The 69,432-nt window shown below is 59.4% G+C and overlaps 1 protein-coding gene across 12 annotated transcripts; it reads right to left on the reverse strand.

The window, feature by feature from the left end:
* Positions 1 to 1,825: 1,825 nt before the first annotated feature.
* TLE3 (TLE family member 3, transcriptional corepressor) lies at positions 1,826 to 31,408 on the reverse strand. Of its 12 annotated transcripts, none has more exons than XM_069026348.1 (21): positions 30,537 to 30,782; positions 29,971 to 30,113; positions 29,724 to 29,824; positions 29,570 to 29,633; positions 28,618 to 28,662; positions 20,055 to 20,117; positions 19,593 to 19,667; positions 14,213 to 14,414; positions 12,795 to 12,811; positions 10,214 to 10,333; positions 9,744 to 9,794; positions 9,450 to 9,605; positions 9,227 to 9,359; positions 8,256 to 8,437; positions 7,659 to 7,735; positions 7,250 to 7,499; positions 6,487 to 6,734; positions 5,751 to 5,898; positions 4,994 to 5,144; positions 4,270 to 4,346; positions 1,826 to 4,069 (listed from the first exon to the last, which is right to left on the reverse strand). In XM_069026348.1, exons 2-21 carry the CDS (start codon positions 29,992 to 29,994, stop codon positions 3,962 to 3,964), a joined length of 2,292 nt encoding a protein of 763 aa, XP_068882449.1. In that variant the 5' UTR covers positions 29,995 to 30,113; positions 30,537 to 30,782; the 3' UTR covers positions 1,826 to 3,961. The 12 variants fall into 12 exon arrangements, with proteins under 12 accessions (XP_068882449.1, XP_068882447.1, XP_068882448.1 ...); XM_069026346.1 differs by having other exon boundaries at positions 8,241 to 8,437; XM_069026347.1 differs by having other exon boundaries at positions 14,213 to 14,417.
* Between the last annotated feature and the right edge of the window lie 38,024 nt (positions 31,409 to 69,432).

Raw genomic sequence — 69,432 nt, forward strand, 5'->3', positions numbered from 1 at the left:
CCCCGAGAGCCGCCGCCATCTGTTCCCAGCCCGGGGTGGCACCCTGGCAACCGCACGGCTGCGGTGGGAAGGGCCGGGAAGGGGCTGGGAAGGGCTGGGATAGGGCCGGGAAGGGGCTGGGAAGGACTTCGATGGGGCTGGGAAGGGCTGGGAACGCCCCGCGGTGGGTGGGTGCTGCTCCGTGAGCCCCGAAGGGTGAAGTCCTCCACGGGATAAGAGAGCCCGGGATAACCGGGGGAAGGGGGATCCCGTTATCCCGGAATCCATGGTGGGCAGGGATATCCCGTTATCCCGGATTCCGTGGTGGGCAGACGCCGTGGGCGTGCCTAGGGCACAGCTGGATGGGCTCTGCTTTGTTCCTGGGGTGGGCACAGCTCAGCCTGGCACAGGACGCACAGCAGAGAACGGGACACGCAGCAGGGTATGGGATGGGATGGCATGGGACACACAGCAGGGCATGGGACACACAGCACGGCATGGGGCACACAGCAGGACATGGGATGGCATGGGACACACAGCAGGGCATGGGACACACAGCAGGACATGGGATGGGATGGCATGGGACACACAGCAGGGCATGGGACACACATCAGGACATGGCCCAGCACGGTTCTGCCCCCCCTGCCCCTTTCCCAGTGCCCCCTTCAGGGACAGAGACCCAGCATGGGAAAAGCGGTTTTGATGCTCCAGGATCAAATCCCTGCCTGCTCCGTGGGAGCCCTTCCGTGCAGGAATTCCACGCTCACGGGAGGAAATCACAGACAAAAAGTGGGCAATGCCACAGAAGGTGCCACCTTCACATCCTCGGGCTCTTGGGGGAATCAGTTCCCGCTCGGTTTTCCATCCGTTTCCAGCTCTGCCTTCCCGGCCTGGCAGCGTGGGCCAAGCCTGACCTGACAGCACCTTTAAAAAGCCCTCATGAATTTATCATTTGAAAATCCAGCGTGGGGGCTGGGAATGACTGAATGACAAAATCTGGGAGCTGGCTGACACAAATGGGAATGGGAGAGCCCAACACCCCTCCCCAGCACTTGGAAAAGCTGGAGTCCAACCCCATGGACTGCCAAGGGCAGCAGTTTCCTGGGAAGGGTTGGAAGCGTGGCTGGAGCCGCTCAGGTGCCGAAGGGGTGGCACGGGGGGTCCTGGGGGTCCCTTCCCCTTCCCTTCGCTCTCCCAATCTTCCAACAAAGGATTCCTTGCAATTCCCATCTTTTAATGGTCCCCTGCGTCAGCCCCTGGCGGCGTGCAGCCTCCAGCCCCAGGGGAACGCAACCCGAGCGCTCCCCTGCCCATTACCGGGAAGCCAAGCGGGCAGAGCGCCGCTGCCGCCCTTTATCCCTCCCTGGCAGCAGGTCCTGTCGTGTCCAATCCATCACGGGAGCCCCCGCAGGACCCTACAGCTGTCCTAGCTCACGGCAGGGCTTTGTCTCCAGCGGGGTGCCGGGCCGGCAGCTCGGGAATGCCGGGGCTCGCAGCCCGGGGCTCGGGAGCTGCCTGATCCCGGTCCTGAGGCACCCCGCGGGCAGGGTGCCCCGATCCCAGCCCTTTCCCTGCATCCCCAAATCCTGGCAGGAGCAGAACTAAAGCTGCTGGGTGCTGCCTTAGGGCTGGGAAAGGGAGGGAAGGCGTTTGGGATGAGCCCAGGGCTCGGAACTCCTCCCATCCATCCTGGGCTCCATCCCCGCTCCAGCATCAGCCCCCAGCTCGGGGATCCCTGTCACGGGTGTCCTGTGCCCCCAACCCTCCCCTGCTCCTGCCTTTCCCCCCCACTTCCGTGAAATTCCGTGGATCAGAGGGTTCAGAGACACTTTGCTTGCGGTTGAGCTTCAGTACATTGACTTTTTATTCTTTTTTTTTCGCTTTTTGGCCCTTTTTTACAAAAACCAGTGGTAGTTATTAACAGCTGTACAGATTCTGCTACATACTTTGGTGTGAAGTCGAGAGCCTGGCTCCGGGAGCTCCACCAGCTCCGCAACATGCAATTCCTGCATCTCAGTCCTGCCATTCGGGGAGGAAAACGAGGCAGCCCAGCTGCAGCCCTGGGAGCCTGGGGGACACGAGCTGGGGGTGACCCCAGGGACAGGGCGGAGCCCCCAGCCCTTCCCAACACAGCCCATCCGTGCAGAGCGGGGTGCTCCGAAGGCCACGGAGCCGGGAATGCTGTGCCCAGGGTCAGGGTGCAGAAAGGGGCAGAGCTGCCCCCACAGATCCCAAGACCGACCCCAAAACACCCCTGGGACATCCCTGGACCCCTCCAAGGCTCTGCTGGCCCCAGGGCCAGGGGCAGAGCTGTCAATCTGAGCCAAACCACCCCAAAATGCCTTTCCCTAAAAGCAGCTTTAGAGACCTCGGCTTTTCCTTTCTTGGATCATCAATGCCCCAAACTGATCCATCCTCCCACCGAGCCACGCTGGGCCTGGAACATTCCCTCATTTCAGCTCCGAACCCTCTTGTTTTGACAGGAAAACCAGAAGTTTCCAGGAGATCTCTCCTCCTTCCCAGCCCAGCTCCTCTGCCTGCCCCGGGAGCAGCCGGAGGGATGGGAGGATCCCTGAGGGATGGGATGGAGGCTCCTGGGAGGGCTGCAATTCCAGGTCCCACCTCTCCATCCTCCTCTCCAAACCATTCTCCCCTCAACCCTAAACTTTTTTTTTCTCCTTTTGGACCAGATCCAACTCGCCAAAAATAATCCATAAAAATGCGGTATAAAAATCCTCTGCCGTGTGCTACAACACAGGTGAGCACTGCTGCTACACAAATACTTTTATTTTCCCGTTAGGTCTTCGTGGGTTTTTTGTCTCTTTTTTTTTTTTTTTCTTTTTTTTTTTTTGTCCTTTTCGGAACCCTTTAGTACAAAAGGCCTGTGGGGGGAGGGAGTTGCTCCATAAAACCAGAAGACACAAGACCATAAAGCCCACAAGGACCACAAGCAGCCCCCCCACCACACACAAACCCTACTTGTTAGTAAACTTTTTTGCTTTTAAAAAAAAACTGTATTTTTTTTTTGTCTTTTTTTTTTTTTTCAAGGTTATCAATTCTAATTCTTTACTTTCATTTGAATACAAAACACATAAGTTTGCTATTATCTTTCGTGGCTCCCTGAGCTGAATTTTCTAAGCTTTCTTTGAAATCACTCCTCATTTGCTTCTGTCCGAAGACCAAGAAGGGCTTGCGTGGGCTTCCCCTTTTCTTCAAACATCCAAGCACGGAAAAAAAATAAGGATAAATCCATAAATCCATCTATAAAAAACAAACCCCAAGGTGATTGTGTCGATGTCCCGTCAGTAGCTGAGGATCCGAGCGATTCCCCACCATCACTAACACACAACGCACGACAGGAGGAACAACTTTTCACCAGTGGACATCTCTGCTCAGCCTGGATGGCAAAGTCCCCACGGACACTTCCAGAGGGGGTGGGAAAAGGGGAAAAAAAAAAAAAAAACAACCAAAAAAAAAAACCAAAAACCAAAAACCAACCAAAAAACCCCCAGAATAAAATTGCCACCACCAAAACCATCAGTGGAATACAATTACAGCAGACAAAAATACACAGCTAAGTGTACTGGGAGGGTCCCCCCTTCCCACGCTATTTCCTAGTCCAGTATTTACATTTTTCACAAGTCTTATGCGGGATGCACAAAAAAAAAGTCCCAATAAAAAAGGAGTCCTTGATAGTGCCACCAAAGCCAGACGGAGAGAACCGGAAAACCAAAAAAAAAAAAAAAAAAACCAAAAAAAAATCCAAAGAAACCCCAAAACCCTAAAACTAAATAAAAATCCGTTTAGGGCTTCCATGTGTGCCAGAGTTGCAGATCTCCAAATAAATCCAAGTGTGGCGGATGCCGGGCGGGGCGATGCCGGGCGGAGCTGGGCCGGGCCCGGGGCCTCCCCTCGGCATTCCCAGAGCATTCCCGAGCGCTGCCGGGGCCGGGAGCTGCCGGCCCGTCCGGAAATCCCAGGCTCAGTAGATGACCTCGTAGACTGTGGCCTTCTTGTCCCCAGAGCCCGTGACGATGTACTTGTCATCCGCGGAGATGTCACAGCTCAGCACGGACGAGGATTCCTTGGACTGGGAAAAGCAGGAGGGGGAAAAATCCATCAGGCTGGGTTTCCAGGATCTCCCAGCAGCATCCACGCTGGGGGGCATCACCACATCCCGCACCCTGATACCAACCCGGCCATCCCAGAGCATCTCCCCTCTCTCCAGGATAACGCGGAATGGGAATGTGGGAGAAGCCCCCATCCCGCGCCCTTCCCAAGGTCTCCTACCTGGAAGATGCTCGCTCCGTAGGGCGTCCTCCAGGCGTTGAGCAGGTTGTCCTTCCCCGTGCTCACAAACCACTTCCCTGCGCCGGGAAATCGGGATCAGCAGCTGAACGCTGCCGGTGCCACCTCCCCGCCCCACAGATCCCAGGGCTGACCTTTCCCTGTCCCACAGGCTGCTTAGCCTCAGGGATTTGGGAGACATGGGAAAACCTGGAGGTTCCCTGGGGAGTCCCGCCCAGCCCTGCTCTGCTGGGACGATCCAGGTGCTGCTTCCCACCTCCAGCAGTGCCCCGGGGCTGTCTGCAGCACAGCCGGGATGGGTTTATGGGGATAAACCCCAAGTGCAGCATCCATGGGCTGGATCCTGCTGGAATTATCCATGCTCAGCCCCCACGACTGCATTGAGCACTGTCCCTTCCTGCAGTCCCATCCCTGTTTCCCATCCCTGGAAGTGTCCAAGGCCAGGCTGGACAGGGCTTGGAGCAACCTGGGATAGTGGGAGCTGTCCCAAGGGGGTGGAATGGGATGAGCTTTAAGGTTCCTTGCAACCCCAAATATTCCATGATTCCACGATCCCCATCCATGAGCGGGGGATCCTGGGGGGGGTCTATTGGGAGCTGTCCCAAGGGGGTGGAATGGGATGAGCTTTGAGGTCTCTCCCAGCCCAAACCATTCCATGATTCCATGATCCCCATCCGTGCCGGAGCTCCGGGTGGGAGCTGCTTACCGCAGTAGGCGAATTTGAGGGAGAGGACGCAGCTCTCGTGCAGGTGCAGCTGGTACTTGTCGGGCTTGGTGTGGTGCAGCACCTCCACGTTGCTGCTCTCCATGCCCACCGCCAGCCACTCACCCGTCGGGCAGTATCCCAGGGAAAAGATCTGCAGCGGGAAGCGGGATACAGGGACATCATCAGCGGGAATTCACCGCCCGCTCTGCCCACAGCACCCCGCGGAAGGTTGGGATGAGAGGTCCTCAAGGTGCCTCCCAACCCAACCGTTCTGGGATCCAGCCATTGCTGGCCAGGCCCAGATGGATGGAGCAGGCTGGGAGAGGCACATCCATGGGTTTGGATGGCTCCATCCCCATGGATATTGCTGCCCTTGCCAAACGGACATTAAGTCCCAGCTCAGCCCCTCCGGATCAGGGAGGCCCTGCTGAAGGAGGCAGGATCCTGATCCCTGCTCCCATCTCACCCTCAGGGCACCCTGAGAACCCTGTCACATCCACAGGCATCCCACGGGAAGAGCTGCTTCCCTAACAGCAGCCTAATCCTGCAGGAGCTGGAACAAGATCCAGGGAGCCCCACAGTTCCAGCAGTCCCGGGTCACACCGAAACCGGCGGGAACAGCCACACTCGGAGATCACAGAGCCCTTTTCCCCACAGGAAAAGCCCCTTCCCACAGTGGGCACGAGCCAGCAGCCGAGCGGGACTCCCTGTTTTCCATGGGGATAAATCCTGTGCCAGCCCGTTCCTGGGGCGGTACCTGGGAGGTGAAGTCGTGCTGCTGCAGCTGCCGCCCTTCCCGCAGGTCCCAGGAACGCACCGTGTTGTCCAGGCCCCCCGTCCACAACTTGGTACCATCGTGGGAGATGTCTATGCAGCTGGCCCCATCCGTGTGGCCTTGGAATTGCCTTGGGAACAGAAAAAATGATGGAATTCTGCAAGGGGAGTGGCTAGGAAAAGCATGGAGTTGGGTTCAAGGTGCTCAGACTACGTTTAGGTGGCTCATCCACACCAAAGATTCCTGGAAATCCATCCAGGAGCATCCTGTGCTGAGGAGCACCAGCCTGGCCAAGGGTTGGGCTGGTTTAGAGATGAGCACCAGGAGATGGTGCAGCATCACCAGAGGGAGTTCCTGGCACCAGCCCAGAGGAACTGTGGCTGCCCCATCCCTGAAATGTTCAAGGCTGGGTTGGATGGGGCTTGCAGCCACTGGGGAGAGTGGAAGGTGTCCCTGCCCAAGGAAAAGAGGAAAGGGACGTCGATGGGGGAAAGAGGAAAGAGAGGGAAATGGGGTGGGGAAAGAGGAAAAGGGACATCAACAGAGGAAGAGGAAAAGGGACCATGATGGGGGAAAGAGGAAAAGAGACACTGACAAAAGGAAGAGGAAAAGGGATGTGACAGGGTAAAAATGACCTTTAAGGCCCTTCCCACCGCAGCCCACGATCCCCAAGGTCCTCACACCCAACCCCCCAGCAGGACGCCGGCTGGGGGCTCACCTGACGAGGGTCTGGTTGTGCAGGTCCCACACGGCGATGTTGCCGTCGCTGCAGCACGAGAAGCACACCTTGGCGTCGGGGCTGATGGCCAGCGCGTAGCACGCGGGCGCCGACGACGTCAGCTCGGCCTTGATGCGCGGCGTGGGCGACGCCAGGTCCCAGATGGTCAAAGTGCTGGCCTCGCCCCCCACGATCAGCGTGCGGCCGTCCGGCAGCAGCTTGCAGGAGCGGATGTAGTTATCCCTGTTCTGGGGACGGAAGGGATGGTGAGGGGCCGCGGGGGACGGGAGGGAGGAGTTGAGGAGCGGGGAGATGGTGGTGGATGGGGAAGAGGGTAGAGGGAAGGGGTGTTAAAGGGGGAGAGGAGAAGGGATGTTGAGAGGGAAGAGGAAAGGGAGCGCATAGGGGGAAGAGAAAAAGAGGGCAACAGGGTGGGGAAAGAGAAAAAGGGATGTTGACAGAGGGAAGAGGGACATTTAAGGGGGAAAAAGGTGGATAATGGGAAGAGGAAACAGGGAAGAGGAAAAAGACAATAATGGAGGACAAAGAGTTGGTAATGGGGAAGAGAGATAGGATGTTAAGGGGGGAAGAGGAAAGGGAGGGCAATGGGGGAAAGAGGAAACATAAATGGCGACGTGGGGAAGAGACGTTGATGTTAATGGGGAGAAGGTGATTAATGCCATTAGAAGTGGGTGGAGGAGGGGACACAGCACTGGGGACAGCAGCAGCCGCACCCCAGCTCCGGCCACAGCCAGCCCCTCACCAGGCAGTCCAGCTGGGAGATGGGGCTCTTGCTGCCGGGCTGGCTGATGTCCCAGATCTTGACGCAGCCCTTGCCGCCGGTGTAGACGTGGCGGGTGGGGTTGCTGATGGTGACGGCGCACACCACCTCGCCGTGGCTCAGCGTGTTGATCTGCCGCGCGTGCCGCGGGATGCCGGGCCCCGCCAGCGCGTCGTGGGGAAACGGCACCGGCTGCATCTGCCCGTCCGCGCTCACGTGGAACGAGTAGGCCCTACCAGGGTGGGAAAGGGCTCATCTCCAGGGACAGAGCTCGTGGGGACAGCCCGCTGTCACATCGTGTCCCCAGCACCAGCCCTGGGTGAAGCCCTCCCTCGTCTCCCTCCCGGCCACTCATCCCCTCCAATCCCACAGAAATCCAAGCGGGGCTTACGGTTTCCCTCCGGGGATGGACGCCAGGCTGGAGGGTAGGCCCGGGGCTCGCATGGCGGGGTGTGGGTCAAACCCGACCTGCCAAGAGATGCATGGACACGGGTGAGGCCAGACTGGGGCTGGGAACAGCACACAGCTTCCCATTCATGACCCCCTGGGGACTTGGGGACACTTTTCCCTTGCTGCTCAAAGCCAATCGGTATTTTCCCCTGGCAGGAAGGGGAAACAGCCAAAGGTCTTGGGTCTGCAGGAACCAGGCTGGACATGCTCCCTCTCCCCATGTTATTCCCAAGCCCCCAGGGATGGGATCAGCCACGTTGGGCGCAGCACCAACGGCAGCGCTTGTTTTGCCTTAAAACAGGAGTTTAGTGAGAGGAATGGGAAGGGGGCTGAGGAATGGGAAGGAGAAACCCCAGTCCAATGGCACATCCATGTCATCCCTGAGGAAGCATCTCCACTCCCCCCCTTCAATGGTGGCCATTTCAAACTACAGCTGGCTTTGAGAAGGAGCCTCAACCTCCCAGCCCCCCAGAGCCCCCCAAGCCCTCCCCCCAGCGAGAAAGGAGCTAAAAGTGCTACGTACAGCTCCAAAGCTCACCATTGGTGACCGGCCGTAGGCGGCGGCGGCGGCGGCGGCCGCGCTCATCTGCGGGGGGAGGTTGTGCAGCCCCGCGTAGGCGCCGGGGCTCGTCAGGGACCCGTTCATCTCGTGGTGCCCCATCATGGCAAAGGGCGCCGCGTAGGAGCCCGCGATGGAGATGGGCGTCCGCAGGGCCGAGGCTGCGGAGAGACGGACACGGTCAGGGCATGGAGCATGGGCAGGGCCGGGACACGGGCAGGGCACAGAGCGGGACATGGGCAGGGCACAGAGCATGGGCAGGGAGCGGGACATGGGCAGGGCACAGAGCATGGGCAGGGAGCGGGACATGGGCAGGGCACAGAGAATGGGCAGGGAGCGGGAGCATGGGCAGGGCTGGGACACAGGCAGGGCACACAGCATGGGCAGGGCCAGGACACGGGCAGGGCTGGGACACGGGCAGGGCTGGGACACGGGCAGGGCACACAGCATGGGCAGGGCCAGGACACGGGCAGGGCCAGGACACGGGCAGGGCCAGGACACGGGCAGGGCACACAGCATGGGCAGAGAGCAGGACACGGGCAGGGAGCAGGACACAAGCAGGGAGCAGGACACGGGCAGGGAACGGACACAGAAACACCCCACACCACAGGAGTCCAATCCCTGACCCAACACCACCTTGTCCCCAGCCCAGAGCACTGAGTGCCACATCCAGGCCTTCCCTGGGCACCTCCAGAGATGGCCTGGGCAGCCCCTCCCAAGGCCTGAACACCCCTTCCATGAACAAATTCCTACTGATGTCCAAGCTGGACTTCCTCTGGCCCAGCTTGCGTCCCTTCATCCCAGCCCCGCTTGCCCTGTGACTGGACCTCCCTCCTCATGCCATCACCTGGATTAGGTCCCCAGAAACCTGATCCCCCCTCTCCATCCCACTGACAGGGACGAGCTGAAGCTGGGGACAGTGGTGACACCGCGGTGACACTGGTACCCACCCAGGGGATCCATGCCGCTGGGTTTGCCGGGCATGGGCCGCAGCCCCGGGGTGCTGCTGGTGCCCGGGGTGGGAGCGTCGTTCCTGGGTGTCGGAGTGTTGGACTTGAGGCCAGGCGTGGAGGATTTGTCGTTCTGGGGAGAGAAGGGATGGAAAATATGGGATGAGCTCAAACTGCCAGGATCCAGAGTCCCTGCCCCGGTGACCCCGCAGAAGGGACATACGTGGCCCAGGTCCTTGGTCTTGGAGGAGGGAGTGCTGCTGGAGGAGGCCACCGAGGCCGGGCTGTTGGGAGCATCCCCCTTCTTCAGCCCGCGGGCTTTGTCCAGGCCGTTCTCCGGGGGGGAATGGGCCGGGCTCACCCGGGGGGTGGCGGGGTCCTGTGGGATGGGAAAAGCATTGGAACTCCCACAGTGGGAAGGGCTCCCTCCAGCTCCTCCTTCAGGCTGGTGTTGGGAAGCCCCTAAGGAATCGCTTCCCACATCCCAAACCCACACCGTGAGCCACCCAGGGCTCACCTCATTGGAGACATCGACCACCAGGTCATCGCTCTTGTCACCATCGCTGTCCTGGAACAGAAAATGTGTCACACCCCGCAGAGAGCTCCAAAAACTGGGGGGAGATCCGCCCCCCGAGGAGCCAAACCACCCCAAGAGCAGCCTAAGGACACTCAGGCTGGAGATCAGGGACAATTTCTTCATGGAAAAAGTGGTCAGGCATTGGAAGGGGCTGCCCAGGGCAGGGATGGAGTCAGTCAGGGGAACGGACGCGGCATTTGGGGACATGGATTATGGTGGCCTTGGCGGTACTGGGGGATGGCTGGATTCCATGGTCTCAAAGAGCTTTTCTAGCCTGAATGATTCCATAGTTTCTATGCCCCAGCTCACCCACACCACGTCTGGAAAATATCACCCACATCCTGCTTTCTCCCCCCACATCCTGCCCCAAGGTGTCCCCGTGGCCACCGCAGGCCATCCCTGTCACTCACATATCGGCTCATGCTGTCCTTCTCCTCCGCTTTCCGCTTCTTGGAGTCAATGCTGTAATCTGTGGAGCTCCGGTGCTTCTCGCTGGCCCGCAGGCTCTCCGAGGGGGACACGGAATTATTCTGTGGAGATGGGAAAAGCTTTGAAGGGGGAACAGAAGGAAACAGGACTCCATGAGCAGCAGGTCCCAAGGGGACACACACAGGCAGCTGTGTCCCCGCAGTGGGATGAGACCCCGCAGTTCCTGCCATGCCACAGGATCCAGGGGACAGGATCCAACACCAGCCTCGCTGAGGGCCCTGGGAATGCTGTGAGGATGCCCAGGGACACGTGACCCCCCTTTGCTGCAACAGCAGGAAAATGCAGGAGGGGGTTGTTGTTTATAAAAACATGGGAAAACCCCCAGTGCTGGGAACAGTAGAGCCCAGCGCCTGTGGCACAGCTTTGCTAGGGGGAATTCTGTCCTTGCTTCAAGCAGCGAAGCCCAAGACATGCTGACATTCCCAGGAAAGCTCCAGAGCCCAGGAGTCTTTCCTCTGGCAGAGCTGGGAGGCCGCATCAAGGAGGAGCAAAGGAACGGCTGCATCCCGGCCCTGGAGCCAAAGGACATCCACAAAATGTCCCGGAAAACCCACGTGACCAGGAATGGCAGAGTCTGTGCCTGTGGCACAGGGGGAATTCTGCCCTTGCTTCAAGCAGCAAAGCCCAGGAGATGCCGGCATTCCCAGGAAATGCTGGAAGCAAACATGGCAGCACAATGAGGAGGATGCCTGGTCCCAGTTCTGCATTGCCCGCAGCACGGCCCTGATCCCGCATCCCCCTCAGCACAGCCCCGATCCCACATCGCCCTCAGCACGGCCCCGATCCCGCATCGCCCTCAGCACGGCCCCGATCCCGCATCGCCCTCAGCACGGCCCCGATCCCGCATCGCCCTCAGCACGGCCCCGATCCCGCATCGCCCTCAGCACAGCCCCGATCCCGCATCGCCCTCAGCACGGCCCCGATCCCACATCGCCCTCAGCACAAGGCTGATCCCACAGCCCCCTCACCATGGCCCCAGTCCCGCATCACTGATCCCGCATCGCCCTCAGCATGGCCCCGATCCCGCATCGCCCTCAGCACGGCCCCAATCCCGCATCGCTGATCCCGCATCGCCCTCAGTAAGGCCCAGTCCTGCACCCCCCTCAGCACAGCCCCTTCCCTCCCCTCAGCCCCTGGGAGCAGCAGCAGGAGCACTCCCCGCTCCCGAGCCTGCCAGCCCCGCTAAGCAGCGCCGTTGCTGAGCTGCGCCCGCCTTTCTTCCCTGGCTGAAAGGGAGAACCAAAGCAGTTCATGTTTCTGCTCGGTCCCCACTAAGCAGCTTTGGATAACACGGAGCTCTTTCTTCCCAGGCAGTCATGCTGAAAACCCTCGCAGCTCCCAGAGAATCATGTCAGGCATTTAGAGGCATCGATCCATTCAGCCCCGCTCCTGGCCCGCTGCCAAGGAACTAAATATTTTTTATTGCACAGGCAAAGGCTGGGGAAAATATGAATGACTAACGCTGATTATCGCACACATTAAACCTCCACGGGGAATACCCCGGCTCACAGTTTATGGATTGGGAAGCTGCCCGGCTCCGACGGCCCCCTGCCCGCCGGAGGAGCGGGTTAATGATGCCCAATTCCCCTCTGCCTCCCCCCTCGCAGAGCACTTCCCTTCCCCGCTCTCCAAAGGGCCGTTTGTGGGCTCGGGGCTGGCAGGAAATCGCTGCAGAGCCGCAGCTCAGCCGGGCTTTGTCCTGGCAGCTTTTCACACGGAATGCTGGGCTTGGGAAAGACCTCCGGGATCACCGAGTGCGACCTGGGAGCCAGCCCCACCTTGTCACCAGCGCAGAGCACTGAGGGACACATCCAGGCCTTCCTTGGACACCTCCACTGCCTCCCTGGGCTGCCCCTTCCGACGTTTAACAGCCCTTTCCACAGAGAAATCCCTTCCACATCCCATTTTCCCTGTACACCGGGGTGGGAGGTTCTGGCTCAGCCCCATTCCATCAGCAGGGCAGCCCCCACCTGGCTCCTGCCACCCCCAATATCCCCTCCATCCCCACTCCCAGGGAATCCATCACCCAGGGGCAGCTTCCGGAGTGTCGGAGCCCTCCAAAACCCAGGGATTTCCCTGGTTAGGAACTGCTTGAGCTTCCAAGTCCTGCTTAACATGGAGTAATAACCAAACCCATCCCAGATGAGATGACCCCAGATAATGGGAGAGTGATCAGGAATAAACCAGCTTCCCTGCCCACCCAAGGATTCCGGGTCTGACCGCGCTCATTCAGTCAAAATGACGGAATTTCCCAAGGCTCTGCCACCAACACAGGGATTGAAATCAAATTTCCAAACCACCACAGAGAAGGTGACTCCACTCATCCCAGCACAGCTCTTCCAGGCAGGATGAGGAATTGTATTGCCTGGTTTATTATTCAGTAAGGCCTGTGCCAAAGGCAGCCCTGGAGCTCCCAGCCACCAGGTGGGTTTTTCAAGGATAAATAAAACTCAGCCACGCAGCCACCAGAAAGTGGGAGCAAAAGGAAGGAATGGGACTTACTGCACTTGAGTCTCGCTCTTCAGGAGATGCCGGGGCAGAGGGGAGGGGACAGCCGAAAAAAAGAGACAGGAAAATAAAGCAAGTTAGGGTAAGCCTTAAATCAGAAAAATAAACCCAGAACCTCCTCATGCTCTTAACTCAAACCCCTTAAACTCAAGCCCTGTCTGGCTTTAAAATCTCCCTCCATCCATCTCTCCCATCCAGTTCCTGCCCCTTCCTTCCTGTCCATGTGAGTTATCCAGCCAAACATTTTCCAGCTGGAAATGCCCTGAATCCAAAGGGAATGGCAGCAGCCTCAGGTGCCTGTTCCTGAAGCCACTCACCAGTCCTGGGTGCACAGCTCCACATCCAAGGTGTGGCTCAGCCGTTAATTTGTCCCCAAACAGCCCTATCTTCCCTGGAATCTCTGGCCATCTGAATCCATGCAGGAAAAGGAATGGAACTGGGTAACTCCTACCAATAGTTTTGTCTCACTGCTTTTTTTTTCCCCACCCCAAATCCCCCAGCAGAGCCCAACAGCTTGGAGAGGCTCTGGGAACCTGCCCTGCCAATGGGAATGCGGAGGGGAAATATCCCAAACCCTCTTGTGCTGGTGGACAGGGGGATCTGCCAGGACAATGCTGAACACTGCTGGCTTGCACCTGCAATCACAGATCCTTTGGTCTTCTGAAAAATGGTTGGATCCCTAATAATGGGAAAAACCACCCATTTCCTGGTGCCCAGAACTGGATCCCTGAGCACGGAAGACTCTGATGGTGATGGCAAGGAGGAGGATGAAGGCTGCTTTCCCATTAAGGCACAGCTGAACAAGGGCCCAGGAACTGCAGCCAGGCTCCACCAAAGGCTGAGCATCATTCAGGGAATTCTGCATCCCTAGAAGTGCAATCCCATGGTCTGAATGCAGCTGACCCGAGGGATAGGGTGGTGGGAAATGAGCCATGACTGTACCAGGACATTCCCCCAACATCAGAGGGACCTGGAGCTGCTGGAGCAATTCCAGAGGAGGCCCTGGAGCTGCTCCAAGGGCTGGAACCCCTCTGGAGCCAGGTTGGGAGAGCTGGGAATGTTCACCTGGAGAAGGGAGAGCTCAGAGCCCCTTCCAGGGCCTAAAGGGGCTCCGGGAGAGCTGGAGAGGGACTGGGCACAAGGGATGGAGGGACAGGACACAGGGAATGGCTTCCAGTGCCAGAGGGCAGGGATGGATGGGATGCTGGGAAGGAATTGTTCCCTGTGAGGGTGTGAGGCCCTGGCACAGGGTGCCCAGAGCAGCTGTGGCTGCCCCTGGATCCCTGGAAGTGCCCAAGGCCAGCCTGGAGCACCCTGGGACAGCAGAAGGTGTCCCTGCCCTGGATAACGTTTCTCTCCCTTCCACCCGAACCCCAGGACTGTGCAGTTCCAGCAGCAGCGGCCCCTCTCACCTCTGTGGTCCAGGTCATGGTGGTTCTTCTCGTCCTTGACTGCCAGGTGGGCCTGGCTGCCCAGGGCACCGAGCGCCAGCAGCCCCGAGCTGGTGCCGGTGACGGGCGGGATTCCGGGCGGCTGGAGCCCTGAGGGATGCGGCGGCAGCTGGACCGGGGGCCCGTGGGCGGCGTGGGAGAGGTGCTGGGCCTGGAGCTGCTGCTGCTGCAATGAAAGCACCAGTGAGCTGGGGAGGGGGCGCGGGAACGGGGATCGGGGGCGGCGCCGGGAAGGGACATTCCCGGGTGATGCTCCCGGGAGCGGCCCCGCTGGATGCCTGCAAGGAGAAGCCCCATTAGCAGCAGGACAGAGGTGTCCAGGGACAATCCCCAGGACACAGCACGCATGGCACACCTCCTGGGATAACCCTGCGTTCCCGGAACACTCATCCCTGTGGACATGGTTAGTTTGGCTTTTCCAGCAGTAAAAGGAAAGAAAACCATCCAGGAATCCCACCCAGGAAGCAAAGAGACTCTGTGGCTGCAGGGCAGCTGCTAAACCAGTCAGGGAGAGAAAATTCCAGCACTCAAGAGCCTCCCAGACAGCTCAGGACAGGGAAGTTCTGCTCATTTGCTCAGGAGCAGCTTCATGGGGAGAAGGAAATTCCACACAACGTCCTGGTCCCATCCCAGGATCCTTCTGCTCCCAACCCCTTCCGACATCACTGGGCATGGATAAATCCTGCAGGATCCTCCACTCCCACCATGGGGCTGGACATAACCCCCCATATTCCCTGGAGCTGCAGCCCAGCTGGGATTGCAGAAAGCCCCCCAGCTGCTCCCAGGGCTTTTTTGGGAGTGAATCCCAGCCCTCCCAGCACTCATCCAGCTATGGAGATTCACTGCCTGCTCCAGTTCAGCCGGAAGAAGCTGAACTGCAGCGCTGGGGAGAGGAAGGGAAAACCGGACACATTCCCTAGTTCAAACACAACCTTGGAAGAAAACCCCCTGAAATCCAAGGAGCCACTTCCGAGAGTCCCCAGGCCACCCCTGCTCCAGCCAGGAGGGTTTGGAGCTGGTGCTCCTGCCTGGGACCCTCCTGCGTGCAGCCATGGCCCCTCCAGCGGCATCCCACAACTCCCAGGGAAGCCACGTTTGGGCATCTGACCACAATGGGAATCACGGGCTGGGGACACCCGGAATGAGGGGACACCTGGGCTGCAGCAGAGCTCTCCGGGTCCCCACAAGCAGCTTGGCTCAGGGTTTCTCCGGGGCACTCCGAGGGGCAGAGATGGACAGCAGGAGCTGCTGGCACAAGGCCCAGCCCAATGGACAGCCCCAGGCATGGAGGGATCCGTCAGTGTTCCCAACAAGAAAACTCCTGGCACATCTTCCCCAGAGCTGCAGAAGATGCACCCAGGTGCCCCTGGATCCCTGGAAGTGTCCAAGGCCCGGCTGGAAGGGGCTTGGAGCACCTGGGACAGAGGGAGGTGTCCCTGCCCATGGCAGGGGTGGCACTGGATGAGCTTTAAGGTCCTTCCAACCCAAACCATTCCAGGATTCCATGATAAGTTTCCCCACACCAAGTCCAAGTTTTGGGGGAACAGCTCCCGCCCATTCCCGATGGAAGGGCCCACTCTGGGCAGCAGCAGGGGTGATGTCCTGTCCCATTCCATGGACACAGCAGGATGGAGCACCCACCCGTTCCAGAGCTGCTTTCTCATCCTTGTGGGATGGAGAGGGAAATCCCCATCCAGGATGAGATTTCAGGCAGGAGCCGCAGTTCCAGGCACAGGAGATCCATGAAAGCAGCTCCTTCCAGGCAGCTCTGAGATCCCAGCTGGAGCAGAGGCCACACGGAGAAGGCCTTTAGGCCTCTGTTGCAGGAAATCCATAAATCCCTGTGCCCTCAAAAAGCAGGAGCTGGTTCTGCCAGCAGGATGGGAAGCATCCTCAGGATGGCCATTCCAGGAGTGTCCCCAAGGCAGGACATGGAGCAGAGCTAGGGCTGAGGGGCACAAGGTCAGAGCCTCAGCAGCTCCTGCCACGCAGTGCCAGGATCACTCCTCCGGCACCAAAACAAGAGGAACAGATCCCTGGCTCTTCCCATTCCAGTTTCCCGGGATTTCCACCCATCTGAGGGAGAGGCAGGGCTGGCCTGTGTAGCAGAGCACCATCCCAGAGAACAGCCCCTCGTGGTTTTCCAGCGCCTCCAACCATTCCCACATTCCTCTCCTGGGAGCTCTCCAGTGGTGCCCATCCCTGGAATACACCAATATCCAATGTTTTATCCTCAGCAATCTCCAGCTTCCAGAACAGCTGCATGCTGTAACTCATCCCACGAGTTTTCCACCCAAAAAAGGGATGTGGCCTCATGCAATGGCAGCACTCCATTCCCGGGACGTCGATGGGAATCCCAGCCCTGGGATAGCCCAGGGGACAGCACAGCCCCACCATGTGAGACAGCAGCACCCAGAGGAGAAGAATCAGCACCCGGAGTGGCTCCAGCGGAGCCGAAAACTGGGATTTCTTCCTGGCTTTTAGGCTGCCAACAGATAAATCCATCCACGGGCTCGGTGAGCTGCAGGAACGGCCCCGCACAGGATTTGGGAACCAAGGCCAGGACACAACATCCTTGGGGGCCCAACACAACATCTCAGGGTGGTTTTGGTTTTCTCCCCTCTGGCAGCAGGAAGCAGAGAGCAGAATCCATGTGGGATGTCCTGAAGCCTCATCTCTGTGTCCCCAGGGGTAGCCAAGATCCCAAAGCAGGGCTGCAGAGCTCCATCCACGTCCCAGCTGGATCATTCCCACGGCAAGGAGAGGAGGATGAGCCAAGGAGCAGATCCCGGGGTGGTGCTGGGCATTCCCAGGTTGCCTTTTCACCATCCTTCCCGTCACTCCACATGTTGGTGTCACCCCCTTGGAGCAGCCGCTGCACATCCCTCAGGAATAACATCCTGGAGACTCCACGAGGGGAACAAACCCCAGCTGGCACTCGGTGGCACAGAGATCCTGTTTGCTCCAAGTGTCCTCTGCTGGAAAGGTCCTTTCCCTCCCATCCCTATCCCAACCCTGTGTTTGAACACCACCGGCTGAGGGTTTGCTGCAGCATTCCAGGGATGGGGAGGCTCCTTGGGAACCCCAAATCCTCCTGCACAGGGAGCCAGGTCCTGGGGGGCAGGTGACACACACAGCACAAGGATTTGGAGCAGCATTCCAGGATCACGGACCCTCCTGGAGCAACTGAGCCCATCCACACCTCAGATCCCTCAGGATGCTCCTCTGGGGCTCCCACGGAATTCCAGCATCAATCGGGCTCCTCAGGGAGTGATGTTCCCGATATCCCAGGACACCGGGAGGCTGTGGATGACAATCCTGCAAATCCAGCCAGGGGTGACTCCGGCAGCGGCCTCCGAGCCGTCGCTCCTGGGGTCCCTCAGCGGTGCCAGACAGGGATGGGGAGATGGGAGGAGGTTCCAAATTTGGGAGGAAGGCTGGCAAGGAGTGTCTGGTGGCGGAGTGGCTTTAATTGGATTATGTCCATCACGCTCCATGCCTTTGTTCCCGATTTAATGGTTCAGCACTTCAGTTCAGTGCCGGCGTTAAATTTAGTGACGGAGTTTAATCATTTCCAGGGAAATCATTTCCAGGGCTACAACCAAATCAAGGCTCCATTTCAGCCAAGCCTCGAGCGCGGGAGCTGCGAGACAATGGCCCAGATGCATAAAATTACCGGTTCTTGACCTCAAAAGGGGCAAAAAAAAAGAGCTTCACACCCTCTGCGGGGGTTTGGGTGTTGCAGCTCCTGCACCGGGGTGTTGGGGCAGGCTGGGGACAGCGGAGCCGCCCAGCGATGGCTCCCCAGGGACACCGGGACACGCCCGGCACTGAGCAAACCACGCCAGGGATGTGCCCACGTGAGCAGCCCTACAGAAACAACCTGCTGAGGGCAGGGCAAAACACCAAATCCTCTGCACTTGGGGGCTCAGGGGCTGCAGCTGCCACCCAAACCAGCTCCACGCTCCGGGATGAGCCTGGAACCGTCTCTACGAGCCATGGGAGGCCATGGAACCACCACCACCTCCTGCCAGCAGCAACCCTGCAGTAACAACCCACAGTGTGCACAGAGGGGAGGAAAAAACCACCAAATCCTCTGGATTTTCTGCTCTGGGAAGCACTGGAGCAGGTGCAGGAGCACGGACCCACCACCTAAACCAGCTCCACACCTTTGGGCTGAGCTCTGCCCTCCTGGACAAGCCACGGAAGGCCATGGGATCACTGATCAGCCGCTGCCAGCACCATGTCCCTCCCTGGCCAGCCACCCCGGGAGGAGATGCCCGTGATTCCCACTGGAAGTTCGTCAGGGAAGTGATTAAACAGCTGGGCTGGCTGCTTAACGACAGCAGGGCCTCACTGTGATCCAGGGAAGCAATTACCTCGGGAATGGGGGTCGCAGGCCTCGCTCATCCCCCTTAATTGAATTCCAATATCTGTTCCAGCTGCCCAGGCCCCGGGCTGCCGCTTCCAGCAGCTCCATCCCTGCTCCATCCAAGCCCACCTGGAATGGCTGAGCAGCAGCAGGAGGCCAGGCACGGCAGGGTGCAGTGTCACCCCAAAACCCAGCTCCCATTCCTACGGCACTTCCCGAGTGCCACCGGCCCCGCCACGAGGGATCCGGCTGCTTCCTCATTCCCAAAGGCTGCAGGAGCCCGGAGCACGATCCCACACTTGGTGACACCCATAAATACAGGAAAATGGACAGAAAAACAAGTTAAATGCAAAGGATTATAAAGATCCCTGAAGTTTAAGAAGTGCAAATAGTTATTAAAAAATAAAAGTAATTGTAAGTGAGTATTTTCTGGGAAACAAAGGCAGAGGAGCTCTGGAGCCACCTGCCCAGGACATGGATTGGGAATTCCGGTGTCCTGGGGTTCGCTGCGGGACTGAGACAGTGACAGCAATTAAAGGAATAATTAAAGCTGTTAATTTTCCATCAGAACCCCTCAGTCTGTGTGGGAAAGGGTCAATGCATGGAACAACAACTCCGCCAAGGGCACAGCACATTCCACACCAACAGCCCGGCAGAGACGAGCCTGGCCTCAGCGGCAGCGGGAGGCTCCCATCCCAAATCTCCCCAGCCCCATGGGGAACATCCAATTGGAATCCCAGAGCTGCCAGGGAGGTGGCAGCTCCCAGCCCTGTCCTGCTGGGTGCCGGACTGCGGTTTTGGGACAGCCAGGAGCTGTGGGGTTGGGGCAGTTTTGGTGTTTTGGGATGGCTGGGGACTGGGAGCCGCCCTCTTTGCCCTCCTGAGCGCAGGGTTGCCTCTGGATATGGTAAATGATAGGAATAAAAGGGGAATACACACGGTGAGAGGCAGATTGGGAAGTCCACGTACCCCGATGATAGCATTCAACTCCGTCATTGTCACTTGCTTGGCACGTTCAACAGCCTGGGCCACCTGCTGTTGGTGCTGTGGGGACAGAGGGGCCAGGTCAGCCACAGGACCTCCCCAGACACGGTCCCCCCTCTTTTGGGCCCTATTTTGCGTATTTTTCCCGATTTTTTTCCCCCTATTTTGGCTGCAGCAGCCTGGAGGTACCTCTGTGGGGCGAGGCAGCAGCTCCTCCAGGAAAAGGGGGAGCCCCTTGCAGCCTTTTGGGCTCAGTGCAGCCCCCCAGACGAGCAGAGCCACTGCAGGGCCCAGCTCCGCCCATCCCAAGGGTTTTCCAGCACACAGGCAGGATTTAAACCCCATTTCTCGCACCCCCAGAGACCCCAAAGGGACCCAATGCTGCCTGCGAGGAGGAACCCCAGGAGAAGCTGCATCCCCTCAAAGAGGGTGTGGAAAAGTCCTTACCTCTTGTGACAGAAAAGGCATGATCTGGGCTAAAATTGTGTTCAGTCTTTTAGCAATTTCTGTCTGGAAAAAGGGAAGAAGAAAAAGCAACGGTCAGCACCCACCAGCCTCCCACGGACGGGATGGCACGAGGCTTCCTGGCAGCAGCGCTGGCCCCTCCTGTCCCCTGCCACAGATCCCCTCCCGTACATCCCCTCTCCCTGTTCCATCCCACAGATCCCCTCCCGTACATCCCCTCTCCCTGTTCCATCCCACAGATCCCCTCCCGTACATCCCCTCTCCCTTTCCCATCCCACAGATCCCCTCCCGTACATCCCCTCTCCCTTTCCCATCCCACAGATCCCCTCCCGTACATCCCCTCTCCCTGTCCCCTGCCACAGATCCCCTCCCGTACATCCCCTCTCCCTGTCCCATCCCACAGATCCCCTCCTGTGCATCCCCTCCTGTCCCCTTTCCCATCCCACAGATCCCCTCCCGTACATCCCCTCTCCCTGTTCCATCCCACAGATCCCCTCCTGTGCATCCCCTCCCATCCCATCCCACAGATCCCCTCCCGTACATCCCCTCTCCCTGTCCCATCCCACAGATCCCCTCCCGTACATCCCCTCTCCCTGTCCCATCCCACAGATCCCCTCCTGTACATCCCCTCTCCCTGTCCCATCCCACAGATCCCCTCCCGTACATCCCCTCTCCCTGTCCCATCCCACAGATCCCCTCCTGTGCATCCCCTCCCACAGATTCCCTCCTGTGTATCCCCTCCTGTCCCCTCTCCCATCCCACAGATCCCCTCCGGTCTCTCCCCTCTCCCTGTCCCTTCTCAGCCCCGCAGGTGGAAGCAGCAGCTCCCAGCAGAGGCACTGGAAGCCCCCTCAAGCTCTCCAGCACAGGGACACATCCCTGCTTCCCTGGGACACTTCCATGGCCTTCCCACCCCAGGATGAGTGTCCTGGACCAGCCCTGGCAGTGTCACACCAGCCCGGACTTCAAGAAAATGTAGCCAGGCACAGCTCCTCAACCTGGGAGCAGCTGCTGCTCTCCAGAGAGGCTGGATCCCAGGAAATCCAGGGTTTGGTGGCCCTCTCCATCTCCACCAGGGCTGTGGTGGGTGTTTGGTTTCTCCAAAAGAAACCTTGGCAAAGCCAAAGCCACCTGCCCCGTGCAGGGAGCTGAGTCCCCACCAGGGCTGGGGGCCTGCTCCGCTCCCTGCCCACGGGTGGCATTCCCTCTGCCACCCTCACATTCCACTCCAGAAACAACCCAGACCCACCAACACCTGCCAGGTGCTCTCTGTGGGAACAATTCCCTGGGGATAATGCTTTCCTGCAGAGATGACCTGGAGAGGTGCCATCCCAGGGACGCTCCCGGCGGGATGGCCGTGTCCCGGCTCCAGGGACGCTCCCGGCGGGATGGCCGTGTCCCGGCTCCCAGGGGTTAATTCCGGCTGCTCCTGGCCGAGGCAGCTGTGAAAACAGCTCCGGCTCCAAGTCAAACACGGCCAAGCGGCCGCGAGGATCCAGCGCCACAACAATGGCCGGAGCCGAGCGCTGGCACGGAATCAAACGCCCCGAAATTCCTTCCGCCAGCCCCAGCAGCTCGTTATCAATAACACAAGTGATTAACCGGGAGAGCTCCAGCCTCCTGCTGGCAAGGAGCCTCCTTCCCGGGACAGCCACAGCCACCCCCTGCTCCCAGAGCCCCCCTGTGCTTCCCAAATCACCCCAAATCCACCCCGAGGCTTCACCCTCCTGATCCCACAGCTCAGCTCCCCGGGACAGGTCCTACAGCACCTCTGGGTTTTAAGCCCAGCCAACCCAGGCTCCACCTGTTCTCAAGGAAAATCCCCAAATATCCCAGTGTGGACGAAAATTCCCAACGGACACTCAGTCCTTGCTGTGAGGAGCTGGGGATGGCTGGGACACACTGCTCTTGCTACAGGAACAACCCAGTGAGCACAACCAACATTCCCAGCATCACCATAAGCAGGGAGACACCAGGAAAATCCTCATCTCCCCCAGCCTGGAGTCACCCCCCTGCAGGGAACCACCCCACAGACCCCAGAGCTCCGGGTCCTGCTCCAAGGGGTACCCACAGAGCCCCCCAGGGGCTGCAAAGTCCCAGGAATATTCCTGGCCATCCTCTGCTCCAGAAGCACTCCCGGTGATTGGGTTACACCTGATGCTTTTCTTAGCAATTCCAGAGGCAGGGAACGTGCTGGCACACCGTGCCAAGGCAGGAATGGTTGGAAGTGACCATGGCTTGGACTCAGGTACCCCGGCCACAGCCACCAAGTCACCAGGATTGTCACGGCCCTGAGCGTGAAGATGTGTGGATCCAGCAGGCAGCTGGGGGATCATGGAATCCTGGAATGGTTCAGTTGGAAGGGACTTCACAGCTCATCCAGTTCCACTCCCTGCACCTTTCAGGAGCCCAGGCTGCTCCAGCCTGGCTTTGGACACTTCCAGGAATGGGGCAGCCATAGCAACCAGTGTCCCACCACCCTCCCAGGGAAGGATTCCTTCCCACTATCTCGCCTATCCCTGCCCTCTGGCAGCGGGAAGCCGTTCCCTGTGTCCTATCGCTGCAGTGACACTTCGCTATCGTGACCCCTGTCCCCAGGGCCAGGCTCTGGCCAGCACAAGGCTTTCAGCACCCAACACTCACACAACACCCGACAGCTCCTCTGCTCCCACAGAACCGGGCCGGGAGCTCCGAGTGCCGAATCCAAGCTCAGCCCCGGCGCCGTGGCTGGAGCAGCCGGGCTGGCACCACGCGTGCCACCGGCCGCCCACGGTGCCACTGCCATGCCCAGCCACAGGAAAAGCTCCTTCCAGGCTTTTTGGCACTGGCGCTTCGATCAGATTATATTTAGCTCCAGCTCCATTAAAGATTTATTCCTCCAGCTCCAGCCATTGGATTTGGGATGCAGCAAGCACGGCTGCGGCTCCGGGAGTGCTGCCCGGCCAGCTCCCAGGTTCTAGAACAAATCTGATCCGTGTTTGAGGGGAAAACAGCAGTGCCAGCACCAGCTTCCCTCGGCTGCACCCTGAGAAAAACACAGCATCCAGCCAGGCTGATTCCATGGAGCAGGAAGGGAAGGAGCTGGGTTTTCCCCAGACGGCCCTGACCAACAACACAAGTGATGCTTCCACCTTTAAATCCAAAACTTCCAAGCAAGATGTGAAGCCAAACTCCCCATTCCACACAGAAAGAGACTTCCCACGTGGGATCCGGCAAGCACAGAGATATTGGATGTCCAAAATATTATGTTTACAACCGTGAGGTTTCCTGTGAACACGAGATTCAATCGTCTTTAAATATTTGCTCACTTTCCCTTTTCCCATTCCCCGGCACATTAAACTCCAGTTGTCCCCATTAAAACTTTAACCGGGAGGGATGGGGATCCTCTGGAATGCCGGGAACAGGGGAGGGCTCCATGCCTGAAACCTTCCCCTTCACGGGGCTCATTCATCACCTCGCCCAGAGCCACGGAGCCCCCGAGCTGCTCCTGCCAAGGAAAGCCTCCTTTCCCACCGCGGGTTGCCATGGCAATGCCGAGCTCCGCATCCCCTTCCGCTGCCCTGCGTCTTCCCTGGACCAGGGCGGGTAAAACGCCCGGAGGGGGGCACGGGGAGAGGCTCCCACCCACCCCAACACCCCCGGGAGCCAATCCCAGGATACTCCCCCCAGCACAGGGGGGTGCTGATGGTTATTAAAAAGGGCAAGGAGTCGGGAGAACCTGAAATCCCAACTAATCCCCCCTCACTCCGTGCCCCTGCCAAGAATCTGCCCCGCTCCCTGCCCAGAACCTCCCGGGTGGGGTTTCAGCGGCGGGGAGGGCGAAACCAGAGAAAACATCTGCACCGGTGATAAATCAACACTGGGACCACTTGGCCCCGGCCGAGGCTCCTGTCACCTGCTCTTAAAATGGCCAGAGCCACCAGCAGCATCCGAAGCACTTGGGGACACAGGGAGCTGCTCCTGGCACCCGTCGGGAGCCGGGATGGGCTCGGAGCGGCAGCGGCTCGGTGTTAAATAGCTGGGGCTGGCAGTGCCCAGCAGCTCCAGCTCCCTGCACTCCCATCTCTACACCTGGATGGGCCAGAGGGAATTTAAAAATAGCCCCCTGGATGTCAGTCATGGGAGAGGCAGAGCAGCCTTAAAATGACCCAAAATCTGGGAGTGCAGAGCTCCAGGCTGGATCCAGGGGGTGGGGGTGACACCCCCAGACAGGGCTCTGGGCAGTGCCAAATTGTCTCAGCTTTGGATGTCCATGAGGCAAATGGGGACTGCAGGGATGTCCCAGCCCTGGAGTGACCCCCCAGGCCGATCCCAGCACCCCTGCATGGCACAGGACTGGACACAGACCCCTCCCGGGCTCCCTGTTCCTGGAAGGATGGAGCCACCTGCAGGAACCAGCCCCACAGGCATTGCTCTGCAGGGAGCATCCCAAAAAGCCCTGCACAGGCACCCCAAAACACCTTGCACAGGGCATGCCCAAGACCCTGCCCACAGCACCCCAAACGCCCTGCAGAGAACACCCCAAACGCCCTGCACGTGTCACACACCCCTCAACCCATCCCCCAAATGGAACAGATTCTCAGTGGGGAAGGGAATCCCACCAGGCCATGGCAGGTGGAGCCTCAGAACAGATTTTGGGCCCCACCAGCCCCAAGTCCAGCCTGCCCTCGCTCCTGGATTTACACAGCAGGATGAAGGATGGAGAGAAGGTGCTGAACACAGAGCACTGCCCTTCCTCCTCCAGGAAAACACCCCAAAACATCCATATTTCTATCATTAACTCCAGCAATCTCCAGAGGTGGAAGGGAACACCAGAATTATCAAAGGTCCTGCAGACACCCCACCAATCCCACCCTGTGCTCAGAGCGTTGTCCAAACGTTCCTGGAACTCTGGCAGCCTTGGGAATGCGACCATTCTGTGGGGAAGTACAAATACATCTCTACACACGCACACTGCATCCCTACACCCCCGGAAATGTCATTGGTGGGGCTGCCAAAGGTGATGGGAGCCCCATCCGTGGGATGCAGGAACACAGCACCAGCACCATCCCACAGCTCCCACTCGCAAGGCCCCAACTCCCTCCTCTTCTCCCAAGCACAGCTCCCTCCGCACAAACCCCGCAGTGATTTTCATAAGGGTCTGCACCCCACAGCCCCCTCCAGGCGCTCCAGATCCCCCCCAGACCCTCCTCCCTGGCAGAGGAGGAGGAGTAAATCACACGAGGCATGAAGCACCAGCAGCATTTGTTGAAACCAGGATATTGTCTCTTTAAGCACATGAAAATCAGGCCCTTGAGCAGTGTGGTTCTCACTCGGGCGCACAATTATGGGTACTTTCAGCTGTCTACCACTATTTCAAGTGCTCTCTCCAAGCGGGCTGTCAATGGCATGTTGAAAGCTATTTGTGGCTGCTATCGTTATTAGCAAAGTGGAGAGCCTGGCTGATGAGAATTAAATTCAGGGCGGGGGTGCGGAGGGGCAGGACACAACCCCTCATTAGGGAATTACCACCAGCAACGGGGTACAGCTCGCTGAGACCCCCAAAACACAGCCAGGACCCCCTCCCAAGTCCAGAATTCCCTTCTGCCTTGGGAGGCCTGAGAGCACAGCTCACAAATTACTCGGCTTGTGAAGTATTTAGCAAATTATTACCTGGCACTCCTTGCTAACGAGCACGACAGAAAGGATATTGTGTTCCTAGAATATTCTAGAAACACACAGAAAAAAAAAAAAAAGCTGCCTCTCTTCCCTGGAAGTGTTGGGGGCTTTAGGTTTGTTCCAAGCATTAGGCAGGAAAACAAGAAGTGCTTCTGTGGAGAGTTCTCAGCCATAACAAGAAATCAAAGGCAGCACAAAGGTTCTGTCCTCCGAGGTGTCCCGTTTCCCCGCGCAAAATGAGTTTTCCTTTTGGAATGGTTATTGCTCTCGGCAATTATCCACGGAGATCTGCACAGAAACAATGCGCAGCCGACAGGGGAAGCAAAGTTTCTTTTGGAAAAATCAATTAACCCGAACAAAAAAAAAAAAAAAAGAAAAAAAAGAAAAAGAAGTTTTGCCGAGGTTTCAAAAGAAAACTCCTGATTGGAGTCGGGTTTAGGAAAGCTGAGCCCGGGGAAGGAGTTGAGTTCAGCAGGAAGACTGATGTAAGGAGCGATTCACTGCAACCGACTGGGGAGTCACTTCCTAAATATTTCCTTGCATATGGAGTTGTTTATGAAACTCCATTTTTTTTCCTAACGAGAAACAAAACGAGAAGAAAGGAGGGGGGAAGGCAAAAAAACCCCCAGCCCCACACGCAGCCACATATGCACACACTTAATATTCAGCGTGGAAGAGATAATCTGTTATATAAGCCCACAGACAGACAATCCCCTTTTGCTTAAAGATGAAGTATCCATCAATGTTTGTCTGGAGCAGATGTAATCACAAGCAGTCAAGTCTGGAGGGCAGGACACTGCATGAATAATTCAAGCACTTCAGTCTACTTGATTGTGTGCAGATAAACACAAGTCAACCGCTAAACAGGTCAGCTGATAAACTTGTTTGTTCAGGACCAGCCACCCTCAGCCAGATGCCGGCACGACCACGCCGCAATTAGCGGGATGCCTTGCGGGATGCCTGGCGGGGGGATGCTGCGCCAGGGATGCCTTTCAGGGGATGCTGCGGCCCCAAAGAGGGGGAAAGCCCTCCCCGGGCCCCCGCTGCGGTCCGGCACTCCCCGCCCGCCGCTCCTGCTCGCCCCATTTTCGCCTGGAAGCGCAGCCAGGGCTGCTTTGTTTGCTCCACGTTGCTGTCAATTAAAGAACGAGACGGCTCCAGCTTCCCCAAGTTCCCGGCAGCGGGCACGCAGCAGATGTCACCTCGAAGGGCCCGGGCAGGCGCGGGATGCCGCTGGAATCACCCACACAGCACCGAGCACAGGGACCACGCTGGGCCTCCTGGGCTGCCAGCACCGGGGAAGACCAGGACGGCGAGGGACCGAACCAAACTGGGAATTCTGAGGCTCCTCAGTCACCCCCGAGACCCCCACGGCACACGGAGGACGGGGCTGCTCCATCCACACCTCCCAGCGCTCACCCCGCGCTGCCAAAGCCCGCCGATCCCTCGGGATGCGCCCATGGGCCGGTGGAAAAACGCTCAGCACGTCTTGGGAACGGCAGCTTCCAGCAGGGGAACAAGCCCAACATCCCGGGGCGTTATTCCAGCATCTCCCAGCACCGAGCGGAGCCGTCCAACACCGAGCGACCAGGTAGGAAGAGGGTGGGGAGAGGAAAGCCTCTGCCCCAAGGTCAGGTCACTCCGGAGCCCCCAGGCATTGCTGAGGCGGCTGCAGGCTCCGTGTCCCTCTGGACACCCCAAAGCCGTCCCCTCCTCGGCGGAGGACACCCCGGGCCTACCCCACAATCCTGAATTTTGGGCTGTTCCCGAGCACCCCAGGACAAACCCGCCCAAGGTTCCCCCAGCTCGGGGGTCCGGGCAGCCCCCGCACAAAGACACCTGGGCCGGGCAGCGGCCCCGGAGCGGGAAGTCGGGATTATCTGCGTGGAAGGAGATATTTATAAAAATCTGAAGACTAAGCAGGAATTATTTTCGTTGCCCCGTGACTACAGCGCAGAAAGGCAAAGGGAAGAAGAGAGGCGCATTCAGAGACGCTGCTTTGCATCTCATCAGCGCCCAACGAGCCTCCTCAGAGGAGGGCGATGCCGCTATTAAGCCAAACCACTTTGGAGTTGAATGGGGCTGATTTGCGAGCGGCAAAGTTGATGTCAACTTCTATCTGCCTTAAGTTCTTAATTAGAACTCCTTCTAAAACCAGTAAGCAGCAGCAGCACAAATAATCAGGTCTAATCTCAATAATAACTTTATTCCTTTAAGTTTTACCATCATGTGCGCAGCCTTTAGGCTCTTTACCGATAATCTTATCAAGGTAGCACACCACATTCTACTGGGGCCTTCTCTATTTTTTCCTTCAGGCAACTTACATATTAGAGGAGACTGGAAGGGAACAAAAAAAACAACAACCCAACCAGCCCCAAATATTGCTTCATTTCCCCAGATGCAAAGACAACTCCGTGACATTGAGCAACACACGGTGAGCTCTGGGAGCCCTGGAGATAATTCCCTGCTCTGTCTCACGCTCCGGCAGGGCCAGGAGCAGGGGATGACCTTACAAACAGCCCTGTTGTACCCACAACACGACCAGAGGCGAACGCAGCACATATCAGTGTTTTCCAAGCCTTGGGAACTCACTATTCCAGGTACTGACCTCCCAGCATGGGAGGAGAGGCTGTTCTCACCTCTCTGCACAAACACTCTGCCTAAAACCGAAATTCCTCATGAATATCGACAAAATAACCCCACCAAGTGCCATCAACCTGCGGCTGCCAATTTAACAGCCGGGCCACGGGATCCCACCTGGAGTCACATCCCTGCCTCCAGCACTTATTCCCTAGTTAGTGCAATCAGGGCCGATTTTACCTCAGGTGGAGGAAAAGGGCAACAGGAGATCAATTCAATCACAACTTCCCCCCTTGAAATTACTCACCTGTTTGTGCATTTCAATATTCAAACCGTACGACATTTCATAGTACTGAGGAAGGAACAAAAAAATAGAAATAAATTCAATTAAACATGAGAGCCAAGGAGAATTTGAATTCAATTCACAGAAGGTATTTGCATAAGGTCATTACCAAAAAGCATCCTGGGCAAAACTGGGCTTAAAGCACGGGTAGCCAAGGAAATTACACCTTATAATAAGCAGATGTTTATGGGTTTAACTGGCAGGCACTTAACGAGGGGACACTCCTTTTGACTCCTGTTTTCTCCTCCTAAGCTACTTAGAAAAACAAAGAGGCGCAGAGCTGGGTGACAGGCGTCTGCTCAGCCCTGGCAGAACAGGTACAGCCCGGAGTCTGGCCAAAAATCCAGCTTCTCACCGAGGGGGGAGAGGCGGGAATTGTTCCCCCCCCCCGGGATCAGGGGAGCTGCTGGGAGCCCAGGGAGCCGCCGGGAAATGGGGTGCTGGATCCTGCTCAACCCATCAGAAACCCAAACGAGCCCACCCGGGGGACCCGCGATGCAAATTTAGCTAAAAAAAGAGCGTTTTGAGGCAACAAAAGTGCCCATTTCCCTCGGGAAGGATGAGCCGGGGGGGGGATGGGGGGGGGAGCTGGGATGGCTCCCGGGTGGCCTCGGGGGCAGCAAGCGGGGGACCCCCACCGGCATCAGGGACCTCCCCCCGAGCCCAGGGTCGCCGCTCCAGCCCCCCCCGACCCCCCCACGGCTGCAAGAGCGCTCCAAAGGGGTTAACAGGAAACTTGGGATTGCGCTTCCAGCCGTCTGGGGCCCGGAGCGCCTGGCACCGCCGCCCCCCCGCCCCGGGGGTCCCCGGGCAGGCACTGCCCGTGCCGGGGGGGGGTCCCCCGGTCCCCCCCGTCCGCAGGCTCGCAGCTAATGACATTTGCAGGCTGATCCGAAATCTGATTAAAGTCTCTCACCATAACGTAATGGCGCTGCATTTCGGTCTTCTCGTTCGCCAGCTTGTCATACTCCACTTTGAGGCTGGGGGGGGGGGGGAGAGCGCACGGTGAGACCCCGGAGAAACGGGGGGCTCGGGGCGGGGGGGGCGGCCGGGGGTCCCCCCGGGCTCACCTGTGGTACTGGGCCTGCAGGAACTGGAACTCGTCCTTGATCCGGTCGCAGGACTCGGCCACCGTGAATTTGAAGCCCGGCTGGCCCGGCTGGTGCGGAGCCTGCGGGAAGCGGCCGCGGGGGGTTACCGGAGGGGCACCGGGGGGCGAGGGGGGAGGCGGGGGGGGGGGGGGGGACACCGGGGGAGACGGAGGGAGGAGAGCGGGGGGGTGCGGGCTGGGAGTCGGGAAGGGGTACCGGGACTCACCGGGTGCCGGCCCTGGGGGTACATGGCCGGGCTGGGGCGCGGTCACTGGAAGCAGCCGCGCCGAGCCTCGCTACGGCGATCGCGACGTGCGGAGCTGCCGCTGCTGCCCGCCGGCCTCGGAGTGCTCCCGGAGAGGCCGAGAACTGAACAAAGGGACGAGAGGAAAGTCCGTGCTGGGGGCGGAGGAGGGAGGGCGGAGGGGGTGGGGGGGAGCGGGCCCGGCCGGTTCCCCCCCGCACATTCCCCCCCCCCGGCCCCGCACCGCCGGGGAGGCGCCCGCGGAGCCGAGCCCAGCCCCGCAGCGCCGGGGCCAGGTGCCGACCCCCCCGGCCGCCGCGCTCCGCGGGCCTCCGCTTCCTCACCCCCCCTCCTTCCGGCACTCGCTGGCGGAAAAAAAAATAAAGAAAAATCACCACCACCACCCCCCCCCCAGAAAAAAAAAAAAAGAAAAAAAAAAAATAGATCAAAAAGCCACAGCGGCGACAACAACAACAACGCGGCGGCGGGAGGAGGGTCCCGCGGTATTCCTGCGGCCGGGAGAAGGGGAAGCAAAGCCAGGAACTAACGCCGGAGCACGACGGCCATGGAGGAGAGGAGGAGGGGGAGGAAGGCCGTACACATCCGACTTCCCGGGCGCCGCGGACATGCGAGGTGCGAGCGGGTCCCCCGCCCGGGGGCGGCCGTTCAGCTGCGTCCAGCCGGGATCGCCGTAACTCCGGGAGCCATCGCGGAGCGGGCGCGGAGCGGGGCAGCAGCGCCCGAGCACGCGGTGCCGCCACAGCGCCCGGGCGGAGCGGGGCGGCGGGCGGGGGACAAAACCCGGGCGGCCTCTCCGCCGCCGGCCAATGGCGGAGCGCCGCGCCCACGTGGGGCCGGCGGCGGCGAGCGCTGATTCGGCGCTGCTGGCGTGACGTCACAATGGCAGCTTGTGTCTGACGGAGGGGTGGCCGCGAGCCGCGCCCACCCCGGGCCCCGCCCCGCGCAGGCCCCGCCCCGCCCCGCGCCCCCCGGCCCGGCCGTGACTGGGGCTCGGCGCTGCCGTAACCCCGCTCCAGCGGCCCGGTTTGGGCTGTAAAACAAACACAAGCGCTTTGTCACCGTAACGCCTCCGCTCCGCGGGCCGCCGCACCGAGAAAACGCTCGGTACGAAACCCCCGCACCGGCGGGCGGCGGCAAGGCCGCGCTGCCTCCCCCGGCGGCCGCGCGGCCCCTTTGATGTGTCGTGAGGGCCGCGCTGCTCCCCCTCCGCGCCTCCCCTCACGCCTGAGGGGGTTTAACGAGGAACACGGGTAATGGCGTTAACGTCAGGCGCTCCCGCCGCGCCCGGGGAGCACCCGGCTGCGTCCCCGGAGGGGACCCCGCGCCCGCCGCAGCGGAGCAGGAGCAACCCCGGTCCCAGCGGGCCGGAGAGAGCGGGGCCGGGGCAGCCGCGGCCCCACGGGCGGGCCGAGCCCGGCCCAGCGCACAAAATGGCCGCTCGCCCGCGCGTCAGACGGAGCCTCCGCCCCACGTGGGGCCGCGCGCCGCTCACCGCCCGTCCGCCAATCACAGCGCGGAGCGGGCCGCCGCGCCAACGCTATTGGCGGGGGGGAGCGGTGCTGTCAATCAAAGCCACGAGGGGCCGCCGGCGCGCAGCCCCCGCCTGCCGCCCGCCCGCCATGGCGGCGTAATTAGCCCGGGCCGGCGCTTCCTCCAGCTCAAACAATCTGTCACCGCCGTGCCGGGCGGGCCGCGGCACCGCCGCGATCTCTGCGGCAACGCCGCGGCTCGGGGCTTTCTCGACAAGAATGAAGCGCCGCAGCTCAAATAATAAACAAGGGGCAAAACGCCTCGAAATCCCGCCCCGCTCCTCGTTCCCCGGCGTGGGGGGTGCGAGCGCCCCGCTGACCCCCGGGGTGCGGGATGGGGGGTGCCCCGGCCCCCCCGCCCGCCGCTAATTGGGCGCGTTCCGGTTGTTGACGTGACGAGCGCTGTCAGCGCCTGGCGCTGCCCATTGGCTGCCGCCTCCTGGCCCCGCCCCTGCCCCACGTGGGGGCCCCCGGCGCGGCCGGAGCGCCGCAAAACGCGGTGCGGACAGAGCGCGGAGCGGAGTCACCGCGGGGCCGCTGCCCCCGCGCCCTTCCCGCCTCCTCCGCTGTTCCCAGCTCTTCCTAATTCCCTGATTCTGCCTCATTTCGGCTTTTTTTTTTTTTTTTTTTTTTTTTTGGCTTTTTCTCTGTCGAGGCGGCAGCTCTTTGCAAAGCCCCTGCACTCTATGGGGAACATCAGGGTGAAGTTGGGGGATCCATTGGGGCATCCACAAGGGGCACCCATTGGGATGGACATTGGGTGTCCATAGAGGTGCCCCCATTGGGAAGGACATTGGGTGCCCATAAACGTGCCCATAAAGGTGCCCATCGGGGTATCCATCCCTTGGGGTATCCACTGGAGCACCTATCGGGATGTCCAGTGGAGTCCCCCTGGGGTGCCCATCGAGTGACCCATTGGGACCCCCATCGTGGTGCCCATCAGGGTGCAAAGCACCCCCGGCAGGCAGATCCTGGGAGAGGGTGTGGGATAACGTGGGAGCATGGCCCTTTGAAGCACACGGAGCAGGAGCAGCTCCTGGAACTGCCAATGCCGGAGAAACGTGAAAATTAACGTGAAGGAGCAACGCTGGAACTCTTCATGGTGGAACCGGTCCTTATTTCTCCTGGAGAGAGCAGCTCCTGCTGCCGAGGGCAGCCAAGGTGACAGAGATTTAGTGGGGGAACGTGCCTGGAGCTCCGGGTGTCACACACTCCCATCGGTCCCAGGAGATCCCAAAGCAAAGGCAACAGCACCTGGAAATCCTCCCCTTGGGGAGGAACTCGGGAGTGGGACACGCTGCCCTTCCTCAGCACTCTGCCCTTCTTCCCACCTCATCCTGGGCTCATTCCCGGCAGGAAAGAAGGGATTGTCCCCTCTCCCCTCAGGTGAGGCCCCACCTGCAGAGCTGCTATGAGGACTGGAACCCCTCTGGAGCCAGGCTGGGAGAGCTGGGAAAGTTCCCCTGGAGAAGAGAAGGATCCAGGGAGAGCTCAGAGCCCCTTCCAGGGCCTAAAGGGGCTCTGGGAGAGCTGGAGAGGGACTGGGATGGAGGGATGGAGGAGCAGGACACAGGGAATGGGTTCATAGTGGAAAAGTGGAGATTCAGATGGGATATGGGGAAGGAATTGTTCCCTGGGAGGGTGTGAGGCCCTGGCACAGGTTCCTAAAACAGCTGTGGCTGCCCCTGGATCCCTGGAAGTGTGCAAGGCCAGGTTGGAATGGCCTGGGATAGTGAGGGTGTTCCTGCCCATGGCAGGGCTGGCACTGGATGAGCTTTAAGGTCCCTTCCGAACAACTCCAGGATTACACGATTCTGTACAATCCTCACTCTGTACCCACTGACCTGGAAAAGTGGGAAAAGGGGGCAATTCCCATGGTGGGGCTGAGCCAGACTCTCTGTCCCAGGGACTTTCCAGGGCCAGACTCAGGGGATGTGAGGCCATGGGGAGAGGAACAGAAAGCGGCGATTTTGCACAGAAAATTCACTTTATTGCTCAAAATAGAAGCCATTAGCTGGGCTGTGCCCCTCCCCCTGTGGTACTTATGGACAAATTCTGATTTTTACTTAATGGTTTCCCTGAAAAGGTTGTAATTTTCTTCCCATTCCCATCGAGCCGCAGCTCCAGCGCCGTTGTGGTGAACTCCAACGGCCAAGGATGGCTCCTGTTAATTGATATTCCTCATGCTGGGACCGCACCGAAAGAGGAGATGTTTTATTTTAGCTTATTAAAACTCACCTGGTTTGGGGGGAAAAAAGGAATCAAAAGAACAATTAGGGGTGAAAGGAAACGTTCTGGCTCATATTGATTTAAGATCTGCTTAAATTGATATTTGCACATCCCAGTTAGAAACCCGTGATCTTTTCCCAGAACTTATTTTTCTCTTTCTGAGTTGGGTTTTCTCTTTCTGAAGGATCTCAGGAAAAGCCTCAGTGGGAGCAGCCACTGGCTCCTCTCCCAGCTGGCCACGAGGTGCCTTTGTCACCATGAGTGGGGACACCGTGTCCCGCCTCTCCATGAGGGTGGAAACACCACCCGGGGAGGATGGGGATGAGGCCTTTGGGGACATTCAGTGGCACCCGGTGCCACCATTACGGTGCCTTGCAAAGGGCAGCTTCCCACGGGATCGTGTCCCCACAGAGAGCGGGAGGCATTGGGGGTTTCCGGGACGATGTCGCGATCCCTCCCTTGGGATGTCACGGCTCCAAGGGTGGCTCTGCCCCGACGTGCCCCGTTCCTGGTGCCCTGTGAGGTGGCACAGCCGGGAAAGGAAGCTGGAGATGTTCCTTCCCCTCCCCATGTCCGGGGAGAAACCTCGGGCTCAGCTTGTGGGCACGGGGTGTTGTGAAACTTTGTGACACCGTCCTGTCCCCAGCAGCCTTTCGGGGAAACCGTCGGAGCTCCCTTCCCCTTCCCTTCCCCTTCCCTTCCCCTTCCCCTTGCCAAAGCTCCTCTGCCGGAGCAGCCGCTGTCCCCATCCTCCCGCGGCCCCTCCCTGGCACCGCCACCCCCGGCCCCGGTGACCCCTCGGGGGCGTCCACAGCCCCCCCCAGCCCCCATGATGGAGCTGTGGGACACAAGGGAGGGAGAATCCCTCAGGATGAGGGCAGGCAACAGCCCCAGCCACCCCCGGCCTCCTGCGGGACACAAAACACCCCTGACAGGACCCATCTTTTCCCAAAATCTCCATCTGCCGTGTCCCCGTGACTCTGGGAAGGGGCTGCGGGGACGGAGGCGATTCCCGGCCGCACACACGTGTGCACACAGATGCCGCACACACCCGCACCCACGTGTGTCCCTTGTGTCCCCTCCTCCCTCCCCGGCGCAGCCGAGCTCTCCCGGCGTGACGGGAGCCGCCCCAGAGGTGACTTTATCGCTGACAAGCCGGTCCCAGCCCCGGTCAATGGTGTGTGTTTACACTGCAGGTGACATTATCTGCCCTCCGCGCAGGGCAGGACCCTGCCTGCCAAATTCCCTTCAGCTTTCAAGTTTATCTAAACAAGGATTTCGGAGTGGGAAGGCAGCGAAGCGCTCGGGAACGAGCAGCCCCGGCGAGCCCGGATATTTGGCTTTGTGGGGAGCTGGGCTTTGTCTGCTCTTGGCGGCGAGGTTTTCCAGCCCCCCCGGCAAGAGAGGATGAGAGGATTCAACCCTGCACCCCTCTGGCACCGGGGCTCTGCGGTGGTGGCCACAAAGATCCGCAGCCAGCAGCACCGGGAAGCACCGGGAAGCACCGGGATGGGGCTGGAGCAGCACGGCCTGGTGGGAGATGTCCCTGCTCGTGGCACGGGGCTGGATGAGACCTTTGGGGTCCCTTCCCCGCCCAGACCATTCCAAGAGCTGGTGACGTCTCCAGGCGGCTCCGGGAAGAGCGGCGGGTGCCGGTGTTGCCACAACAGGCCCCGATTGCCGCGGCCTTTCACAAGCGGAGCTCCGCTGACCTCACCCTCAGCCGCGGATCTGCTTGAGCAACGCCAGTGCCCGGCCCAGCCCGGCGCCTCCGGCTGCTGCCGCACGGCCGGGGGGGCCCTGAGGGGCAGCACCCCGGCTCGGGACCCCACAAAACCCCGCCGAGCCCGCGGCAGGCTCCCACCACCAAAACCAACACTTTTCTCCCGTGTGTCCCTGGATTTGGGACAGGGGGGTGAGGAGCACCCATGGGTGCACTTGGTGCTGGGGGGAGGGAGAGCGCCAGGACCCCCCTGGTAGCAGAGGCAGCTCCAAAGAGCTGGAATTACAAAGTTCTGGCCAGGAAGTTGGGGCAGCAGGAGGAGGGATCGTGCCCAAGACGCACCCTCGGGACCAAACCCAGCAGCTCCAGTTTGGGTTGGAAGGGACCTTAAAGCCCATCCAGTGCCACCCCTGCCATGGCAGGGACACCTTCCACTGTCCCAGGCTGCTCCAAGCCCCGTCCAGCCTGGCCTTGGACACCTCCAGGGATGGGAATGTCCAAGGATGTTAAATCCTCCGCAGGGAGGTGGGAGAGGAGGCCCGGTTTGGCTGTCCCCTTGACATCCCACTCATGCCCCGCGGCTGGAGCCAGGTCACTCTGGGATCCTCACGGATGCTCCTGGGAGCTCCTGGACGCTCCTGGATGCTCCTGGGTGCTGTCCCGTGCCCGCCGCCCCCGGATCGCGGGCCAGGATCCCGCAGGCTCACCTGCCCTCCCTTCCCGGGGCAAACAGCTCAGCCCCGGGTTTTGCTGAGCACTGTCTAATTATAGATATTATATTGCAAATGGCTTTTGGGCCTGCTAATGGTATTACTGGTGTTATTCTTCTACTTGTTAATTATAACCAATTTGTTTGGGATGCCTTCCCAGTTTTCGGCTGTAATTGCTCTCCCCATTCCCTGACGGCTGTGACTCAGCAGAAACTCCGCAGTTTCGCTCAGGGATGAGGTTTCTCTTTGTCTCTCCTGCCAAGCGTGGCTGCAGACGCTGCCTGAGCGGCGTGGCTACTGCTCCCACCGCGCCGGTGGCCGCGGGAGGGGCCGGCAGGGATGCGGGATACCGGGGCCGGTACCCACGCGGGGTTGGAAGCGGGACCACGGCAGCTCCGCGTCGCCCTGAGCGGTCGGGCTCAGGCTCGGGATGCTCTGGAGGAGCCGGATCAGGGCTGTGACCCGTGAACCGTCCCAGGATCCCGCCTGTTAAATCCCAGCGAGCTCCGTGTGGCCAAAGGCTTAGCCTGGGGAAGGGGGGAATATGAAAGGGATTGTTGTCTTTTTCTTATTGCTAAATTCTTAAGAAGTTTGCTCTTCTCCTCTGGCCGGCATCAACTGCAGATAAGTTATTTGGAAAGCGAGTATTTCAGCAGAACAGCCGCTCAAGTAGCCTAATACACACATTAGAGTCTATTTGCACTTAAAAGAAGTGGGAGGTATTAAATCAGCCCCTGGCCAGATAGGCATTGTATAAACAAGAGCTGTTAACTCCTACTTGATAGCGATGATAGCGAGGGAAAGCAAAACAGCCCTGCAGTGTCACCACCGGCCTGACACAACTTGTTGTAGGTCTGGGCAGAAAAAGAAAACAAACCCCTGCGAGTTCATGGCTGCGGGAGGGCGGCCGGCGGGGGGATGATCCCAAACCCTCTCCCGGCCCGGGAGCGGCTCCCGCACCCGCGGGGAGTTGCCAGCGGCCGGACAAGCGGTGGACGCGCTCATGGAGCTCGGGACAGGGCGGTGACCCCGGCCAAGCCCTCGGCATGGGGGGTTTCCATCCTGGATGCCGCTGCAGAGGCGCTGGGCCGTGCGCGGGGCCGGGGAGATGCTGCTGCCGCTGCCGAGGTATTAATGAAATTTATGAGTCAGAGCGAGCGAAAGAAACTGTTTTCAGCTGACTTCACTCACCACTTCCTCTCCTCGCCTTCGCCTCTCCCGGCAGCCCACTTATCTTTGCCTGGAGCGGTGCCCACCGCCCCTGCCCGGTGCCGCTCCCGGGAAAGGCCGGAGTGCTCAGCACCGCTCCCGCCGCGGAGTTCGCTCCCTCCCTCAGTCACTCAAGCGCTCTCAAGTTGTTCTCTGTGGCTAATCAAATGTCAAAACAAGCTGCCCCTGTGATTTGGAGAGCTTTTAAACAGGAAGACATTCACCGCTGAGACACCAGAGCGCCGGGCTCTGCCGGCAGCGGGAGCTGCCCGAGCTCAGCACCTCTCCCGGGAGCTGCTGGGCTCTTTGGGGTCTCCCTTTCGGGGGATTGTCACTGTGGAGCTGGTAGCACTGATCCCACGGCTCACCCAAAACCAGTGCTGCTGTCTCCCATGGGATTGGGGCTCCTTCCATCCATTCATCCATCCATCCATCCATCCGTCCGTCCATCCATCCCCTGGTGGGCAGCAGCAACACCCCCATCCCTGTGTCCCACTCTTGATTCTTACCCATGGTTTATAGCCTGACCCTAAACCAGGTGCTCTGGGGCTAAAGCAGCGTCCTCAGCTCTGTGCCGGCTCTGCAGCACTGGAGGATGGAGGGGACCAAACCTCAGGCGACAGCCTCAGCCTCGCTTCCCACCCCAAACCCTTCCTAAGCTCTGCGCTTGCTGCTCTGCCAGAGCTCTTGCTCAAACCTCCCCACCCAGCACCCCCCGTGCCCTCTGTGGGGCCGGGAGGCGGCTGTGCCCGCTGCCACCTCGGGAAGGACGCCGGGAGCAGACAGGCAGCGGCTTTGTCCCAGCGCGAGGCGGGGAGAGCGCCGCGGGTTTGTTTTTAGACAAATGAATGGATTTCAGTGTTTGACCAACACCGCGGGGAATGCCAGGCCCAGGGATTTGGCAGCAGGGCTGACACTTGTCAGCTCTGGTTCCTGCGGGAGGGAGCAGCCCGCTGTCCCGGCTCTCCCGGCTCTCCCCTCTCTCCCTTCCCTCCCCTCTCTCTCCCTGTGCTGTTATTTTATTAAATCACTAAAAGACACTTCTTTAATAGCTCCAGAAATAGTATTTTTCATGTGGCTGGGGCTGCTCCCACCTGGAACCGGCACAAATCCTCCCCTCTCTCCCCGCTCTCCCCTCTCTCCCGGCGCTCCTGAGGGCAGCGACGTGCGCAGGGCCATTCTGGAAAAAACGCGTGGCAAGGGAAGATCCAGCAAATCCTCGGGACTGCCGCATCCCGGAGCGCTTTGCCTGCCAGCCGGGAAGTTTGCGAAGGGCTTCACGCTCTCTGGAGCCAGGCAGGGCAGTGCCTGGAGTGGCACGGCTTTGGGAGGGACACAGGAATGGCTGCGCCATCCCTCACGAGCCCGGAGCGGCCCGGGAGCAGCCGTGCCAGCCCCACGGGAATGCCAGGAGTTTTCTGTGGCGGGCTCTGGCACAGGCACTTCCCTGCTCCGGTGCTCGGCATGGGGCACAGCTCAGCCCAGCCTGGAGTGGGAATTCCCAGGGGAAAAGCCGTGGGAATGACAGCCCTGCGCCCCAAACAGCCGCAGCCTCGGAGAGGGCAGGGCCGGGAGCTGCCGTGACCGGGGCCCCGGGTGATGCTGCTGAGCCCGGCCTGCAAAACGGCCCCGACCGACCGAGAGCCCAGCCCAGCTCCCGCTGAATCATCAGGGATGGAGGCAGTCACCCGCCTCTGGAAGGGCAGCAGCTGCTTTTCCCTGTGGTTTCTGGGAGCAGGTAGGAGTCAGAGCCTTCCAGTCAGTGTAAAATCACGGGATCATGGAATTCTGGATGGTTTGGGCAGAAAAGGACATTAAAACTAGTCCCATTCCACCCCTGCCATGGGCAGGAACACCTTCCACTGTCCCAGACTGTTCCAAGCCCCGGCCAGCCTGGCCTTGGACGCTTCCAGTGATCCAGGGGCAGCCACAGCTTCTCTGGGCATCCTCTGCGAGGGCCTCACACCCTCACAGGGAACAATTCCTTCCCAATATCCCACCTCACGTGCTCCCACAGCCCAGTGTTCCAGGCCTGGAATGTGGGTTTGGGAGGCACCACCCAGCACCCAAGTGGTGTTTGCTGCTCCGCTTGGCACCGTGGGCAGCCCCTGCTCTGGAGCTGCCCCAGTCTGGGACAGATAAGGGAGTTACAGACCAGCTCTGGGGGGTGATGGAGCTGTTTGCAGGCAGCTCCTGGCTCTGCCCAGCCGGGACTCCAGGGCAGCCACAGATACCCCAGAACATTCCGGGTGCTCTGCCCAGCTGGGATTCCAGGGCAGCCACAGATACCCCAGAACATTCCGGGTGCTCTGCCCTCAGAGCCTGCCCAGCTCCCAGCCCAGCCAGGTGAGACGTTCCAGCTCTGCTCCGGTTGTGTAACAAGCCCGGGGCTGAGCCAGGAGCCAAACCCACACTCCTGACCCGGCCACAGCTCGCCCACGGCGGGCACAGGCTGGGACATGCTCCACTCCGAGCTTCCAGGTGCTACCTTGCACAGGGAACATGGGAATGCATCCACGGGGCTCCCTCTCCTTTGGACACCTTTGATCCCGGCTTTGTGGCTGCCCGCCTTCATGCCGTGGGTGCATGGAGTGGGACAAGGATCCAGCTCTGTTTCATGGAATGCCAGGATGGTTAGGGATGGAAGAAACCTTAAAGCTGATCCTGTCCCACCCCCCTGCCATGGGCAGGGACACCTTCCACTCTCCCAGGTTGCTCCAAGCCCATCCAGCCTGGCCTGGAACATTTCCAGGGATGGGGCAGTCACAGCCTGGGCTGGCAGAAGGGGTCCCTGGGTGGACAGGATGGCCTTTGAAGGTCCCTTCCAACCCAAACCATCCTGGGATTCTGGGATTCCAAGGGAAGAGCTGCTCCTCCCTGATGCCGAGGTGGCCACTCCGAGGGCTCTGTGGGTCACATCACCTCCTGTTCTGGCACCATCAGCCCCTCCAACAGCTCGGTACCCTTGGTGCCCGCTCACTGAGGGGGTTTGGAACCCAACTTCCACAGCCCCCAAACCCAAGGGAAAGGACAAAGCATCAAATGAAGCCCCTGGAGCAGAAGGAATTCCTGCTTGGATGATGAATGTTCCTATTTCTTGCTGTAAGAGAGAGCAATGAAAGCTGCCCGAGCCAGCATTTATCAGGGGTGCCTGCAAAGGGGCACCAGACAGCCCCATAAAAAGCCCCAAATAAATGGGATTATGGCCCTGCTGTTCCACCTTCGGATGCTCCCTCACCCTGTCCCTGTGGGTGAGCTCCGAGTGACCGTCGGAGCTGTGAGGAGCCTTCCTGGGTCCCTGTCAGCTCCATCATTATGGACATCCCAGGCTGCCTTGGAAAACCCTTCCTGGATGATGCGCTGGAGGAATCCGGTCTGGACATCAGAGCGGCCTCGTTCCCGCGCTGTAATTTTATTAAATCATTAAAAGGCACTTCTTTAATAGCTCCAGAAATATCATTTTTTCATGTGGCTGGGGCTGCTCCCACCTGGAACCGGCACAAATCCTCTCGCAGGTTCAAAGCCGTCTGGCTTCTCCTGCTCCGCCGGGAATTAGGGATAATTGGAACGAGCGCGTTCAAAGGAGCGCGAGGTCGGCGGAGCTGACACCGCGCGGTCCCTCCCGCCGAGCCCGAGCCCCCGGCACCGGCACCGGCCCGGCCCGGCCCGCGCTGCCGCAATCCCGTGGGATGATTTATGGCCAAAGCCCTGGCGAGGGACGGCAGCCGGGCCGAGGACGGCCCCAGAGCCCGCAGCCTGTCCCGACACGCCGCTGCTGGGGCGCGGAGATTAAAGGCTCCTGCTCGGCAGCGGGGAAATGCAAATGCTCCTGGAACGAGCTGTTAATTGTCAAACCGCAGCACTTCGGGGTAATCATCCCTTGTGAGGCTCAGAGCAGGCCCGGAGCTCCCCGGGAATGGGCTCCGGGACAGGAGGATGTGTCTTGTTTATGGCTGCGGCGGATGCAAAGGAGTGGGGAGAGAAGTGGGAATGGGGGGGAAAGGGAAATTGGAGAAGTGAGAAAGGAGAGCGTCCGGGGGGTCAGCGCTGGTGGCCGTGGCTCAAATCCCGTGGGGATCCCATGGAGAGGGAGACCTTCTGATGGAGACGGAGGTGGGGCGGGGGTGGAGAGGCTCAGCCTGCTCCTGGGAAAGGCTGATCCCATTGGGAATGGCCCCGGGGATGGCACGGAGGCTGTGAAGGCTCCAGGACCTCTCCCCGAGGCCAGGGCTGTTCTCAGCCCGTTGTCACCACGTCCAGCCGCGGCTGTCGCTGCCCCGGAGCTGTGAGGCCCCATCAGGAGCTGCTCTGTCCCTACCCTGCCCTCCTGGGGCTGAGCCCCGGTGTTTCCTACCGGGAAGCGGAGGGAGACGTGGCCCAACCCAGCAATAAGGGACCCCAAAGCCACCCTGGGACAGAAACCTGCAAACTCCCCCAAAGGGCGGCCGTGGCCCCGGCACCGCAGCCCCCGCCGGCACCTGGCGGTCCCTGCGTGAGGAACACCTTCCAGAGCATCGGGATGGCTTTTTTCCCTGGCTTTGGGAAGACAGAGACCCCCCCGGGCGGAGAGCGGCTCCTTCAGAGCCGGGTTTCAACAACCAGGAACTCGTGTGTGTCTTGGACTGGAATCCAGTGCGGCTGGGGCCATGTGCAAGATGTAATTTAAGCTCCAGCTCCGGGCCCAAATGTTCTCCAAGTGCGGAGGTTTTGGCACCGAGGGTTTGGTTTGGTCCCAGCTTTCATGGCAAATTGAATAATCACAGGAGGGGGAGGAACGGGGAGAGAGCAAGAGAAAAAAAAACCCCAACAACTCTCGACAGTTCTTCCAAAAGTGGAAAGAACCAAAACACATTTTGGCTTCCTCAGCCCTGAGCCGGAGTTATTTCCCTCTAGATCTGGAGCAGCCTTTCCAACAACCTTTTTTCAATTTAGCTTTTTATTAAAATCAAGCCATGCCCTGGCAAATCCGTGCGGAGCTGCCTCCTGCCACGGCCGTGCCCGGCTCTGCAGCTCCTGCTCGTGCTGCTGGCACCCCAACAAACATTCCCGGCCCTGCTCCCGAGGCCTGAGGGGGAGTGGCTGCCCGGCAAGCACGGCCAGAGACCCCCGGGCACGCATTTCAATCGCCTACTGTTGTGCTGACTTTCTGGCCTTGTCTGTCTTTTAATTATTCCCATGTTTACAGTTTGCTGCGGCTTACAGGATTTTTCCCCTCAAATGCCTGTTTTCCTGACAATTAGCCCTGCTGGCTGGAAAAGCACGGACGAAGAGCTGGAGGTGGAGCTCAGCACCAAAATCCAAACCTCCCTCGTCGCTCCGGCCAGCCCCAGTCCAGCACTGGGAGCAGCTTCGGTTCAAGAGTAGGCTCAGGATCAGCCCGGGCTCAGGTTAGGACGAGGCTTGGAGCACCCTGGGGCAGTGGGAGGTGTCCCTGCCATGGCAGGGGTGGCGTTGGATGACTTTAAGGTCCCTTCCCACCCCGACCATCCCAGGATTCCACGATCCCCCCCCCCAGCACGCACCTGCAGCCAGAGACACCCCAGGTTCAACCCCCAGCTGTAAAGCTGCCCCTGCGCCCCTGCAGGGAGAGTTTTGGGGTGCCGGGGGGTGTCGGGCACCAGCAGAGCCCCTCGTTAGGCAGCGCTTTCCCCGGAATGAGGCGGGGGGCTGCTGTTAATCAGCTACAAACGATTTAAGTCACTGGCCCAACCGCTTCGCTGCTGCTTTCGAGAGGAATTAGGCCTCCATAAAATCAAGCAGCATGAATCTCCGAGATTTACACGCTGCTTTCTTAACAGTTTTCAGTATATTTCAATAGTTAATAAAACTAAATGCTGCTTTGTGTAAAAGGTAATAGATTACAGTCGGGGGGGTTTTACTGGCACTCAGTGTGTTCAGCCAACACCTCATACGTTCACCTTGGAATCCACGGAAAGCACTTTGTGCAGATTAAAAGCAGATTTATCACAGATGTGCCTCAACATTATGCTTGGCTTGAACCATTAGACTCCTGGAGTTTAAAGGTTAGACTTTAATGACTTCAAGGAAGTCGGGTGCTTTTTAAAGCTTTAAATAAGCAGCTCGGATACTCCTGGCATTCCCAAACAGGGCAGACTGGTTACAGGCTGCTCCAAGGATGCAGAATTCCCACTCCGGAGTCTGCTGGGCACAGCCCTTTGAAGCAGGCACAGCTCAGGAGTTTAACCCTCATGCAAATTCCTGATAAATTATTTACCAGATGAAAGCGCTGCCTTGAAAACTTTGGTGGCGGAGCAGCTTCTCATCCCCACGGACGGGATGGGAGAGGTCGGCTGCGGGCTGCACTGCCTGAGTAAAGACCCTGGAACGGGGCGTTAGGTGTTACCCCACTCCATGGAAAGGGACACCTCCCGCTGTCCCAGCCTGCTCCAGCCTGGCCTTGGACACTTCCAGGGATCCAGGGGCAGCCACAGCTGCTCTGGGCACCCTGTGCTAGGGCCTCACACCCTCCCAGGGAACAATTCCTTCTCCATATCCATCCATCCCTGTTTCTGTCAGTTTAAAGCCATTCCCTGTGTCCTGACCCTCCGTCCCTTGTCCCCAGTCCCTCTCCAGCTCTCCTGGAGCCCCTTTAGGCCCTGGAAGGGGCTCTCAGGTCTGGGATGTGTGTCCGGTCTCTCCCGGTACCCACAGGAAGATGCTGTGATCCAACAACAAAACGCCCCCAAACGAAGCAGGACAAAGTTTTTGCGGGTTTTTTTTTTCCCCTCCCAGCCATAAACAGTGTGAAAATCCAGCAGAGCTTCCCCCTCGGAGCTCTCCTCCCGTTCTCCGCAGTTTGTTCGCTGCCCTCACACACGGCAGACGCTGACAGCATCCCGAGCTTCGGAAGTCGATTGCTCGGTGGAGCTGAAAATGCCTCCGCAGGTATCCGGCTGATGGGCGCTCCTCGGGAGGATGCGGCTGGAATGCCGAGGGAGGCGCGGCTGGACCCGGCCGCGGGGCAGCGGGAGTGGGACGTGCTCGGCGGTGATCAAAGGCTGCGGCTGGGGATGACCGCGGGGGCCGAGCGCTCGTTCTCCGGGGTGATAAAGGAGGAACCATTTATATTTAAAAGCGCTGTAAACCTTTGGCTCCCGGAGGAATGATTTGGGATGAAGATGGATCGGAGAACCACAGGGTGGCTTGGGTGGGAAGGGACCTTAGAGATTATCCCGTTCCATCCCCTGCCATGGGCAGGGGCACCTTCCGCTATCCCAGGGTGCTCCAAGCCCCGGCCAAGCTGGCCTTGGACATTCCAGGGATGGAACAGCCACCACCTCTCTGGACAGCTTCTTCCACCAGCAAAGTCTGAGTGTCTCCCAAACTGGGAGAAGGCAGGAGCAGCGGCAGAGATGGAAATGATGCCAGGGAAAGGATTCCACTTCCCTGGGAACAGTGATGGACCCCTGGCCCTGCCCTGATACTGGCTCTGCACTGGGAGCCCAGAGTGCCCAGAGTGCCCAGAGTGTCCAGAGTGCCCAGAGTGCCCAGAGTGCCCAGAGTGCCCAGAGTGTCCAGAGTGTCCAGAGTGCCCAGAGTGCCCAGAGTGTCCAGAGCACCCAGAGTGCCCAGAGTGCCCAGAGCACCCAGAGTGTCCAGAGCACCCAGAGCGCCCAGAGTGCCCAGAGCGCCCAGAGTGCCCAGAGTGCCCAGAGTGCCCAGAGTGTCCAGAGTGCCCAGAGTGCCCAGAGTGCCCAGAGGTGTTGTGGTGCTCAGGGGAGACACCCGGATGAGCTCCCGAGGGGCTGCAGCCACGGCTCTCAAAGGAGTTTGCTCCAATGCTCCAGGAGCTCCCCGTGCTCCTCCATGTGGGGTTTGTGTTCCCCCATCCCCATCCTGCACCTCCCCCGTGCTGGGAGCAGAGCCCGGAGCTCTGCCCGGGCCCCGCCGAGCTCTGCCTGCGGCCGGAGCATCCCGGAGCTGGTGGTGGAGGGGGAAGATTCCGGCAGAGCAGCCGTGCGTGTTTGATGTGGTTTAAATTAACCTCGATTGCTGTCTAATATTTTAAAAAGACACTTTTTCTAACATGCGGGAATAATGTAGGAGAACTAATGTTCCCTCCTGAAATGCCTTTCAGGATCATGATAAAAGTGCACTTTAATCTGCTGTGAGAAGGCTCCGGGAGGGAGAGACATCACCTGGACAGGTGGAATCGTGGAATAAATACAATCATTAATGAGGAGGAAGAATTTGCATCTCCCGACTTCTCCACAACACCTGCTCTGTTGTTTTTTTGGGGTTTGGGTTGTTTTTTCTCCCAAGCAGCTTTATTTTGTTTCCTGAGGGTCTGGAGAACGCAGGGATTCAGGATTGTGGCCGTTATTAAGCGACACTTGCAAAGGCTGTAAAATGCCAGGGAAGCAGCGCCTGGGAACGGAGTGCTCCATTAAGTTTTCCCTATGAAATTAAGCACCTTTATTGCCTTAAATGAGAGTTACAGCCTAATGACGGCCCCATGCAAATCCGCAGCAGCATTCCCGAGCCAAGGGCTGCTTCCCACCGCGGTGAGCAGGGAGGTGCTGCCGGAACAGGGAACGGCCCCAGCCTGGGCCTTCCCTGCCCAGCGCCACATTCCAGCGGGAAGGAGCCGGGAACTGTGGGAACAGAGTACACGGGGTGCCAGGCATGGGGCAGGAGGGGGGTGCTGGCTGTCCCCAGCCCCACACAGCAGGAGAGTTCCCGGGACAGGGGACAAATCCTGGTCCTGGGTCCCCATCCCAGCTTCCCACAGAGGCTTCACCAACTGGGATGGTTCCCAGCTCACCCCACGGACAGCGGCTGCTATGGACACTGTCAGCAAGCTGCGGCCATCCCCGGTGTCACCCCCAAATATCAGCATCACCCCAAATATCAACATCATCCCCAAACATCAGCATCATCCCCAAACATCAGCATCCTCCCTGAACACTGCCACGATCCCTAAATATCAGCATCATCCCTGAACATCAGCATCATCCCCAAACATCAGCATCATTCCCCTGCTGGACAGGGACTCCAGGTCTCAGGCAGGTCCTGAATAGTGTTCCCTGTCAGGGGTCCCAGCTCCTGGGCTGTGGTCCCACGTCCCAGGTAGGAGCTCCATGTCTCAGTTTGGGGTGCCAGGTCCCAGGCAGGAGCTCCATGTCTCAGTTTGGGGTGCCAGGTCCCAGGCAGGAGCTCCATGTCTCAGTTTGGGGTGCCAGGTCCCAGGCAGGAGCTCCATGTCTCAGTTTGGGGTCCCAGTGTGGCTTTCCCAGTGCCCAGGAGCCCACGGGCAGCACAAATCTCACACAGAGTGAAGCCCAGCACGGCCCCAGTGGCGCCGGCCGGGGCTCCTTCGACGTTTCCTTAACTCACCGGGCGATAAAAACCCAGGAGGAGAAGTGAACAATAAAAAAGGGGAGCTTTCCTCGGCGATGCCGCCGGGAAGTGCTGACAAAGCTGCTGCTGCCGGAGCGCAGCGGGAGCGGGAAGCGCTCTTTGCTCTGCCTGTCTCCCGCTGAACGAGGCTCGGCTCTAATGGGCTCGATACCTACAACGCGCAGCTGACAACAAAGATGTTCCACTAAACCTAACACGAGAGGGAAACAGCTCCAGCACACAGTGAGTAATTAGAATCTAATTAATTTGCATTTCACAAGAGAGGCAGAGATGTCAGAGGGAGGAAAAAAAACCCCACCACCTCCCCGAGATTAAAGGGCTGGCGGAGGAGAGCGAGGGGTGACTTGGAACGCTCCCCCCGCCGGGGCCGCCGGAGCCGGGCGGGATGAGCAGGATTAAACGGGAGCAGGTGGGAAGATGACAGGTCTGGGAGCTGCGGCCAACAAAAGTGGCTGCGGGTCAGCAGAATCGCGCTGAAAATACCCAAACAGCAACTTTTCCCGGGGAACAGCATCCCCGGCCTCGCAGGCTCCTTCCTCCCGCTGCTCCGCGGCTCTGCCACAGGAACCGGAGGGGGAAAAAGACAAAAGGTGATGGTGTGGGGCCAGGATCCAGCCGGGAGCTTGGGAAGGAGCAGCCCCCGGCCCCGGCAGCGCCTTCCCAAAAGGAGTGTTTGCAATATGTTAATCCCGATGTTCCCACCCCATTTCCTAACGCTGGCTGCTCCCGAGAGGCGAAGCGTCCCGGAGCTGCAGAACATCAAGGGAAGATTTACAGCTTGTTTCCATAATGATGGCACCAGGCGGGAGATTTCGCTGTCGGCGCTGCTGGCGCAGCCACGGGAGCCCTGGGGAAGAAAAACAACCCTCACTCCCCGGGAGTGCTCCGTGATTGTCATCCCTGCTCTTCCCTGCACCCCTGCCTCATTCCTACATCCCTGCCTCATCCCTGCCTCATTCCTACATCCCTGCCTCATCCCTGCCTCATCCCTGCCTCATCCCTGCCTGCATCCCTGCCTGCATCCCTGCGTCATCCCTGCCTCATCCTGGCCTCCACACCCCCGGCACAGCTGCCCAGGGCATCGGACCAGGGTTGGGATTTCATAGAATCATGGAATGGTTTGGGTTGGAAGGGACCTTAGAGCCCATCCCACTCCCTGCCATGGGCAGGGACACCTTCCACTGTCCCAGGGTGCCCCAAGCCCCAGTGTCCAACCTGGCCTTGGACACTTCCAGGGATCCAGGGGCAGCCACAGCTGCTCTGGAGAACCTGTTCCTCACAGGGAACAATTCCTTCCCAATATCTCATCTATCCCTGCCCTCTGGCAGTGGGAAGCCATTCCCCCTGGTCACTCTGTCCCTGGTCCCAAATCCCTCTCCAGCTCTCCTGGAGCCCTTTTAGGCCCCGGAAGGGGCTCTGAGTTCTCCCTGGAGCCTTCTTTTCTCCAGGTGAACATTTCCAGCTCTCTAAAAGTTTGGGGATTTTGGGGAAGGAGAAGTGGGTGCTGTTCCTGGAATTCCCTGGTCTGGGCCAGGAGCATCCATCCCAGCCAGGGAGGAGTGAGCCACAGCCAATCTTTCTCCCCGCTCCCCACTGGAGTTCCCTGAACCTTTTCCCCGGGCTCTGCACATCCCTGCCCTTTGCTGTCGCAGCCCCGTGGCACGTCGGGGACGAACATCTGGCACATCTGCACGTGGGAGGGGCGGCGACATGGGGCCGTCCCCGGAACCGGGGGACGAGGCAGCGCCGGATGCAAACAAAACCCAAATGCAGCCGAAGCCAGATGCAAACCCATGCAAATCGGGAGCCTTGTGCAGGCAGCAGGGCTGGGGGGCCCGGGGGACACGGGAGGATGGGGGGCACAGGGGCCCCCCAGTGAGCCCCAGAGGAGCCGGCTGCAGGATGGAGATGGGGGAATCCCCCTGGGAAAAGCCACTGCGGGGTCACGGTGCAGGGAACCCCCCGGAAGGGCAGGGAGAGAGGCTGGGAGCAGCTCTCCAGCCCCAGCTCGAGCTTCCTTCCTGCAGCACTGGATCGGCTCCCAGGGCCCCTCCTGCCCCATGGCAGGGCCATTCCAGCACCAAGAGCTGCTCCAAGGTTGTCTTCCCTTCTTTCCTGCCGATGCCTTGCCCTCCAATCGTGGTGTGTTTGCAGCACCAAATCAGCTCTGTAAACATGCCGAGGGGGGATTTATTTTTCTTGAAAGCAAAATAACTAAACAGCACATCAGAGGGAAGGCATTTAACTCAGTCGGCTCCTTTCTTTTGTTGGGAATCAAAGTGATGATGATTTGAGCAGGTTTCTCCCAGGCATCCCACCCCGGTGCTGGGAAAATGCAGCAAATGCAGCTCGAGCTCCATCAGCTCCAAGATTTGGGGTGCTTGGGGACAGGAGATAAGGCTCCCGCCATTCCTGCTGTTCCCACATCCTGGAGGGACCACAGGCAGCACAGCTGGCTGGGCGCAGTGTGGCTGCACATCCTGGCACAGGGGAGGGATGGGAGGGATGCTGGGACCGGGAACATCCCGATGGGAGCAGCCCCAGCAGCGTTTTTAGGACTCCATCCATTCTTTCCTCCCCAGGCAAAACAAACCAACCCCAACCCAACCCCCTCGCACCAAAGCCGGAGCTTTTCAGCGCACGCCGCTCTCCCTCTGCCCCATCCCAATCCCCAGGCACGGAGCCACCGGGATCCAGCTGGAATTTGCAGCGCGAGCGCTGCAGTGGCGCTGCCGCAGTGGGATGAGGTCGTGAGTCACGGAACCACTGAAACCAAGGGCCTGTGCAGCTCCCAGGCTGGGAAAGGAACACCCAGGAACCCCATGGAAAGCCAGCGGCTGATGGGATCCAGCTCAGCAAAACCAGCTGGAGCATCCTGCCCTGAGGTGCTCCCTGCCCCACAGCATCCCGGGGGCTGCAGAGGGGCAATTCCGCCTTGCCAGCCCCTGCAAGCCACCAGCACATCCCATCCCTGGGAAAAAGGGGGACGTGGATCTCTTGGAAGCACCACATTCCAAAAAATGTGCGGATGTGGCACTTGGGGACATGGTTTAGGGGTGACCATGGCGGTGCTGGGCTCAGTGACCTCAGACGGCTTTTCCAGCCTCAGCTATTCCACGATTCCATGATTTGGCAACGGCCAGGCGTGGTTCGCTGTGCCTTTGCAGCGCAGCAGTGCTGGTGGCTCGTGCCCGAGGAAGGTGACGTGGGGACAGGGCCGAGCCGTGCCAACCCCGGGGACAGGAGAGGGCCAGGCATCACCTCCAGGATGTGCCACGCTCCAAAGCAGCTCCCCAGAAAGTTGTCAGAGCCGGCAGCTGGAAAAGACACCGGAAAAATCCCAGTGCCAGTCCTGGCCCAGCTCCAGCGCCGTCCTTCAGGGCCATTTGCAAACAAACCGGGGAAGATGAAAGATTGATGCCCGTCTCTCCCGGCAGCAGATCCAGCCCCTCCCCTGGGATTCGTGGCTCGGATAATTCATTGTTCCCACCTCACTTGTCACCGTCGTGCTCCGGAGCAATCAGGGGTGAGAATTCCGGGAGGTTCCCAGCTCGCCGCTGTGATTCGCCTGCAGATTTGTCACTTCACTAAAGATCCAAATTACACCCGTTTAGGAGCCGGCTCCGCTGCTCGAACCTGCGCGAGCTCCTGCCGGGATTAGGGATTCGCGGCGGTAATTATGGAAATGGGGATGTGCAGACGGAGAACTGGCAGCAGGAGTGGTGCTGAAACGTCTATTTATAGTTCGGGGGGAAGAAAATAAACCTCGCCTTCTCCAGGCAAACAGATGGGCTCGGCGGCAGACGGGTTCAGGGGAGAGGAACGGGAACGAGGGGAAGGAACGGGAGTCGGGCACGGCCTGGGAGCCGGTCCCGTGGGAGTGGGTGCTGGCAGGGAGGGTGGGTTTGGGGCTGGGCACCTCGGGGGCACCCCGTGCCCTCAGTGTCACCCCCTCCAGCCCCGAGGGACGGGCTGGGAACCTCGCCCCACGCTCAGGCTGCCAACCAGCCTTGTTCTGCCCCAAATCCAGCCCCTGGGATGCGGGAAGACAGCCGGGATAAGGAGCTCCTGGGGAGCTTTGTGGGGAGATGTCCTCGAGCTCCGGGGCATCCTGAGCCCAGGGGCACCTCAGCCACCCCCTGCTCGAGGGGAGTTGGCAGCCTGAGGGGGGTCACCAGCTTTTGGGCTGCCCCTGAGCTCCCAGGGAGGATATCGGGGTGTCCTGGCGATCTGGGACACCCTGAATCCACGGCACCTCCATCACCCCCTGCCCGGGGGGAGCTGGCAGCCCAAGGGTAAGGGTCCCCAGCCCTCGGGCTGTCCCACGGCCATGAACTCCAGGCTGAGCATTCCCAGCTCCTCCAAACACCCCTCGTGCCGAGCAATGCCTCCATCCCGTGGGGAAAACAGAGGAGCCGCCCGGGGGTCAGCAGAGCCCCCCCAAACCCATCCCTGGCACGGGCCCCCCCGCACTCAGCTCCCAGCAGGATGAAGATTTAGCCGTGGATCCGCGTGCTGAATTCCAGGGGCCGTCAGGCGGCTCCGGGAGGCGTTTGGAGCAGACAGATTTATCCAAACCCTCCCGGCTCCGCAGCCCCACGCGGCGTCTCTGACACCCGGCGAGGAGGGAATAAATCAGCGCTCCCTCCCTTCCCACCACGCGGAGGTTTCTCCCAGCCACGCTTCAGGCGGGAGCACGGAGACTTTTATTTACCGCCGAGCGCAAACAAGAGCCCGGAGCCCCGGGGGACGGTGCCCGGCTGCGAGTGACGGTGGCGGCCACCCCGGCTGGCTCCGCCGGGAGCAGGGAATCACCGGCAGCATCCGGCCCAGCCCCCTGGAATCATGGAATGGCTGGGTTGGAAGGGAGCTTAATCCCATCCCATCCCACCCCTGCCGTGGCAGGGACACCTCCCACTATCCCAGGGTGTTCCGAGCCCCGTCCTTGGACACTGCAGGGACGGGGCAGCCAGTTCTATGGAGAACCTGTGCCAGGGCCTCCCCACTTCCCCAGGGAGGAATTCCTTCCCTATTTCTCACCATATTGATCCCTCCTTCCCGCGCGGGCCCTGTTAGGATGGAAAATTGCTGAGCTCCCAGCTCAGCTCCGCTGCCAACGAGGATTTGTGGTGTTCAATAAATATTATTAGAAAAGCGCAAGATAATAATTATGTCAATTAGAGGATGGGTAATTGGGCCTGCAGAAGAAAAGTGCTTTTCTCCCTAATTGCTGGGGCCATGTGCCTGTGATTGCATGTGTGGCTTCCAAAAATAAAAGGGCAGCCGGCAAGTGGGAAAAGCACTTTTGTTTTCCCAATGAGCTCCGTGGCGGGAATTGCGGGGCTGGATTGCAGGGAGGGAGGAGCATCCACTGGTCCATCCCTGGTCTGGGGGGCAGAAGGGGACCCAGAACTGGGGGAGAGGGACTCCAGGACTGGGGGGAGAGGCTTCCCAGCATAGAGCTGTTTGGGAATCCCGGGGCACAGGGAGCTCCGTGCCCTCTCCAGATCCCTGAGACCAGACCCTCCCTCAGCAAATATTCCTGTGGGGAAGGCGAGCCACCATCCCCCCTGAATGAAACCCTCCAGAAGCTCCAACTGGAGCTCCAACAGAGACTTCCCCACCCAGGCATCCAACCCGTTTTCCTCCCACTGCCAACCCCTTTCCCAACAGCCAAATTGGCCCCCAAATATGCATTTGGCTTCAGCATATTCCCATATTCTGGAAATCCGTCGTGAGCACCGGGCCGGCTCCAAGCCCTGAAGGTCTGCAGGGCAGGAGGGGGAAGGGCTGTAAGCAAAGCAGGCGCATCCATTTCAAACAGGACCTAAAAAAAAAAAAAAATTAATTTCCATTTTCTTTTGGCTGCCTGGGGGCCGCTGGAACATATGCACAGACAAGTTATGCAGAATTCCCGCATGGAAATGCGCTGGTTGGCTCCTCTGGGCTTGTCAGCTCATCCAGAAAAATCTGCCGGGCTCTTCCCTCCCTGGAGAGCTGTCCTGCAGTGTCACCGCTCCCAGGAGGTGACACTGCGAGGGAGCAGAGCCCTGGTGGCTCTGGGTCAGGTGAACCCTGGAGCTTCCTCCTTTTCCCAATCCCAGGCTGGTTCCCTCCTGGTGCTCTCAACTCTCTCCGGTGTGGAGAGGCTGTCCCCACTCAGAATTCTGGACACTCCTCCACTGGCAGATGCCACATCCCTGGAAGAGTTCCAGGCCAGGTTGGACAGCACTTGGAGCAACCTGGGCTAGTGGAAGATGTCCCTGCCCACGACATCTAAACGTCCCTTCCAACCCAACTCATTCCAGGATTCTGTGATTCCCAGTGCTCCTCTTGGATGGCAGCTCCCATCCAGGAATCCCAGAGAGGTTTCCAGGCTGCATCCAGGGTGATGCCTGGGAATGGTCCTGCATCCAGGGTGATGCTGGGCCTGGCACAGATGGAGACCCCACACCCAGAAATCCCAGGGTTTTCCACCAGTTGTGGTAAACACCCACAAAAATCCCGCCCTGGAGAGATCCAACCACAACCACGGCAGGAAACCAGGGATAAAGCAGGGATAAAGCAAAGCCCCAGCTGGTGCTTCACCCTCCAAATGCGTTGGTTTGAGCCACTTCCAGAAGCCAAAGGTCTCTCCCAGCCTCTTGGATCCAACACACCAGGATGTGTTATCCCAACCGCTGTTTTCCCTTGCATAATCTCCATTATTTATGGTCATGAGCTCCTAATTGTCCCGGTTATCTGATAACTGAGGGGGAAAAGGGCGGAACAGGGAATTCTTGGCAGGGCACAGCTGTGCCCAGCCTCAGCTGCCGCTTTTGGAAAGTCTTCCCAGTGGGAGATGGGAACCGGGAGGCTCCAGGGAACTGGGAACACGCTCAGATTCACCGTAATGAGGATTTCTGAGACAGAGATTGCAAAGATGAACCCGATCCACGACTCAGGTTCTTCCATTATCCCCTCTCTGGACTATTTCCACGTGGAATTGAACAGGCATGGAAAAAATACAGCTCTAGTCTTCTCCTGAGCTTCCTTTCGGTCCTGACATTGCTGCTCCCACCAGTGCCCTCCTGGGAGCATCCCAGCGGCTCCAGCAGCACTCCTTGGCACCATCCAGGCCTGTTTAAATGGCAAGAAGGTGGATTTGGGTGGGATATTGGGAAGGAATTCCTCCCTGTGAGAGTGGTAAGGACCTGAGGTTTCCCAGGGCTGCCCCTGGATCCCTGGAAGTGTCCAAGGCCAGGTTGGATGGGGCTTGGAGCATCCTGGGATAGTGGAAGGTGTCCCTGCCCATGGGATGAGCCATTCCAGGATACTCTGATTCTATTTTGAGGCCAAACCTCCCATTTCCTGCTCTGAGTGGTCTGGGGGAAGTGGGCAGGAAAAGCTCTTGGAGCATCTCCCGCCAGTGCCACGTGTCCGGAGTGGTGACAGCGCAGGGACAGCAGCTCAGAGGACACCAGGGTGGGGCTGGTCCCTGGGAGATGGACTGGGATGACCCCGGCATGGGCAGGGACCCCTCACATCCCCTTGCTGACCACAGCCACCCCCCAGGCCAGGGTCACGGGGCTCGGCCCCCAGCACACAATGCCCTCATTGTGTGGAAATCTGATTCATCTCACCCAGGGATAAAATTAGCAAACCAGCCTAATTCCCAGGAGCCTTGTTAAATCAATACAACACACATCAGGCAGGCCCGGCACAATGCAGGGCTCAGATAAAATTAGAACCAGTCCCCCTGGGTGGGTTGATACCAGCTCTGCAGTTCGGAACTGGCAGGTGCTTGTGCATAATTTATCAATTACAAACAATTTAATTCACCCCGAATAATGAGCGGCAGGGCAGCTCTTGATGAGTTAAGTGACACAGGCAGTGAAGGCCGGCGTGGACTTGCAGGAGAACCCATCCAAAATCGGGTTATTCCAGAGGCTGGGAAGGGCAGGGACCGTGAGGGGCTCTCTTGGGATGATCCCAGCCCTGCAGGGTGCCAAGGAGGTCTTCAAAACGTTTGGATGTTCCCGCTGTGGGTGAAGACACAGATGGGCCGCAAGGCCGGGAATGTCAAAAAGAGATCCAAGGCTTCCCCAGAAGGCCCCTGGAGCCAAGAATTCCCAGCGCTTCCAGCCCTATCTCGCTGTCCCAGCAAGGGAAACTCGAGGAGGTTAAGGGGAGGTTATTTCAAGGAACAGAAGTGATAAAAATCAAAAGCCTTTCTGCTGCAGAGAGGAGCCTTCAGAAGGTTGGGAAGCGTTTCCTTCCTGCAGCCCTCTTTTGTTCCTCTGCCCATCGCCCCCAGCCGAGGCTCGCTGGTTCTCACCGGGAACAATGGGAACGGCTCTGGGAGAGGGCCGGCGGAGCCGCACGCCAGGATGACACCCTTCGGAAAGGCCTTCCTCCCTCTCCATTCCCGGAGCACCGGGATCTGCTCCCTGGCTTTCCTGCTGCCTCCCGCAGATATTAAAGCCAAGAAGTTAAGTGGTGCATAATTATGGCATTGTAGTTGCTAATTATAATCCCACAATGAGATCAGGGCTGCGCAGGGACGGCCGCAAAGAGCTGAGGGTTTGGAGCAGGCTCAGTCCTGAACCCTTGGAATTCCTCATTAAAGCCAGGAGAACTCACAAGGAGGGGTCAGGGAAAGGGAGAGGCGGATAAAACCCAACCCCACTCACCTCCTCCCAACCCGAGTGCCCAGGGATTGGCTTTGTGGAGCCTCCAACGGCATAAATGTTATGGAGCTGGTGCAGAACCCATGCAGCATCCAGGCACAATCCAAGGAATGTCCAGGCACAGCTCATGGAGTGTCCAAGCACAGCCCACGGATCATCCAGGCACAATCCAAGGAACGTCCAGGCACAGCCCATGGAACATGCAGGCAAGGTCATGGACCATCCAGGCACAATCCATGGAACCTGCAGGCAAAGTCATGGACCATCCAGGCACAATCCATGGAATGTCCCAGCATAGTCCATGGACCATCCAGGCACAATCCATGGAATGTCCCAGCATAGTCCATGGACCATCCAGGCACAGCCCATGGAATGTCCCAGCATAGTCCATGGACCAGAGTGCTCACAGAGTGTCCAGGCAAAGTCAGGGACCATCCAGGTACAACCCCTGAAGTGGCCAGGCACAGCCCATGGAATGTTCTGGCACAACCCAGGGAGTGGCCAGGCACAGCCCATGGATTATCCCGGCCCAGCCGAGCCCGGTACAGCCGCACAGCTCTGGGTGCAGCTCAGCCCTCTCCAGACCTCCCAGCCCGGCTCCCTCCCCATCTGCTGCCATCCCTCTCCGGAGCAGCCTAATAGCTCTGTGCCTTCCCCTCCCGGGAGCTGATTTATGGGGTAATTTGTTCCTCCCCGGCGGTGCCGGCCGCGTGGCAGCCGTGTAATGGGATGATGGAAGCTCCAGCCGCAGACAACGGGCAGGAAGAGCTCGGCAAATGGGACCTGTCCAAACTCCGGGGCCCCAGATCGATTCACCACAATTTCTGGGCTTTTGGCTCTGCTGGGAAAGGGAAGATAAAAAATATAAAGATGACAGTGATTCGCTGGGGCCTGACTGCTGGGGGAAGTCGGGATGGCGGAGGGAGCTGGGATGGTGCCGAGTCTCTGCCCAAATCCAGAGGGATCTTAGCCCAGGTTTGATGCAGACCTGTTCAGCCACTCCCCGATCTGGAGAACCCCGGGAACAGTGCATGCACATGACCCAGGACTCAGCCACGCTAACCCCAGATTCCTGATGGATTCTCCAAGGATGCTCCGTGCCCTGCAGCGGGAGTTTGGTGCCTGCTTTGGCCAGTGTGGCTCAGGGAGAGGGAAGGGAGGGGAGGGATGGGAGAGATGGAGAGGGATGGGAAATTAGGAGAAGGAGTATCAGCATGGGATCAGGGCACAGGGGATCTGCAGCTCCTTCCCAGGGCTTCTCCCCCGTGCCCAGGCTCCACCTCTGCCATCCCCCGCAGTGCCAGCAGCGCTTACTGGGAGTTACTGGGGCCTGGTAAAGCCCAAGGTGGAAACCACAGCGTGCTCCATTCCCACTGGAATTCCTGTTTCTTCAGGGAATGACCCCGCTGCGGGAGCTGTGCGGGGAGCAGCGTGCATCACCGAGCCGGGGAGCAGAGCCAGGAGCCCGTGGAGGAGCGGGATCAGCCCCGGAGCCCCCCAGCCCCGGCCTCCAGCCCTTTCTCCACCCCCCCCCCAGTGTCCCTGCTGGGGTCTGCGACATCCGAGCGGGACGGGGCTGCTCCCGGGACTGCAGCAGCCGCGGCCGCAGGACGGACCGGGAGCCGGGAGAGCTCGGCCCAGCCGGGGCTGGGCTGGGCTGGGCTGGGCTGGGCTGCATCCGGCATCTCCCACACTGATAACCATCGGCGGGCGTGTTCCGCAGCTCCGAGGGGATTAGCAGGGATGTGCCGCTGGATCCCGGGATGCGCCGAGCTCGCCCCGCCGCTGGCAGGCCCGGGTGGTTTTCGGGAGGTTGGGATGCACGATAGGGATCAGCCGCAGCCCTCGGTGAGGCACCGGGCACACCCTGCCCGGGCACGGCCCCGCTCCGCCATTCGCAGCTCCCCCAGCCGAGGCCCGGGACGGCTCTGGATGTGCCCCGACCCCAGACCCACCCAGGATAACCCAGGATAACCGCAGAAGGCCGATTTCAGGGAATCCCAGCGCGGTTTGAGTCAGAAGGGACCTCAGAGATCATCCCATGGGCAGGGACACCTTCCACCATCCCAGGTTGCTCCAAGCCCCGTCCATCCTGGCCTTGGACACTTCCAGGGATCCAGGGGCAGCCACAGTTTCTGTGTGCAGCCTGTGCCAGGGCCTCAGCACCCTCCCAGCCAGGAATTTCTTCCCATTATTCCCTGTGTCCTGTCCCTCCAGCCCTTGTCCCCAGTCCCTCTCCAGCGCTCCCGGAGCCCCTCTAAGCGCTGCTTTGGGCCTCTGCTCTCTGAGCACCGGCGCAGGATGAGCTGGCACGCATGGAAAAAACCCCTAATGAAGCCAAGGAGCGTTAATGAGCAGCTGGAAACCATCAACCCAAACCTGTTTTGGCTGCGGGTGCCGCCCCGACGTGCCAGACGAGCTGGGAGCTCCGGGGGAGGAGGAGGAGGCTGAGGCTGCCGCTGCCCTCAGGGCGCTGCGGAGATGAAACGGGGTTTGTAAATCCGCGTCTGCATCCAGGGCTGGGGAAGGAAGGGCTGCTCAGGCCGGGAGGCAGCACCCAGCACCCTGACTCACCCCCCGCTCTCCCAAAGGGCGCCCGAAACCCGCCCGCCGCCCTTCCCTGACGCAGCTTTACCCACCCGAAAAACAGCCGGGAAGCAAAAGGGAAAGTTAAATCTGATTTCAGCACTTTCTGCCTCTTTTTATTTTTTTTTCTTGTCTTTTTTCCCCCCCTCTCATTTAATTCCTTGTTATTACTTTTATTAGCCTCGCTTCTTTGGCTGCGGGGCCTCGCGCAGAGAATGGAGTGTGGCGTGGGTGTTACCGGCTGCTGGCGCTCTCCCCGGCTTCAGAAAGAAATGCCAATTACTAATTTCATGGAGATAAGCCATCCTGAAGGAGGGGAGGGAGAAAAAAATAAGAGAAAAAGGAAAAAAAAAAAAAAAAAGGAAAAATAATTCCTCCCGGCTTTGAAATGTGAAAGGCGCCTGCATTTATTTATTTTTTCATTTATTTATTTCTTTCTCTGTGGCTTGTGGGGGCACCAGGATTGCTCAGCTCTGTCAGGGGAGGGGTGGGAGCACCTGAGGGGCGCTGCTGGGAGATGGAATTGGCGTATCCATGGATCCATACCCACGCACACACGTGAACCTGCTGGACGTGGATCCTGCATCCCGCTGGATGTGATTCCCAACACTGCGAGCGCCGGGGCTGGCACAGGCTCCCAAACCTTGTATCCCACCAGTATCCACCAGTCTCCTGCTCTCCGCAGCACGAGGTGACGCCTCTCCCAGCTCCTCCCTCCCGTCCGGCTCCCACAGCCCGCAACCACCGAGGGCAGGGGCCGGGGAGGGAGAATGACGGTGCCCGGAATGAATCTGGGTGTAGTTTGCATTTTTATTGCTCCAGCCTCAGATTCCAGCCTACAGAAAGGTTTCAAAAAGGATTAGATGCCATAAAACCTTTAATAATCCTCCCACATCTTACGTTTAATTATTGTTTTTACACATGCGGAGCCAACACGCCTGGAGCGAGCAATCAAGGCTCGCACGCCACTCCTCCTCCTGCTTCCCGGCTCTCCCGAGAGTCTCCGCCGGGATGAGCCGGGAAGTCTCCTCCTTCCCAAAAACACTCCTCCCCCACAGTCCAGCCTTATAAAAGCTCATCCCGGTGCAGTGGAGGTGCTCCATGTGCTCCATGGTGGGAGCTGGGATGTGGGATCGGTGCCGGACGGAGCCCGCAGTGCTGGGGACACACATTCCATGTCCCCACCGGAGCTACTGAAATCGCTCCTGGCTGGGAACGGCAGAAAATCCTCGTCTCCAGTTCTGAACCGCCTGTTTGGGAGGAAGATTTCGTCACTAATTTGGTGCCATCGGAATCGTTGCTGTTTCTTTGGGGGGAAAGAAAAGAAACCTCAAACCTTAGGATCGTTTGGTTCATCTCACCAGCGTCTCCCTGAGCCCAACAGGTGTGGAGACCGGGAGAAAGGAAAATCACAGGAAGCAGAAAACGTATCCAAACTGGGGTTTGGGGGAGTATTTAAGAGGCTGCATTATTCATAATAAACGATTTCAAGGCAGCTGCTCTGCATCCTGAGCATCGGCCACAGGCGTGGCACCGGTGTCACATCCACAAGGGTGGCACTGCTGTCACACCCACGGGGAAACGGCAACGGAAGCGCTCGGGGCCACGGGGCCGTGCTCCTGTGGGGACAGACACGGGGTGGGGATAAATAACTCCACTGGGCATTCCCTGATGAGGATAAGTAACTCCATTAGGCTCCCAGTGAACTGGTTTATTATTATTAATTATTATTATTGTCATTATCATTATTATTGCCATCGTAAGTGCTGCTTCCCCTGTTGCCTGCAGCATGACTCCATGGAGGAAGGAGTTTTCCCAGTTATTTCTGGGATGGGGGACCGACCAACAAGCTCTTCTACTCCTGTGCCTGCTGGAATTCTCCCTGTTCCTTTAGGAATTTTCCCCGTTGGATCAGTGGTGGGGCTGGGATGGCCTCAGTGTGGGGTCCTCTGGTCACCTCCCAGGTGAAGCAGAGCATGTCCCATCCCTGGAAGTGTCCCAGGCCAGGCTGGACCGGGCTTGGAGCAGCCTGGTCCAGTGGAAGGTGTCCCTGCCCAGGGGCGGGATGAGCTTTAGGATCCCTTCCAACCCAAACCGTTCCAGCTCCGGATCCCAGCCCCAGGAGGCCTCTCGGGGTGCAGGCAGAGCTCTGCCTGAGCTGCTCTGACCTTTCACCCTCCGAACCATCCAAAGTTTCAGTGATTCTGCCTCTGACTCATTGGTGAGGAAGACTTTTCTCACCACCAGAGCCGCCTCCCTGCGGGGACTTGGGTCCCGTTGGGGGACTGTGCCCGGAGGCAGCCCCGGGGCCGGGCAGGGACGGGAGGAACAATCGGTCATTTCTTCGGGGCCCATTAAAATCCCGGCCGGACAAAGGCGGCCTGTGCTGCCCAGATGTTTTATTCATGGCCGGCCTGGGAGCACAAACAAGCCCGGCTTATCCTGCTGCCCTTTGTGCTCCGTGCCTGCGGAGCCGGGAACGGCAGAGCGGGGCCGGAGCCTCCCCGCCGGGCGTGGGGGAATTGCCGTGGCACCAGTGCAGCGGCTGCTCCCCCTCCCCAAGCTCAGGACAGGCTGGTTCACCCCGGGATCTGCAATCCTTTCCCAGTTTCTCTCTTGGTGGCACTTGTTCATCTGGGGCTCAGGACAAGGTGCCTCCGCCAGGCTCCTGAGGACACGGGGACAGTGCCTGCTCCCAGCAGCGGGAAAAGGCCACTGCAAACAAAGCAATAATGGAAGTACCAGCCTTAGTCCCCGCCGATGGTTTCTGATTGAATATTAAACCCGCCCCGATCTTCCCTTAATGCTCCATTTCCGCGGGTGTTTGTCTCGTTGGGGGCAGAGGATTCGCTCCCCTGCGCACACGCGGTGCTGCGGCACAGCACGAGAGGAGCTGGAAAGGAACTTCTGGAGGGAAATAACTGCAAATTCAGCTGTTGGAAAGGCTGGAAACGAAGTTCATTCCCAGGGAGCAGCGATCCGGGGTGCTCGGGTCAGAAGGGGACATCATCCTCGGAGGGACGGAGCAGAGCTGCCCTGCGGGGGGACACAGACGGCTCGGGGTGGGAGACAGGGAGGGCTCAGGATGAAGCACAGGAACAACTCGGGGTGGGGGACACGGGTGTGACAGGTGGAGGACATGAGAGTCACATGGTGGGGACGTGGGTGTCGTGGGGCTCACGGAAGAACAGTCACAGAGCACCTGTTTGGGGATGAACCCTGGGATTTTGGGGCAGAGATCTCCCCCAGTAGCCCAGCCTGTTCTGCCACTCCGAGGAGCAGACATGGAGGTGGTGCCGGATGTGATCCCTGCTCCAGGTGGGATGTGGGAGCCCCATCTGCCCTCAATCCCAGCCCGAGGGCGGTGGGGCAGCAGGGAAGGAGCAGACTGGGGTGGGCAGTGGGGGATCCCCCTCCGAGAGGCAGTGGAAGAGAGGCCACAAATCTCCATTTGCATCCCTGAGCTCCTGGTGCTCAGGGTGAGGAAGACCCCGCTGTCCATGGCAAAGCCAGATCATCCAAGGGCTGGAAAAACCAAAGCTCCTCTCCAGGCACGACTTTGTTTTCTTGCTCGAACCCAGGTTCCACAGAATTCCCAGCACGTCCTGGGATGCGAGACGAGCAGGCACCGGGTGGGGGTAAAACTGGGGAAAAAACATTTAAAATTCCCTGGGATGTGACTGGGAAGGACTGTGCCTCCCCCTCCAGAGCAGGGCTCAGCCACCCCTCAGTGACACCACTCGGTGTCACCCTCGCAGCCTGTCCCGGTGTCCCCCCTCCCCGCCAGCCCCCCAGTTCTCACCCGCAGCTCCGCAGCCACCGGCGGGTGGCTGGTGAGTGGCGGGCTGGTTTAACCCCTTCCCAAACCGGGATAACCCCGCAGGACGCGCGGCGGAGGAAGACGGGAGACGTGCAGCGAGCTCGGCTGCCAGAAATACCAGAGGAATTAGCGAACTGGGCTGCAGCTCTCGAGTGAAACCATTGATTGGGGCAGGACTGTTCCCTGCCGTAATCCTCTGTCACCGGCGCTGCCGCAGAGCTGAACCGTGCCGGGCTCGGGGCCCAGCGAGCCCCGGGGCTACTGCTGGGGCTGGAAAGCCTCGCTCGTTGCCCAACGCGATTTGCAAATCAAGTGCGTTTCTTTCTTCGCTTTGTAATCGCTGAGCACTGGGAGCACTGGGAATGTCTCGCTGAGCGCCGTCTGGAGCTGAGGTGTGCCCGGCTCTCCGAGCCTTATCTCCTGCATCTCCTCCCGCCGGACACCCGCGCCAGGAGGTGAAGGGGATTTGTCCGGGCTTGAGCAGCTCTGGGTGATGCGGCTTTCGCAGTGTTGTGGTGGCAGTGGCAGACATGGACCTGCTCTGTCGCCCTCCCTCCCCCGCGCTCCTGCGGGCTCCCAGGAGGGGACACCAAAGGTGTCCTGTAATCCAAAGTCTCCTCAGGGGGAACAGGAGAGAAAGCTCCAGCAGGACTCCGACTCGCCCTGCTCCAAAGGGCCCAGAGGGAACAGCCTGTCCAAGGAACCACAGAATCCTGGAATTGTGGAATCACAGAGTGGTTTGGGCTGCAAGGGCTCTGGAAAATCATCTCATTCCACGCCCTGCCAGTGACGCCTTCCACGAGACCAGGTTGCTCCAGCCTGGACACCTCCAGGGATGGGGCAGGGAGAGCGGGCACAGGGAAGTTTAACACTCCCGATATTTTTGTGAGGGACATTCGCATGGACAGTGCTCAGAGTTTACAGAACTGGGTGACTCCAGAACAGACAGAGGAACGGCCTTCCCAAGGCACTGCCAGGGTGACAGGGAAGGGACAAACAAGCTGCCCCTGGGCAGCTCCCTGTTGTTTATCGGGAACGAAAAAAACCTGGCGAAGAAGGAAGCTTGGAAAGAAGATGGAGCAAGTGCCAGGCGAGGGAGGCTCCATCCTGCCAGGAGCACCGGGAGTTCAGCTGGGCTCTGCCAGCCCTGGTGACACCCGGAGCTGCTCCCTTCAGCACTGGCGCTTCTGTGCCAACCCCTCGCTTTGGCCGCTGAGCTGCGGCACATCCCGGCTCCTCTCCAGGACTTCAGCCCTGCGCCTCTGGAAGTGCAGCTCTTTGGAAATTGCCCTTCTTGGGGCTTTTGATGTAGCCCGGGAGGAGGTGCGTGGTGAGCGTTGCTTCACTGCTGTTTGTGCAACCTCGCTGCTGCAAATCCCTCATTATTCACGATGCTATCTCGCCACTTGATATGCAGAATAGCTCAGAGGTACCGTTGACTACATTTTTCCAGCTCTTTGATGTGCCAGAGATAACTCGTTTCTGTTTCGCAGCCATTAAGTTCGGTGGAAATCATTACACCACGTTAAACGCGGTGCTTGTTCTTTAATCAGCACCCTTCTGGTTCCAGGCTTGGTGTTGCAACCTGTCAGACGTGGAAAAATATCCTCTGAACCCAGGTGAACAGTGCTGGAGGAAGTGAGAGCAGCTCGGCAGAGTTTCTGCAAGGTCAGAGATCCCAGGCAGAATCCTTTGGGAGATTCCGGCATCCCTGCGGAGGCAGCAGGGCTGGCGGTGCTGTGGAAGTGCCCCTGGCAGGGTCCAACTCCCCACACATCAGACACGTGGTGGGTGCTAGAGCCACCCAGATCAGACTCCACAACTCGTACATCATCAAATCCTGGGGTGGTTCAGCTCCGAAAGGACCTGAACGTTCATCTTGTTGCCACGAGCAGGGGCACCTTCCACAGAGCAGCTTTCCCAGGGGGTCGCGCCCACCCTGAGGGCACGGGAGCACGGCCAGGATGTCCCACCCAGGAGGGCAGTAGGGAAGCAGAGTAGGGAGAGGCTCCCACAAAGCAGCAGCCCAGCAGCTCCAGGAAGGAGCCTGGCAGAGCCATGCTCTGAAATTCGGGAGGAATTTCTTCCTGGAACGGGTGGTCAGGCATTGGAGTAGACTGTCCAGGCAGGTGGTGGAGTGACGTTCCTGGAGGTGCCCAAGGAAGGCCTGGGCGTGGCACTCAGTGGCCGGGGCTGGGAACAAGGTGGGGATCAGGCACAGCTTGGACTCGATGTTCTGGGAGGACTTTTCCACCCTGGATGATCCCAGGATTCCGTGCTCCTCGCGGAGCCTCCAAAGCCGCGTGGTTTCCAAACACAGGTTGGATTTGCTTGGCAAAACCTCAAACCTCGAGAGCACGAGGGAGACCAGTGAAGATGGGAACCCCTGTGTCGGGGCAGGGCTGGGACAGGGCTGCCCACGCCGGGACAGGGCTGGAGCCTGGCCGGGCGCCCACCGCGCCTGCTCGGCTCCCGTTCGCCTCTCGCCCTCCGAGGCTCCGGCGAGCCGCGAGCCGCTTTCGTTTCCTGCTTTCCTGCAGCCTTGCCGTGTTTGGGGTGGCCTCGGTGTCTGTGACATGAAAGCCCCGGTTATAAACACATCGCCCCCGTCTCCAAAGGCTTTGTGGCGTTTTCCTGCCTGCGCTCTCCATCCCTCCGGGAAGGTCGGGAGCGGGAGGAGCAGAGTGGCTCCGGCGGTGGCCGCGGAGCTGTTCCCTGCCTGGGGACGGCCCCCAGCGTGAAGCCACCAGCGCCTCCGGAGCCCTGCTCGGCTTGCAGATGTTTATCACGGCTTGCAGATGTTTATCGCGGCTGATACAGCTGCGCTGGCTCTTTGCACAAGAGGAAGGCGAGGTTCTGCAGCGCTGAGCTGATCCCAAGCCCCGGTGGAGCAGGACCTCAAAGGGCTTTGGCATCTCTCATTCCCGGCGCTCCCGAGCACGTCCAGGACCTGCTGGCTGCAGACGGGCCACCGAGCCCCTCCCCGGGGCCGGGGTGCCCAGTTTGCTGCGCTGCTGTTGTCACAGGGCAGCGCCCACGGCGCGGCTTGGGGTAAACACGGGAGCAGCCCAGTAATTACGGCCCTAATTCAGCCAAGCATCCCCACTTAGAAGGCACCTAAGCATGTGCTTAGAGATAATTACATGCTTAAGGATCTTTCCTGAATAAGCCTGGATTTAAGGCTGTGTTTGGTGTCTCCTGTACTTAACTGTGATTCAGCTAAACACCCCCCCTCCAGCCCAAACCCATCGGGAGGCGATTCCAGCGCTGCAAACCAAACCTCCCTGTGCCTCTCTCCGCAGGCTCGCTCTGGAGATAGGAAAACAAATTTCCTCCTGATTCCTATGGCTTTGTTTTCCTACTAGAGCTTCCCTCCCCGCGAGCCAGCGACTTCCAGGCTGTTGGGAACTGCAGGGACGTGAAATGGCTCCTCTGCCAGGCTGGGGGAAAAGCGAGACAGAAACGCCTCGGTGGAAAGCGCCCCACTGCAAGAGGCAGGGCTGCCCCAGCTCCTCTGCTCACAGTCACTTTTTCCACCACATTTGCATCTCTCTGCTCTTTTCTCGCTTTCCTCTCAGCAGTTTCTGCTCAGCCCCTGAGTGTGAACCCGGGGCTGCGGCTGCTGCTGGCTCTGTCCTCGCCGGGGGTCACGGCTGTGGCCGGGACCAGACCCCCAGCAGGACCCACAACAGGTGGAGGTTGGACCCCAAAGCAGCAAAACTCACTGGGCTTGGTGAAGGATGAGGGGCTGGTTGGAACCAGCTGCCCCCGCTGTGGCTTCTGCTTTTAACATCATTTCTTTAACAAATCAGGGCAAGGCCTTGCAGGAGAAAAGGAGTTCAAGGCAGTGGTTTGGGTGTTCTGCTGCTGAAATTCCCCAGGGAGACATTCCCGGACCCAGAAATCCCAGCAGAGCTCCCCCTTCGGCTGCTTGACAATCCAGAGAGCCCGGAGACCTGCCTGGAATGCTGGCATTTTATCCAGCATTTCAGAGTCTTGCAGGGGAGTTTCTGGCGCACGTCACGTGCTGGGCCATGTGTGGCTCTAAACCCCAGCTCCAGAACGGGATGGGTCCCACCCCAGGCTGGGTCTCCATCAGGTGTTCCTGTGTCCCCCAGACATCCCTGCCTGGCACAAGGATGCCGGATGCTGCTCCCTCTGAGCACCACCTGCCCACCGCCTTGACTTGCGCTCTTCCCACTCTCTCCTTGGCCACTGACTTTTTCTGTGGGCCACCCATCCTGAATCTGCTGGTGATTCCTGCCTTAGACCAGTGGCTCATCCAGCATTCCCAGCCGGAATTGCCCAGGAGTGAGGGCTTCAAGTGCTCTGAGCATGGTGGGAGCTCCAGCAGCTCCCCCAGTGCTCCCCATCAAAGCGTTCCTCCATCCCTGTCCTCCACAGCACCTTCAGCACCCTGGAGCAGGGATAATCCCTCGGAGAGAGCCCCAGGTCTTTTCCAGGCTCCCTTCCCTGCTGAGGGACAGCCCCAGAGCCCATCCTTTGGTGGGCACATCCTGGGAGCTCCGAACAGCGGCAATCCTGAGGTGGAGTGTTCCGGATGCTGCCAGTGCCGGTGCCAGGCCCCTTCCCAGCACTGCCAGCCCGGAGCTCTCAGAGCTGGATAAAGTTCTCCCGGCATCCATTAGCAACAACAAACAATATCAGCTCGCTCACTGTTGTAGGCTGGGTTATTAGTGCTGCAGAAACAGCTCCCCGGACACCCCGGGAGCCAGCAAGATTCATCTGTGTCTCATTAGCACAGCCTTCCCCCTCTGTTTGTTCTGCTCAAATTAACTCTGCTCCCGCAAAACAGAGAGGGTGAACCGCCCTCGCTGCCTGGCACAGCCCGGCACAGCCCTGCACTGCCCATCCCATGGCTGGCCCCAAATCCAGGGGCTCCTGATGGATGTGAAGGACCGACCCCAAAGCCAGGCCTGTTCTCACGAGCTGCTCCGTTCTCCGGCAGAATGTCCATTCCGTCAGAGCTCAGAGCAGATCTGTGGGAAGAGCTGCATCCCAAGGGGTAGAAATGCTCCGGGGTGAGGGGCGGGGGCTGCAGCTAGTCTCTGCCACCCTGCATTTCCACCACCTCCCTCCACAAGCTCCCCGAAACATCACTGAGTCTCCTCCCTGCCTCCCTCCCTGTCCCAGTCCCCTCCTGGCCAGGACATTTCCACCCTTGCATCCCACACGGCCCCATTCCCAGGGAGAGATCTTTGGGAGCATCCCTGGGTAGGACCTGTCTGCTCCTCCTGCCCACACGGCACCTGCAGCCTCCCCCGGCCCGGGCTGGGTCCCAGGATGGTTTCATGGCTGGGTCCCAGGACGGTTTCATGGCTGGGTCCCAGGATGGTTTCATGGCTGGGTCCCACCAGGGATGACCTCGTGGCCCCCGGAGAAGAGGTGGCACTGCTGTGGGTGTGCAGGGCGGGAGATGAGGAGCTGGGGTGGGATGGGGCTTTCCCGAGTACGGCACACAACCCAGGGAATTTCGTGTTTGTGCTCACATGTCTTTAACCCCGTGGAGCCGTGAATGCTCCTGTAAAATTACATCTGTTCCTCGTCAGGCTCAGCACTTCCCTTCAGCTGCCAAAGCCGCCTGGATATTTATAAAACAAGCCAGAGCCAGCCCAGAGCGCAGGGCCCACACAGAGCACGTCTGTCAATCACAGCGAGAGAAACACGGATGGAAATGTGGGCACGGACCCGCCCAGCCCCGGCACCGCAGCACACCCAGGGCTGGGGGTCTGACAGCAAATAACCCAAATCCTGACCCAAATCCACACCTGGGTGACACAGGGAGAGGTCATCCCAGGGGCTGGAGATGCTGCCGTGGGATTCCGGGGTGATCCAGGCCCTCTACACAGTGAGTTCTGTGGGATGGATACAAATGGTCCCAATCCTCAGCATCCACAGGCAAATCCATAACAAATCACCCCTGGGATGAACCCAGAGCTCCATGCCCAGCAGGTGCCCACCCTGGGCTGGATCCCTGTGGTGCTGGGGTGGGATCCAGATCCAGGCGTGCCCGGGGATGTTCTTCTGAAAGGTTGGGGCCAGCAAGGATTTTTTTCACAGAAACATGGAATGGTTTGGATTGGAAGGAACCCTAGAGCTCATCCCATCCCACCCCTGCCATGAGCAGGGACACCTCCCACTATCCCAGCCTGCTCCAAGCCCCAGTGTCCAGCCTGGCCTTGGACACTGCCAGGGCTCCAGGGGCAGTCACAGCTTCTCTGGGCACCCTGTGCCAGGGCCTCACCCCCTCACAGTGAACCACCCCTTCCCTATAGCCAAGAAAACCTACTGGTTTATTTTGTAACTTTAACACTGAGTCCCTCCAGCTCGGTGTTCAGAAAGGCAAAATAAAATCAAAGCTGAGCAGGCTCCGTGCAGGAGTTGGACCCCAACACCACCAGGCAGAGACTGGAGAGCACTGGGAGGCAGAACATGAGGCTCCCTAAAGCCACCAGGCTATTGACCTGGCGAGGTCGGGGCTCTGTAGCCTCCAGTGGAGTGACAATGGCAATGCATCCTGTTGGGAGGTTAAAAATAACCCAAAGCCACTGGCCTGGAATGTGGTTCTGCTGGAGTGGGATTCAGCCAGAGTGGGGTTCAGCCGGAGTGGGGTTCAGCCGGAGTGGCCCCGTGTCCGTCAGCAGCAACTGAGAGTCACAGGGCTGTGCGTGGGACAGTGACAGGCCCCTCCCCAGACTGTCCCTGTGCTGGTGTGGCCCGGTGAGGGGTGGCTTCGGCTCTGCCCAGGGGTGGGATGGACTAATTGAGGGAGAAAGGCTGGAATGTGGGCAGAGGGAGACTCTGGTGGTGAAACCATGGAGAGCTGTGACAGGCAGAGCTGAAACTGAGGGGGCTTTGGAAGTGGTTGGTGCAGCATGGCATGGCAGGGAATGGCACAGCAGGGAATGGCAGGGAATGGCATGGCAGAGAATGGCACAGTATGGCACCACATGGCACAACGCATGCCCAGGGCCAGCCGGGCATGGCAGCTCTGCAGCCCCAGGAAAGCTTTTCCACACCACCACAAGCCCCCGGAATCCTCATTCGGAACAGGGGGTCACAAAAAAAGCAGGCTGGGCTCTCGTCCGTATTGCCCGTGCCAGGAAGCAGCACTCCGGGGCTAACTGGGATGGGCTGGGCCATCTCCCTGTGTTCTTGGGCTGTGCTGGAAATGAAGGATGAAGGTGATAAAGGGTTTATTTTAGCAGCAGCAGCAGCAGGCACGGAGCGCTCGGGAACGCACTGAGGCAGAGCTCAGGCAGCCCCATTCCCATTCCAGTCACGTGCCCCCAAAATTGCAAATGGAGATTTGTTACATTTCATTTGCTCCCATCCCTGGGAAGCCATTTGCGATGAGTTCACGTCTCCCAGGAGGCTCCATTCCAATCAAAGGGAAAAGAGAGGAGGGAAGGAAGCCCCTCCATGACGGAGGCAGTGATATCTCAGAGCCGATGGCTGGGAGCCGACAGGAGCAGCAGGTTAAAAACAGGCAGCACACGGGCAGGGCTGGGGCTGCCCGGGGCTGGGGACACTGGGACACTGCTCC

The sequence above is a fragment of the Aphelocoma coerulescens genome, chromosome 10 (assembly GCF_041296385.1).
Source record: "Aphelocoma coerulescens isolate FSJ_1873_10779 chromosome 10, UR_Acoe_1.0, whole genome shotgun sequence".
Classification (NCBI taxonomy): Eukaryota; Metazoa; Chordata; class Aves; order Passeriformes; family Corvidae; genus Aphelocoma; species Aphelocoma coerulescens.

What these genes read in the sequence shown, in the direction of transcription:
- TLE3 (XM_069026339.1), bottom strand. Translation starts at nt 29,994, where the DNA reads ATGTACCCCCAGGGCCGGCACCCG. An exon ending in ACCCCCAGGGCCGGCACCCG is followed by an intron (nt 29,825 to 29,970) that starts GTGAGTCCCGGT and finishes CGCTTCCCGCAG; the next exon opens with GCTCCGCACCAGCCGGGCCA. An exon ending in TGCAGCGCCATTACGTTATG is followed by an intron (nt 28,663 to 29,569) that starts GTGAGAGACTTT and finishes TTCCTTCCTCAG; the next exon opens with TACTATGAAATGTCGTACGG.